Source organism: Lactuca virosa, chromosome 7, assembly GCF_052849685.1.
Source record: "Lactuca virosa cultivar CGN04683 chromosome 7, Lactuca_virosa_CGN04683_v6, whole genome shotgun sequence".
Classification (NCBI taxonomy): domain Eukaryota; kingdom Viridiplantae; phylum Streptophyta; class Magnoliopsida; order Asterales; family Asteraceae; genus Lactuca; species Lactuca virosa.
In genome coordinates this window covers 118500477-118572565 of record NC_136432.1, presented here as the reverse complement: position 1 = coordinate 118572565, position 72089 = coordinate 118500477, and the positions used below count along the sequence as shown (strand labels likewise).

Below are 72089 nucleotides of genomic sequence, written 5' to 3'. Positions count from 1 at the left end.
CTTTAAAATGACTACTTGCACATCCCCATACGATTTTTCTACAAATTATGGTGATTTTTACAAAACTGTCTACCATTACAAGAACAAATCCGGACCAGTCTGTGAATATGGACTGTTTCACACAAGTGAGAGGTCACTAAAAATCATAATAAAATTTATGACGAACTAGACACATTTTACAAACTCTCAGAATTTACGGATTCTGATTTGGACCTTTGATGATTTTTCTATAAATCTTCTAAGAACAGGAATAGAAATGTTAACACTAGAACAATGTTATCAGTTTCATTTACACCTTGTAACTCGTTGAGCAAGGTGTGTATCATCATGTGCATATATGTGTTATATTATATGTCATTTTGTCTTGGTAAATAGACATACATCAGAAAACAAATGGACTTTTACCTCCACAAGTATGGTAATTAATTATAATAAACAAAGTTTATATCCATTGCATACAAACATTTTGATAAACTAATGTAAGTATAGTTTATGTTCAGTACTACCATTATTTGATAAACTATAATAGGTATAGTTTATGATGTACTTACACAACAAGTTCATTACCAAAGGTTTCATTTACACAAAAAGGGTTTTCATTCACTACACGTAAATCCGTTAATGACTAAATCGTGAGACATTCGCTTCATGTTACTTAACAAGCAATACACTTTAAGTCCTGTATTGTAATCAGAGTCTCTTGTAGGGAGAGCGTGATAGTTGTATATAGATCTATATTGGGATTGACACCCCACACCTTGCTGTTAGCTACAGTGGGACCTCGAGGTGTACGGGTGACAAATGTCAAAACATTTCCGACGCCTGAAGAACGTCGTTTCAGGCAAACTAGGTCATAGTATGGTTATAATAGCTCACATAAAGTATTAACAACTCGTAGGATTTACGGGGATTTCATTAAATCAAACGAGTTTATGGCAATTTAAACTTGCAATGTTTTACTATAAGTATGGAAATTACTTGTACATTTTGGTCTTTGGAATTTAAGGCTGCAATTCACACTTTAAGGAAAATATTGGATTTTTCTGGAACAAACATACTTTTAAGAAGGAAAGGTTTTCATCGCTACATTCAAAAGCTTATGAACTCACCAACTTAATTGTTGACACTTTTCAAAACTACTTGTATTCTCAGGAAATCAATAAACAGGTGAACGAGTGCTTTTGAGGATGGGACGTTAAGGCGTCAACATTTCATTTTTGACAACATAATGTAATTGATTTGGAAACATGTAAACTTATACGATGATGTAACTTTTTCAATTATATTTATGTTGGTTGTGTTTACTTTGATCACTATTGCAATTGTTGTTATGATACTACACATGAAGTCCTCCACCCCCGGACGTTTCCGCCATCGTTGGTTTGGGGGTGTGACATAAGTAAAACACAAGGAATCTTGTGTTAACATTCAAAAGATTTCAAACGAATTCAGACGATTACAAACGATTTCAAACGTTTCAAATTATTTTAAACTGTTTCAAGCTATTCTAAATTATTTCAACTACTTCAATTATTGTTTTTACCTATATATATATATATATATATATATATATATATATATATATGAGATTCAACAGACTTAGGACTAGTGTTTCCGCCTTAACTCCTGTTCCTTGTTTGGTTGTGGGCTTAGGGTAAATTCACTTGTCCGACTGTCTTTTTAATTTCAATTATATATGCCTTATATATGAGTATAAAACTTTAAACCTTTGTAACATGCTGAGCAAAGGAGTATTTTCAGAATTATTTTCATTACAAACAGAACATACTTATAAACTATAATAGGTATAGTTTATGGAACATACATACTACCCTACTAACTCAAGAAGCAATATAAGAACATACATGATAAACTATAATAGGTATAGTTTATGGAACACTCACACTATTCTTACTAAATTCTGAGATATAATGCAAAACAACATATAAACTATAATAGGTATAGTTAATGGAACACTTATACTATTTTTCCAAGTTCAAGTTACAACACAGAAACAATCATATAAACTATAATATGTATAGTTTATGGATCATACATACAGATTACTCATTTCAAAGCAACTTTTCATTATTCTACACGTAGCCGTCGATATAGCTTTGTGAGACACACTTCAAGCACTTACCCTAAGTACCAACAAAAGCCATGAATTTATAACCAGAGTCTCCTGGAGGGAGAGCGTGACACTTGTGTATAGATCTATACGGGACTGACAATCCCGCACCTAAACTGTTAGCTACAGTTAGGCCGGCAGACCTTGGGTGATAAATGCCGTACCATTTCCGACGCCTGAAGAACGTCGTTTCAGGCCATCCTAGGTCATCAATCATGGTTATAATAACTCACAATTTGGTATTGAACAATACAATTAGTGTAAGAATACATAAACAACTTCAAGTAGTTTTATTAAATAATAGAACTACAATACAGTATTTTACCTTACAGCTCGTGAAATCCAGGCACATATTTATAGAGTTTTCATACAAGAACACATACAATATACTATTTTCCAGTACAGAGAAACTTACTTTTTAAAGAACATTCATTTTCATTTGGTTTTATTTAATAATAAGACTATGATATACTATTACCGAGTACAACAACATTTACACATTTTGGTCGTATGGTATTAAGACTACAATTCATTTACAACAGAAAATATAGGATTTTCTCGAAGAACATACTTACATTTTCAAGAAACCAATGACAGATTTCATATACAAACATGCTTATGAACTCACCAACTTAAATGTTGATATACTTTCAAAATCACTTGTATTCTCAGGGGACCAGTAGACAGGTACACTTACAGGTTTTGAGAAGATGGAGTATTATGCAGTCACGTCTTATAGTTTTTGCTATACACTTTTGTTGTCATACAAATGATGTTATGAACAAATGTAAAAACTATACTTTATTAATGTAATGGTTGTTGCTTTGATTACAATTATTCAATTGTTGTGATAGTGTACATGACGTCCTCCGCCCCCGAACGTTTCCGCCGTTCCGGTTTGGCGGTGTGACTAGGGATGAGCATACGACCCGTGGGACCGGACCGGACCGGACCCGGACCGAACCGGATTATCATATTAGTGGGCCGATTTTTGGGTTTGGTTTTTATCAATAATCGGATTTCGGGTTTGGACCGGACCGTACCCGAACTAAAGGATTTAACCCGGACCGGACCGGAAAACCAATAGTTATTTTTTTTATCGACAAACAGTAAGCGAGAATTACCAAAATAAAAAAAATGTTGTCCGATTGAATTGATTCGGCCTCTCATGTGGATCACATTATAGTGTCATTTTTTTTTCGGCCTCTTCTCTTGATCGTATTATGGTGTCGATTTTTTTTCTTGAAAAACCAAAAGTTATTTCCTAGTATATATATTTTTTAATAAAAATAGTGTTGTTTTTTTTAAAAAAAAAACTAATGCAGTATTTTTTAATAAAAATAACGTTGTTAAGTACAATTTTTTTTTATAAAAATAGTGCAGTTTTGTTTTATAAAAATAATGCAGTTTTTTTTTTAAAATAAAAATAGTGATGTTAAGTGCATAATTTTTTATATAAAAACAGGATAGTTTTTTTTTTTTTTATTTTTTTTATTTTTTTTTAATGAAAATAGTATAACTTTTTAATAACGTTTGTATTTGTTTGCATACACCTCACTAGCACGTATTCCAATTAGAGTCCCGCAGCGTACCGTAGTATAACTCCAGACCGCTCAGAGTCGGCAGAAGAGTTACGCCGATAAGTGGCGTTCAGACTTGAAGTTTCGGGAGGGCGACATGGTTCTCCTGAAGGTGTCGCCCCAGGTATATTGGCCCCTTCCGAGTCATAGCCCGGGTGGGCAATGTAGCATCCAGACTGGATCTTCCCCCCGAGCTCAGCCAGATCCACAACACTTTCCATGTTTTCCAGTTACGGAAGTGCTTGGTGGATGATTCAGCAGTGGTACCCCTTGAGGATATTCAGGTTGATGACAGCCTGAACTACATTGAGAGACCAGTAGCCATTCTAGATCGCAAGACGAAGGAGCTATGGAACAAGCGGGTTGAGTTAGTGAAGGTGCAGTGGCAACACCGTAAGGGTTCAAATTGGACATGGGAGCCCGAGGAGGAGATGAGGGAGCAGTACCCAGAGTTGTTTTTGGATGCAGCTGACTTCGAGGACGAAGTTTAAAATAAGTGGGGGAGAACTGTAACGCCCCGTTCCTGGTACGCATTTAATCTATTAAAATATTCTTTTTGTAAGAGCTACTCGACGAGTTGGTAGCCCTAACTCGTCGAGTAGATGTCAGCTTGGTCGCGGGGCTTAAATGGTCTACTCGACGAGTCGAAGCCTGGACTCGACGAGTAGGTCCATCAGGAGGAAACCCTAATCTTCAGGGTTTGCACTCTATTTAAACATCATACTGGCCTCCACCCCAGCCTCTATCACCTCCAAACCCTAATCTCGAAACCCTAATCCACATTGAGTGATTTTGAGCTAGTTCTTGCCATTTTGAGTGTTATTGTGCCTTTTGAAGCTTGTGGAAGAAGAAGAAGATAGAAGACTCAAAGGGGAAGAAGTAGATCTAGGAGCTACACTCCATTTACTGCATTTTCTGGTAATTAAGTCCCTAACTTGGTCCTTCTTCTCTTAGATCTATTTGTTTACATTTTATGAAGGAATTGGTTCAAGAACCTTAGCCCTTGGGATTGGGACGTCCCAAGTGATGTACATCTCAGATCTGGGGTCTAGGAAGGGCTCCACGGCATAAAGGTGCAAACTTTATGACCATGGAGACCCCATGCAAGTTTATATGCAAGAACATGGCTTTTTTAGCCCTAAAAGACCATGCATGGGAGGAAAGCTCGGGACTTTACGTGTCCCACAAATGATAAGAGCCTAGATCTAGTATATTGTGCTTTGGTTTATGGTATTATGGCTTGTGGACCAAGTTTTATGTCTTGAAGAAGTTAAGGTTTGGGTTAAACCCATTAGGAAGGACTAAGGACGGGTAAAGTTGGAAACTTTACCCTTAAGAGTGCATTTCCAGTATGTAGATGAAGTTTGGAACATAGATCTGAATGGTAGGAGCTTAATCCTTTGAGATGACTCAATCAGACAGGGGAACTCGCCAAGTCCAGGGAAGGACTTGACGAGTTGAAGCATTCAGGGGACTCGCCGAGTTGGGAGATAACTCGACGAGTTGGGTTGACTGGGATTTGACCTTAAATTTGACTTTGACCAGGGGTAAAATGGTCATTTTACCCTAAGAGAGGATTAGCAGATTCTGATTAAGTGTTATTATGGAATTGATAGTCGGAGAGTCACCAGAGCAGCAGACAGGGATTCCTCACTCGAGTTTTCAGCAGACAGTCTTGCGAGGTGAGTTCCCTTTAGTAGGAACGGGTCTACGACACCAAGGTCGGCCCGTATATGTGATATGTTAGTAGTTGAGTGTGGGCGGGTCCTGAATCTCATAGCAGCCTAGAGTGGGTGGGGCCCGATTCTCATAGTATTATTTGAGTATAGATATGTGATTGTTTGGTAGATATACTTGTTGTCTGTTTGATTCTTGTATGTATGTTAGTAATGGAGTGTGGGTGGGGCCCAAATCTCCTAGACAGCAGAGTGTGGGTGGGGCCCGAATCTCCTAGACAACAGAGTGTGGGCGGGGCCCGAATCTCCTAGACAGCGGAGTGTGGGCGTGGCCTGTAATGCCCGTGTTTCTAGGCTAGGCATTAATATTGACATTATAGTCTAGGTTAACCTTGTGACTCATTTTGGAGAAATGAAAAGGAATTATGTGAATATTATGTGTTTTATGTGTTTTATGCTTAATTATTAGGGTTTAATTAATTAAGAATAAAAATGAGCGTCAAAATTAAAATTTTAGATAAAGCCGATATCTATTAAGAAACTTGTAGTGGGCGTGACAAGGATTACGGATATATAAAGAATGCTGAAATCCGAGTTATAACGAAGAAGTTATGACCCGTCGAAGTTTCGCGACAAACCGGCACGGGGCCGAATGTCGTAAAAAGTGAGTTTTCGATAAACTACTTTTTGGCCTTAGTGATCTAAACGAAACTTGTAGTTTTCGTTAAACCGATAGTAGGTATAAAAAGAACGCCCAAATCTGACTTCGTATGAGGAAGTTATGATTTTTCGAATTTCAGCTTAGCAGTAGACAGCTAAAAACTCGAATTTTAGATCGAGTGATTTTTAGCCGACACGACCTAAATGAGAATCGAAGGTCTCGTCATTAGTAGCACAACGGTAAAAAGTCTGACGAAAACGGACGTCGGATGAAGAAGTTATGAATTTTTAACAGATTTCCTGTCCTAGTCTGTTAAAAATAATAATATAAAAATTAAAATCAAAATTAGCCGACGAAGTCTAAATGAAAGTTGTAGAGCGTAATTTTACCTACGCGTGCATGTAAAGAACGTCAAAAACGGAGCTCGTATGCGAAAGTTATGGATTTTAGAAGTTTTTGCATAAAAATCGAGAAAATTCGCATAGTCACGTTTTTGCCACGTCACCCTCGCTTAGATCGTGCCACGTGTCCGAAATTGGTGAGTCATGCGAGCCACGTGTCCGAGCTGCTGAGTCATCCGAGCTGCTGAGTCATCCGAAGGGGTCCACTAGGAGTCCGACGCGTGTCCTATTCCTCGTGTCCGAGTCTCGCAGAAGGAGGCCACGTCCGAAGTCTCGGACTAGACCTCGGTCCAATCAGCGGCTGCCACCGAGACTTCGCACATGCGAGCCATGTGCTGCGTACCCTCGCCCTACTGCCGCGTGTCCTCGCCTGATGACTCTCCCTTCCTAACCGACTTCGGACCCCCTATAAATAGAAGGGTCATGCGAGCCTTCTCGGGTACTTTTGGGATTTCACCATCTTTCACCCCTTTCTTCATATTTTCTTCATCTTAACATCCACCAAAGCCCCGGTATCGATTATAACCCCCGTAATACGCCACGAAGAGCCCGAGAAGCCCGGAAAATTTATCTTTTCGGTTTCGAAGCCCGACCCTCGCAGAGCCCGGTTTCTGAATAAAACTCCCGGTTTTATTAGGAACGAACGTTTTAGGAAACAAATTGCTGCCCGATTATCATCAAATCATGTGAGTGTATAGTCACTTTCATTTTACACATAGATATGAAGTATTTACCTTATAATACGTGCTATGTGTAAATATATTAATTGTTTATTTGAGGTGACTGTTGTGTTGATGTTTTATACAAGTTTTAAACTGTATATATATTTTTATCTACAAATATGTTGGGTAGAACATGGGTAGATAGTTGGTGTGTGATAAAATAAAGTGATGAGAGGTCTCGATGTGATTTGAGATTCAGTCATCTAGCGGAGTTTGGATGACGACCACAGACTTTCTAGACAGTCCAGTGGGAAACATTAGCAGGTCCGCAACCTGTAGGTGTTAATGAACTTGAGTGTTTATTCGTTGTACTCCATCCCCCTCATGGTTGCCTTTAGGACATGTATGGCTGAGGAAACCCCTTAGCAGTAGTGTCCATCCCGATGATATTCTTTAGGCTAGGTCCCTTGTGATAAGTGTTTAGGGACGTAAAGTGAGGATAACGGGAACGGGTAATCAGGGTTATTGTTGATTGGTGAACTTAATAAGTTTATTATTACTGTGGGTTGAAAACCCTATATGCTCACCAGGCTCCCAAGCCTGACCCACTCAACTTTTTATGTTACAGGTAGTGGACCCCGAGCATAGTCGGTGGACGATGAGAGATTTTGGATTATAGGCCAGTAGTTGTAAATAACTGTTAAAAGGCTTATAATGTCTTGTTTATGCTTTTGATCTGTATCGGAACATGACATCCCGAGGTTTTGATATGAAATGAAATTATATATTTCTTAAAGAAAGGTTTTGACAAACTTTTATCATATTTTGTTTTGGGGACCAATTCCGCAACATCTTTTAAAAATATTTCTCTGATTTTATTTTAAAAAGCATAAATTAAATCGGTCTTTTCTGGCCGAGAAATTAGGGGATGTCACAGTTGGTATCAGAGCATTAGTTTAAGCGAACTAAGAAATTGTAGGATTTCTAGACTTAAACTTAGAATGCTAAGTAATGATTGTGAGATGAGTGTTTACCATATTTTAGACACAGGCACTAGTTTATTTTAGGAAAGATGCCTAAAATGCTTTTATGTGCTAAATGCTATGTGTTTGCCATGTGTGCCATTATTTGTTCGGATCTATGGTCTGTTGCCGACCGGATCTGGAAACCTTATGTGTGTAGGATTCTAACCGTACGATTACGAGATTAGAACTAACATGTAAACGTTTCGGAGTGATAAGGGAATTGAAATGTCTAACAAGGATAAAGACCTAAATTCGCCTTATTCGGTATATAGATTGTAATGGCAAGAACTCGTAGTGGAGTTGCAAATGCAAACGGAAACAGGGATCAACAGCCTCAACCTCAAGTAGTTGAGCAAGTACCTGTTGTAGGAGCTGCACCTGAGCCAATGACGATGGCTGGGGTACAAGCAATGATGCAAATGATGTTAGATCGCCAGATGGAGGAGACAAGGCGATTACTACAACAGCATAGGGAAGAGACTACGATACCTGTTGAACAGCCCGTATTGAATGAAGGGTAATCAGTAGGAGGGAACTACAGTGGGACTCTTGGTCAAGCCAACCCACCGATAGTTAGACAAGACAACCAGGATGGAGGAGTTGATGGACGCGGGTGCAAATACAAAGATTTCATGGCATCTAAACCACCATGTCTATCTGGGAGTCCGACACCGGTGGAAGTCATGAATTGGATCTCCGAAATGGAGACGATGTTTGAAAGCTGGGAGTGCAGCGACAAACAAAAGACCGCACTTGCAATTCCTCTATTAAAGTCTGGTGTGTTGAACTGGTGGAAGTTACTAGCTAATTCGATGCCCAAGGGAGAAGCTAGTAAGATGCCTTGGGAAGACTTTGTGCTACAACTGAAACTGCAATACTGCTCTGAGCAGGATCTTCTGGAAATTAATAATGAGTTCCAGAATTTAAAGAAGGGAAAGATGAGCGTTACTGAATATGCTGCTAGTTTTACTGAAAAGATGAAGCTTGTTCCTTACCTAGTTCCAACTGAACTCTCTAAGGTCAACAAGTTTGCCCTCGGATTACCAGCGGACTTTGGTCCGATGGTTAAGCAAGCAACCACTTTGAAAGCCGCCATCTGGGCTGCTAAGAATGTGGAGGTTCAGATCAAAGAGAAGGGTCTGCAGAGGGCAGAAGTTGGTGAAAAGAGAAAATTTGAAGGAACTTCAGGTTCCAACAAGAAAAGCAAATTTTCTAAGTTTAAGAAGTTTGGAGGGGGAGGAGGTGAAGTGAAATGGTGTGAGAAGTGCAAGAAAAGGCACTCTGGGAAATGTAGCGAGGAGGTGACTTGCTACAAATGTGGAAAGACTGGGCATTATGCCAATATGTGTCCATCAGTCAAGAGGGTATGTTTTGAGTGCCGTGAAGAAGGGCATTTTTTTTAAAGACTGTCCAAAGAGGAAGGATGCAACAAAGCCCAATCTACCACCAAAGCCGAAGGCGAGAGCCTTTCAGATGACCCTTGAAGCTGCAAAAGAAGAAGTCGATGTCGCTTCAGGTACCTTTCTCGTAAATGAATTGCCTGCCCAAATTTTGTTTGATTCTGGAGCCAATTACTCCTTTATATCGCATGAATTTGGTAGAAAACTAGCTTTGCCTGTAGATAGACTAGTTAATGCCTTATTAGTCGAGATTGCTAGTGGCAAGTTTGTACCTGTTAGCCATCGTATGAAAAAAATCCTCATTGACTTGGATGGGAATAAGTTCCACGAGGAATTATTGCCTATCGAGTTAAATGGATTCGACATAGTTTTAGGAATGGATTGGCTTAGCGCCAATGACGCCGAAATATTGTGTAGGAAGAAGATAGTAAAAGTAAACCCGCCAGGGAGAGAGTCGTTTATGGTGTATGGAGACAAACGCAGAGTAAACTCTGGAATCATTTCCCTAATGAAAGTCAGAAAGTGTTTGGCCAAGGGATGTACATCATATCTAGCGTTCATGATCGATGCTAAGAAGGAGAAGAAGGAGGTGCAGAATATTCCGGTGGCGTGTGATTATCCGGAAGTCTTTCCCGAAGATCTTCCCGGATTGCCCCCTGATCGACAAGTGGAGTTTCGTATCGACTTGTTACCAGGAACGACGCCGATAGCAAAAGCACCGTATCGATTAGCGCCAACCGAAATGAAAGAACTTATGACACAACTTCAGGAGTTATTGGACAAAGGTTTCATTCGACCTAGTTCATCACCCTGGGGAGCCCCTGTGTTGTTTGTAAAGAATAAAGACGGGAGCATGAGAATGTGCATCGATTACAGAGAGTTGAATAAAGCAACGATAAAGAACAAGTATCCGTTGCCGAGGATCGATGACCTGTTCGACCAATTGCAAGGTTCGAGCTATTTCTCGAACATCGATCTTAGGTCGGGATACCATCAACTAAAGGTGAGAGAGCAGGATATCGAGAAGACTGCGTTCAGAACAAGATAAGGACACTATGAATTTTTGGTTATGTCGTTCGGATTAACCAATGCCCCAGCAGCTTTCATGGATTTGATGAACAGGGTTTGTAAACCATACCTTGATAAATCCGTGATAGTATTCATAGACGATATCTTGATCTATTCGAAAACCAAGCAGGAGCATGAAAAGCATCTGCGTGAGGTGCTAGAAGTCCTGAAGAAGGAGAAGCTGTATGTAAAGTTCTCCAAATGTGAATTTTGGATTCAAGAAGTCCAATTTTTAGGTCATGTGGTTAACCACGAAGGCATAATGGTTGACCCAGCAAAGATTGAAGCTGTGATGAAGTGGGAACAACCAAAAAGTCCTACGGAGATTAGAAGCTTTTTAGGATTAGCTGGATATTATCGAAGATTTATCCAAGGTTTTTCTTCGATTGCTACTCCATTAACAGTTTTGACCCACAAAGGAGCTACTTATGCTTGGAATGAGAAGCATAAGGAATCCTTTGAGAAGTTGAAGAAGAGATTGTGTGAAGCACCGATTCTTTCGTTACCTGAAGGAGTTGATGACTTCACAGTCTATAGTGATGCCTCTGGAGTTGGGTTAGGATGTGTTCTGACCCAAAGGGATAAAGTGATCGCGTATGCCTAGAGACAGTTGAAAGAGCATGAAAAGAACTACCCCACTCATGATCTGGAGTTGGCAGCGGTAGTATTTGCCTTAAAGATATGGATGCACTATCTTTACGGTACAAAATGCAAACTTTTCACTGATCATAAGAGTCTTCAATATCTCTTTAATCAGAAGGAATTGAACATGAGACAGCGGCGCTGGCTAGAACTACTCAAGGACTACAACTGTGAGATACTTTACCACCCTGGTAAAGCAAATGTTGTTGCTGATGCTCTCAGTCGGAAGGTAAATCTTGAAAAGAGAAGGCCAAGAGCGTTGAGAATTGAAGTTGTCTCAACAATTGTGGAAAATATAAAGAAAGCTCAAGAGGAAGCTTTAGAGAAAAATGATCGGAAGGAGGAACGTTTGGGCAAAACGTTGGTGTTTGATACAAACGGTCAGGGATTGAATGTATTCAAAGATAGGATTTGGGTACCTAAGACGGGAGGAGTAAGAGGTCTTCTGATGGAAGAAGCTCACAAAACCATGTACTCGATTCATCCCGGCAGTACGAAAATGTATAGGGATTTAAAACCCTATTACTGGTGGCCGACAATGAAGCTCGATGTTGCTAAGTATGTGGCCGAGTGTGTAACATGTGCTAGGGTTAAGGCACAACATCAGAAACCGTATGGGAGTTTAGAGCCTTTACCTGTACCCATGGGTAAATGGGAAGATATCACTATGGATTTTGTAACTAAACTGCCCAGAACAAGGAACGGTCACGACATGATTTGGGTGGTCGTTGATCGCTTCACTAAGAGTGCGCATTTCATAGCCGCTAACGAGAAATGGTCTATGGATAAACTTGCAAATTCTTATGTAAAGGAAATTGTGAGGCTACACGGTATTCCGTTAACGATTGTATCCGATCGTGACAACCGTTTTACCTCAAGGTTTTGGAGGAGTCTACAAGAGGAATTGGGTACCAAGTTGTGTTTGAGTACAGCTTACCATCCGCAAACTGATGGTCAGAGCGAATGAACGATTCAAACATTGGAGGATATGCTGAGAGCATGTACCCTAGAATTCCAAGGTAATTGGGATGAACACTTACCTCTAGTAGAATTTTCCTATAATAATAGTTTCCACTCGACCATCAAGATGGCACCTTATCACGCTTTGTATGGGGAAAAGTGTCGAACACCATCATGTTGGCTGGAAGCTGGGGAAAAGCAGTTTATGGGACCTGAGATAGTCCATCAAACTGCTGAAAAGTTGAAAGTGATAAGGGAAAGGATGTTAGCTGCTCAAGATCGACAAAAGAGTTATGCTGACAAGAAAAGACAACTGATATCCTTCGAAGCTGGAGATTCGGTTTTACTTAAAGTCTCGCCGTGGAAGGGACTTATAAGATTTGGTAAAAGAGGAAAGTTGAGTCCAAGGTTTATTGGACCATTTAAAGTTCTTCAGAGGATCGGGAATCAAGCTTACAAGCTAAAATTATCGGAAGAACTGGAGGGTATTCATAACACCTTTCATGTGTGTTATTTGAGAAAGTTCACGGGAGATGTGCCGACATAATTCCCATTTCTGAGTTAAGGTTGGATGAAAACAAGAGGTTGATCGAAGAACCTGAGGCAATCGTTGACCATAAGACTAAGAAGTTGCGGCGCAAGATGGTCGATTTAGTGCTTGTGCGGCGCAAGATTGTTTGTTTGAGGTGACTGTTGTGTTGATGTTTTATACAAGTTTTAAACTGTATATATATTTTTATCTACAAATATGTTGGGTAGAACATGGGTAGATAGTTGGTGTGTGATAAAATAAAGTGATGAGAGGTCTCGATGTGATTTGAGATTCAGTCATCTAGCGGAGTTTGGATGACGACCACAGACTTTCTAGACAGTCCAGTGGGAAACATTAGCAGGTCCGCAACCTGTAGGTGTTAATGAACTTGAGTGTTTATTCGTTGTACTCCATCCCCCTCATGGTTGCCTTGGGGTTATGGAGTCATAAAGTTTGGATTTTGATGAGTTTAAACCTTCCATGCATGATTTGGTAGTCATTTGATGAAGTTTGGGACTTAGGGTTTTGATTTGGGTCCCATTGAGTTTTGCTAAGTCTTAAAGTTGGAAACTTTATGACTTAAGAAGTCCCTTGAAATCAGATATGGAAGTTGGAAACTTAGACTTAATGTATTGGGATATTCAGAGCATAAAAATGTAATATTGGGTGTTGTATTCAACCCATGCATGTGTTAGATGGTCTTAATGGGTTAAAAGGTTAGAACTTTGACTTTAAGCACTTAATAGACATGCAAGGTCATAAATTTGGAAACTTTATGACCCTCAGTGTCATATTGGACCTAGATCTGTGTTTGGACGAAAGGACTTAAGGTATTAAGCCCTTAATAGAAAGTTTGGGGATTCAGCGTGAACGCCCCGTGTAAGTGGGAGGAACGCAACACGTTTCAGTACGAGTTCGCGATTCTGGTCAAGGGCTTGAACGCCCCACATTCTTAGTGGGTCAGCTCGGTTGACTCGTTTGACCAAGTTTGACCAAAAAGGGTATTTTGGGTAATTTTGTGATATTGATTGGGTTTTGGTCTACGTCTGGTATTCAGGAAGACTTGTAGAGCTGGTGTTGGAGCAGTGTTTTGTTCAGATATTCGTCAGTATGTGAGGTGAGTCTTCTCCCGGTGCTCGTGAGTCGACGGCACCAATGCCGACTCACTAAATTATGTATGTAGAATGCTAGCTGTCTTTGTGTCTTTTGCATGTTTGTATGTGCCTGCGTGGTTGAATAACTGTATTTGTGATGACCAGCTCGGTCTAGCTGTTATTATTGTGTTATGTTGTTTATATGTGATTGAGACTGCTGATAGTCTCCAGGGTTGCTGATAACCCAACGGGTGTGCTGTTAGCCACTGAGACTACTGATAGTCCCCAGGTTTGCTGATAACCCATAGCTGTCTATTTGTGCTGTGTTGTATGTGGTATTTTAGGGAACTCACTAAGCTATGTGTTTATGAATTGTGGTTTGCATATTTCAGGTTTTCTTATATTAAAGGAGGGGCACGACTCGATTGCATCGCATCAATGGGGGACTTGTGTACTTGATAACTTTTAATGTTACTCTGATAAATGTTTTAAGATATTGCAGTTGTGAATTAGATAAATACTTAGAGTTTTAATCGAAAAATTTGGGTTGTAAGTTGGGGCGTTACAATCTCTATCCCTAAAAGTTTTCCTATCCAATTGTTAGGTTTGAGGGCAACCCAAAATGACTGTGCTACTATCAATTCAATTATATAACAATTATAGTTATGAGCTTAGACACCTAATCCAACAAATTTTTCATTTTTATCTATTTAAATATATCAGAGTATAATTACAATAAGCAGAAAACATGATGCAAATATGCATGTGTACAGTCGAGCCTTGACCTTCTCGCGGTCCGAAGAAGTGCATGAAAACATTTATAGTCAACTAGGTAAACACAAAGCTTAGTGAGTTCCAAAATACCATATACTATAATACATATACATTCATAACAATATGGATATTTTGGGAATCACTTTCCTTCTTGAGCTTTGGCTGATTGTACGCATCACATTCTTTCCTTTTAAATAAGTTTTTGTTTTATTTAAAATATTTGTTAAGATATTTATATCCTTAGTTTAAGTTTGGAATCACACGAGTGTTCATTCAATTCTCTCAAACCAGGGCTCTAATACCAACTTGTAACGTCCCGATTTTCAACATAAAATTTTCATTTTTATTTATTCAAATATATCAGAGTATAATTACAATATGCGGAAACATGATGCGAATGTGCGTGTGTATAATCGAGCCTTGCCTTCTCACGATCTGAAGAAGTGCCTGAAAACATTTATAATTAACTGGGTAAGCACGAAGCTTAGTGAGTTCCCCAAAATGTCATATACTACAATACATATACATGCATATATCGAGTATCTACGCTCACAATTGCTTAAGTTACTATTGCCATTAATTAGGCTCACAATCGCTTAGGTTGCTATTACCATCACCTCGCCTTTTGAGTATCTAGGCTCACAATCGCATAAGTTTTCTATTGCGATTATGCTCACAATCGCTTAAGTTGCTATTGCCATCAACTCACCCTTAGCCTTCAACACAAAGTTGGTCCGCCCGCATCTTGGCCTTTCCCAGGAAGCGAGAATGACTCAACCCCTCATAATAGATCATATAACAGATAACATTACAAGCAATGGCCTAAAAAGTCCATCGGTCTTATAGTAAATCACAACCTAATAGCATACTACATCCTAACACATTTATATAACTATAGTACAATGACATTAGGTACGTAGAGACTATACTATCGGCTCTACTCTACTAGCTCTTATATCCTAATCATCCATGGATATATATTGTAATACATAGTATAATGAGATAACTCACCTAGAAAATCACTTAGACGGTTAACATCTATCATTCTGATAATTCAACTGGTGAGTAGCGTGTCTATTAAGTATTAACTTATAATATTATAACTTATTAATATTTATGGCAATCTGGTAGAATTAGATCCTTCACAAATTCCAATTATATTTTCATGGATATCAAATAAGGATCAGCCAGGCAACACAATTGGGAGGCAGGACCATTTCAACATATAACTTTTTTGAAATCTACAACGAAGCCAACGTGCCCATTCTAGTCATCTCCCCCGTAAGTAGACCAATCAGAACATTTAACTGGAATTAATGACTAATCTAGTACTTATAGGTTCCTAATAACGATTAAGGATATAAATAAAGTCAACCTAAAAGCCTAGTAAACGTAGCTCAACTTACAGAAATTTTCTAACGAAAAGCCGGAAAGTCACGGGCAGAATCTCGATCCGAAAGCTTCTTTTCTTCAGGCTCCTAGATACCTCAAAGCCTCGTTAAAATGCTCAGAAGGTTGGAAAAAGTTGGACTCAAAGAACCAGATAGATTTCAGAGAGAATGTAGGAAAAAAGGTGAGAAATGAGGGTGTTCTCGGCTTCTATTTATAAAAGGATTGGGGAGGCGCGCCGCGCCTATCCAAGGGGCACGTCGCGCCCTATTGTGACGTCTCTCCTCTGCCCTGTTGCCATGTGTCGCAATTTTGGTGGTCCGCGTCCCACCTTCTAGAAGCCATGCGCACGCGAATTTCCGTTACTTCTAAAAATCATATATTTCTCATATGAGCTCCGTTTTCGACGTTCTTTATATCCATGTGTAGCTATCGATGAGTACTACAACTTTCATTCCGTCGAGTAATTATCACTTTATTTTTAAAGTTATATTTTTAAAGGGATTGGATTGTTAAAACCCGTTTAAAAATCATAACTCTTTCATACAAATTATGTTCTTGACTGTCTTTATATAGACGAAATCATATTCACAATAACTTCAACTTCCATTTAGATTGTTTCGGCTAACAGTCAACATATTTGAATTTCGATTTTTGTGTCACACACTGCCGCGGTAAAACTTTGAAAAATCATAACTTCCTAATATGAAGTCAGATTTGGACGTTCTATATATGCACATTTTTGTTTTTACGAGTACTACAGATTTCATTTAGATTACTTAAGCTAATAAACAACCTATCTCCGATTTACTTTTTGCAACACACCTTGTCGTATAGGGTTGGACACAAAACTTCAAACAATCATAACTTCTTCATAATGAAGTCAGATTCAAGCGTTCTATATATTTATGGAAATCGTATTGACGTCTACTATACATTTTATGATGATTACTTTGGCCAAAAAGTAGTATATTTCTACTTCTAATTTTATAAACAACGGTTTATAGTAAATCCTACTGATGGGTGAAAACGGGATGTTACACAAACTTACATATTTTATTGGAAACATAAATAAAAAAATCAAGAATATACGAGGGGAAATCTTAGGTAGAGCATATGAAATCGCAGATGAAGCAAAACCAACTGTGATTTCTTAAAAAAAAAGTCTTTTATAGCTACTTATTCTTTTCGGGCCATGGGCCGAAAATTAGACCAAAATCATAGTCCAATGGTTGATTCATAGCTAGAGGATAGCAAATCGCAGGTGTGTCTAGCCATCTGTAATTTCATTGGCTAGATCCGTAAAAAAACGAATTTTCAGACTATTTTTAAAAAAAGTCATTAAGTTATTTGACTAAATATGTAAATTTCTTTTAAATAAATATTGTAATGATTATCCATTCTTTATTAGAGTAAAACATAAAATAGTAAACAGAAGATCCATATTACGTGATTTTTTCTGTTTAACCTTAATTTTACTGTTATAAGAAAAAATCATATTATATTATAGTAAACAAAAATAGGAAAAACATTGAGATTGATTTCCACACAAGCAATGCATAACCTAAAAAAAATATGTACTAACAATATAGCAAATATGTTCAATTTTATGTAGAATTATCTATGCAGAAAATCAATAATAATCTAATGATTAAATAAATATGATGGCTCTGATATCATTTGTTAGATTAAAATATTATAAACTATCAAACCATATCATTTAATCACCAAGATAAAAAAGTCTCATACGTGAATCCATTGTTTGATTTAGCCGTGGTCTCTCTCGATGCGAAATATCGAAGACAAAGTATAACTATTGTGTGTTGGTCTTTCTCAACAAGGCCCTTTGGTATTTCTTTCTCACACTCTTATATAATGGGAATTAAGAATGTAATAGAAATGATTGTGTCTTTATGTGTTGGGATCATCAACTATTTATACATAAATGTTAAAGCCCCCGTTAAGTTCTAGTCAATGACATTCAATTATGACAATGAATAGCCTTTTGTAACCTGTCAAGCATATGATACCCAATTAATGGAATAATAATTTATAGTATATTATATTGATAATTATAATAAAAAGAAATTACTAATAATAAATGGTACATCAATCCACCTACCAAAACATGATACACTAAAAAAACACGGCTCATGTTGGGATATGTTGTAGTCTTGCAATAATAACCTAACCCAAGTCAGGTTTGCAAGTGGTAGTGACTACGACGTCATACATACGATCATGCTAAAATAAAGATGGAAAACTTAACATTATGGCATATTGTTACAATTTCAGATTTGATTTTCATATTCCAGACTTATTATTGGAGTTTTCAGATAAAGTCTTTGTATTCCGGACCACTATGAATATCCTAGATACACGTATCTAAATAGTAAATATAACTACATATATACCTATTTTCACCTTAATTTTTATATATATTCGAACACGTTCTACACGTTTAAGAATCAATCTTCGTATTTTAGACATCTTAATATCTTTACATTTATCAATTTTAAACTGTAAATTGAAACAAACGTTAAGAAGTTAAAGTAAAGAAAACTTACCCACAACATTATAACATCTTTATCATAAGAAGCCATTTTCTTCAAAATCCAAGAGTTTGAAATGTCACTCCTGAGATCTGATGGGTACTACATTTTGGAAACAATGTATATATAAGGGGGACCACTTATATTGGATCAGGTACCCACCCAAAATCGCTCCAAAAATGTCAATTCCATAAAAGTTGGTTATTTTATTTTTAATATTTTCAGTTGTCTTCTTAAATAAAACATATAAAAATGATTAGTTTTAGAAATACCCTTATAAATAGGGATGAATATAGGCGGGTATCCTCCTCATTTCGCCAAAACCGGAAATGGAACCGGTATAGGTGGTTCTTAAATTTTTGGAACTAGTCCTGAAACTGTCAGTTTCGGTTCCGGGAGCGGGTAACTCGGTTACGTCATTTTTAGTTTCGTTAATACAAAATAATTCTTAGCAATTGAAACAAAAAATAAATACTATAACTAATTTATTACGATACAGATTACAAACGGCGAAAAAATAATCGTTTTAAAAGATAATCCAAGTTGCTAAATATAAATCATAAACCAAAGTTCATGTTCTTATCATCATCAACATGTGTTATTTAATATCAAATCTTTTCAAAAGATGTTACCATCACACATGTTCAAATTACTTTGCAGTCATACATTTACATTCACATTCACATCAGACTGTTTGTTTTGAAAAAAAAACGTTGCAAATATGACTTATTAACATGTTACTTCCAAGATCCAATTAGATAGTCCCAATAAATGTCTTAATTATCAACGTTGTTACGGCCAATTCGTTTAAATATTAAGTATTTTTAAATTTTAATATTTTAGAATTAGTTCCGACGGTTACCCGGCAGATAATGGTTCCTAAAAAATCGAAACCGAAACCAGAACCGGTCATTGGCGGTTCCCACTTTTAGGACCTGGAACCGAAACCAATGACCTCGGTTTGAACCAACGATTTCGAGACAGTTCCGATTCCAAAAAAAAATACACGCTATCCGTGCTCACCCGTACTTAAAAAAAAATACCCCGTCTTCAAGCTTTTGAGACAAACAAAACTTTTAGACCATGTCTCACAAATTAACTAAAAAAAATTGTTAATTGAAAAACTACTTAATTATTATAAACCTATTAGCTCATAAAAATAATATTTAATAAAAACTAGAGAATAAATTCGTTGTAAAATATAAAATAATATATAAAAATAAACTTTTAAAATTAATAAAAATATATATTCAAAAGAGTTTTAAAAAACAAGACAAAATTGCAAAAATGATCCTTGTGGTTGGCAAAATTCTGTAGTTTTGGTCCAAAACGAAATGTTGGTGCACCACCGGTCCAATTTTAGATACATTGTGTGTTTTTGATCCTTATGGTTATATTTTCTTGTGTTTTTGGTCCACATCCCACCTAAAATGACTAATATGCCCCTTAAATAATTATATTTTAATTTCTTTTATTTATTTTCTTATTCTTATAATAAAAATGAAAAACAAAAACAAAATAAACCCACCACACACACACACGCACACTCTCTCTCTCTCTCTTCCAAAATTAATAAAACACAGTCACACACACATACACTCAAAAAATACACACACACACTCAAATTATCCCACGCTTCCTTCTTCTCCTTCGCTCAATGCAAATGTTAATTAAAAGAAATATAGACGAGGAAAACTGTAGGTCAAGATCAAAAATTGGTCTCATCTTCTTCCATTTTTTCTCGAGTTGCAGGTTTCCAAAGGAAATAATAGCAAGTCTGTGATGGTGATCTATCGCCCCTTTTCTACTTCTCTTTTGAATTGAGCCATTCTTCCACAGACCTCACCCCCTTATTTCCCCTAGCCACCACCATTAGTCCATCCTACCATCTTCACCCCTATTTGCTCATGACCACCATGTCATGCTTGTTCATCAATGTCGCCGGTGCTTGTTTATCATACGAGACATACAATTTCAGAAATCGATATCAAGTGTCTCTAGCTATAGGTTTAGACTCAACACACACACACACACACTATCGACACTTTCCAACCCTAACAAAACCCACCTGAAAATTAGAAAAGAAATCATTAGCAGTAGGCATCGAGCATTTTGTATTCAGAAAAGAAATAACCGACCCACACATTGTTCACAAGTTCATGGTAATCGAGAGTCAAAGGCACAAACCATAGATGTCTTGTCTCATCTGCAAGTTTCAACAAAATCACCATTGTTGCAGGTTGGTGTTCTCCATTTGCTAATGTTTCAAACTCACCTGAGCTAATTACAAATCGGGACATGGAGAAGCCATAATAGCTTGAATAGACGAGGGTAAATGTGTTCTGGGTGCTTATGGATTCAAAATTTATAAATTCTAGAAACTAGGGTTTGGACTGTGATTCTAGGGATGTTTCCGTTGGTGGAATGCACTGGCGACGACTAAAGCTCTGCCTTTAGTGGCTGGTGCGAAGGATAAAATGTATGCAAGATGTTACGAACTGGGGGGGGGGGATCCATAGCTAAAAGGAGATGAAGTGGCGATGGTGTTAGGAGGGATAACATCAGAGAGATGGGGAGAACTGGAGAAGAAGAGGTGTAGGGTTGGTGGGCCCTTTATTATTTTCAATTAACTAAAACCATTAATATAAATATAAAAAATGAAAAATATAATTACAAGGGCATAATCGTCTTTTTAAGTATATAGGGACCAAAATCACTAAAAAGATCCAAAATTGGACCACTGGTGCACCACTAAACATTTTTGGACCAAAATCACATATTTTTACCAACCACAGGGACCATTTTTGCAATTTTGTCTTAAAACAAATAGAGTAAATTTACACGAATGGTCCTTATGGTTTAGGGTAACTTGCGTGTTTGGTCCCTAACTTATTTTTTTAACTTGGAAGGTCTCTACTGTTTGTTTTTGTTACGCGCTTGATCTCTGTCTTACCTAAAACGACTATTTTGCCCTTCATTTTTTAATTTATTCAAATAAACACACCCCCAACCTCACCCTCCTCACCTTACCTTATCTACCCCACAATTTTTCCCTATTTAAATAATAGTATTTTTAGGTAAGATAGGGACCAAATGCGTAACAAAAACAAACCGTAGGGACCAAGTGCATAACAAAAACAAACATTAGGGACCTTGGAAGTTAAAAAAATAAGTTAGGGACCAAACGCGCAAATTACCCCAAACCATAGGGACCATTCGTGTAATTTACTCAAACAAATAATTAAAAAAAAACCATTTTATAAACAATTTTTTTTTTTTTTTTTTTTTTTATGTTCTTACAAAAATTTATTCTATAAATATATATATGGAAAGGAAGTCTTCCTCTTTCCCCCCTTTTCCCAGTACTATAAAATCGGGAAACAAAAAAACTTTTCCATTCATTTATGAGCTCGAATTTTACTCCAATGGCGGCCCCCAAACGACGGCTATTCTTCTGTATGACCCTAATTCTCTTCCTATTTGCATCTTCAGAAACCCTTCATGATTACGAAGTAGACCAGTCGGACGATTCATCTCTCAAAATCAAGCATGAACAGCTCCTATCAAAGATTCTCAATTTAGGTCTCGCTTCTATCTTCTCAATTTCGCGTTTCACCATTTTCGTTATGTACAATGAACTCCGAAAATTGATTTACTTAGATTTTGGTAAAAGGCTGGTGATTATGGATTGTTTCTAGGTTTTCCTTTTTCCTATAGCTGTAAGGTGTGTTTCTTAACTGATGGTATGAACTATAACGTTTATCTCTGTATCATTTCTTGTATGCTCTAACATTTACAGTCTTATTCAACCATTTTCAAATGACTATCAATTCCTTTGCATCTTCTTTTTTATATCAGTACCATGGAAACGAGAGTTTATTTACAATTTCTGCACAAATATATTCATTTTTCCAAGGATTTCATTCTCAGAATCCAGCATTGATGAGAGGAGCCGTGAAATTAACTCCAAAGATGAAAGAATCAAACAACTGGAAACAACTGTTTTTGAGAAATCAAACAGTTTGGCCTCCTTGCGTAGTGAAATTCAATCTCTCCAGGTCATTTTTAACAATTTTTGTTATTGTTTGCATCTGAAGTTATCAAGTTGATGTGTCAATACATGATTCTTCCATTTCTTTTTGCAGAAAAAGGAATCTTTTGATGCAAAGGAACAAGTGAATGAGGCTCATGCAAGAGCTGGTGAACTTGAAAAGAAGGTGATGTTCATAATATCATCAAAATATATAATCTCATTGTTCAATTCCTAAATTGACTTTCTTTTTCGATAGGTTGAAGATCTTAGAATTGAAATAGCAAAACAAAACACAAAAAAAGATGCACTTGAAGCTCGAATAAATGTTGCTGAAACAAAAATTGCAGAATTAAATGAGAAACTTGTGAAGGTACCCATGAATTATTATTATAACTCAGTTATTTCTACTTGTAGTATTTCTTATTTTATATGTATAAATTTTTCTTTGTATAAATTTATCTTTGTTTCCAGCTTCAGAGGACAAATGAAGAACAAAAGATCAGAATCCATAATACAGAACGTGCTCTAAAGAAAGCTGAGGTTTTCTAAAACTCGACTTTTTTTTTTTATCTTTTATTTTTAAACTTTGGCTACTTTTACAAAATTTCAATGACTCCAATATGTTTATAGGAAGAAAGAATCAGAGTCCAATTTAAAGCTGCACGCTTCTCAAAAGAACTTGCAGAGGTATATGAAATTGAAATACAAGAAAAATAACAATATACTTTCATTATATATTTTTGTTTTTTAAAAAAATATTTATGCATCAGGTCCATGATTCATGGCTTCCACCATGGCTAGCAATTCATTTAATTCATTGTCAGGTATATTCCCATTTCCTTTTGGTTTAAAATAAATGAAAAAAAACATTTCTATTTCTTATTTTTCTTGGTATATTTTTGAATTATAGTTTCTGTAAACATGAATCTTTTTCTTAATATGCAGTCTTTCATGGTGACTCATTGGAATGTGTATGGAAAACCAGCTCTTGATGTTGCATTTCAAAAGGTTTTCTAGAAATTTTACTTTAATCAGTTTCTTTCATATTATATAATTACTTTCTGATATTGACAAAAAGTTTGTAACACTCTTTTCACATGATAAACAGACTTAAAATAGAGCAAAAACTAATATTAATATTTTTAAAGTTATGTTATTAATATTATGAAATTTTTTTAGGCAATGGAAACACAAACTCAAGTTCAAAGGTGGACATGGCCCTACATTGATATGGTTCACACAGTAAGAACTTTTTTTTTTTTTCATTTAAATACATAACAAGTTTTATTGCTATTTCTTGCATTTATCTTTTATTAATATTAGTTTATGACTATACTTAATGTTATTTCTTTTATCTACAGAAATGGATTCCTATTATCAAGGAACAATGGCTTACATTAGTGACAAATATGGAACCACATGCACAAAAATTTACTGTGAAGACTGTTGAAATTTACCATGTATCCATGAAAAAATTACAGCCTCAAATTTCCAATATAAAAACCATTTTGGATCCTTACATCAAGGTCTTGTTATTGTAAAATTTAGCCAATCATTTCATTTTGTTATTTATATTTTTTATTTATGTATAAAAATAAAAAATTGGGATAACATTTACCATGTGTTGTATATCTACGCAGGAAGTTAAGAAGTTTACAAAACCTTATGTCAATTGGCTTTCAAAGACACTGAAACCTTATGTTAATAAAACACATATCTTTTTAAAACCTTACTCCAAGAAATTACTCCGTGGTTATAAAAGGTTCTCCAAATACACCCTAAAATACCATCGCCAGGTAAAATTTTGCTTTTTTTTTTAAATGACAATTTTACCCTTTTGTTTGTTGTTTTGTCATTTAGCCTTATGTTTTGTAGCGTAACCATGGATTAAGTGGAGACTTAGTTGAATATATAATTTGGTGTTAGTTTGATTGTATGTTGGAAGGAAAAAGTCAAAAAGAATATAATATTTATTTTTTTATTTATAATTATTGATGACGTGGATTTTATTTTGGAAGGTACGAGGTAACATACATGAAGTGATGAAGCAAAATGAAATTACACGTGCCTTTGCAACTAATGAACTTGTGTGGTTTATGGTATGTGCCTTAATGTGATTATTTTTTTAAAAATAGTTTATATAATATTATAGTTAAAGAGATTATTGTGTTATTTTATTGTAGGCATCTGCTTTAATAGTTTTTCCTGTGATGGTTCTACTTACTATGGTGTCATCTTTATTCAGGTTTGTTTTATTGCTTTTACTAATGTTTATTCAAATGTCATTCTTGATTTTTTATTTATTTATTTTCTTTGGCAGTAAAAAGTCAAAAAGGCGATCGCGTAATTCCCATACAAGCCATACACGCCGTAGGGCAAAACGCGTGCATCAAGACAAAACAAGCACCTCAAAATAATTCTACAAATACATCACTGTGTCACTGTCACTGTTACTGACAGTGTATGACAATCTAGAGCAACCGAAAAGCTTCCAACGCCACACAATGAGAAATCACTAGTATGTTAATACTCGATAGACTTGAATGTTTACAAATACAAAAGATTTGGAAAATGATGGTGGTAATCGATATAAATGTCCTTTTTGCCCTCATATATGTGTTCGTTTACAAGTATGACTGGATAGACTAATTATGATAATCTTGTTGACCAGTGATAACATCTCGAACTTTGGTTTTAATGGTATATGACATAAAAGGGTATAAGGCTAAAATAGCAACTATTTTTATCTTCGTAAGATGATGATATATAGGTTTGTAGAAGAAAGTTGCTAATGTTTTATAAATCGGGTGTTGTTTGTGGAATTACTTTTAGTTTTGTGTTGTATTAAATCTTGTGTTAGTTGCTGTTCTACTCTTTAGTCCAACTTGTTAAAATAAAGATTCCATATTCAAAATGGATATGAAATGAGGGACTTATTTGCACAAATTTTAATTTGTTTGTTGAAATTTATGTAGAAAAATAGTCATTTAATATAAGTCTTGCCTACCATTCGTCTTAAGAATTTGAATTATTCGATTTGATTGTATGCAACGTTTATAAATCAACTTGGGTCTAATTATGGTTTGAGTGAGGCTCCTTAGTTTAATTGTTTTCTCTATGGAAAGCAAATTGATCAATATTGTCTTTAAACCAATGATTATCAAATGATGAACACGGACCATAGTGCAAGGCATGAAAACAAGACTAGGGAAAGCAAAAAGAAATAAGATGAGGGGCATTTATGTTATTGCACTTCATTTAAATGGTAAGGGTAGATTAGTCAATTTATCATGTACCAAAGGGCTTCTAGCCCAGCGGTATCAGGTGGTATCCTCCCTTCTTGAGGTCGAGGGTTCAAGTCCCGTGGTGGACATAGGTGAAATTAGTTGTTAATTTATGAGTAGATTATAATATTTGTATTTGCCGGTTCAAAAAAAAAAAAATGTCAGTTTATCATGTGGAGATTTTAGTCGGTTAGAGAGTTGTATAAATAAGATGGATTAGTTAGAAGTCACGACACCTAAAAAATGAAATCAAGAACCGGAGGGCCTTGATCATCCCAAGGGGTTCGCGATATGAAACAATCAAAACAATGGGTTGATGAGATAGATACAATTTCGTAATCCATATCGCCTTTTGATTTGGAGATGGCAGAACGAAGAAACGGTCACCAACAAATTATTAAATTGGAAAAGGGAGTGATACTCAGCTTAAAACAAAAGTCTTGTATAAAGTTGGCGGTTGATGGCGACGAATTTTTTTTTTCCTTCATGGGTATGGGAACAACAAGAATATGAAGAATCGAATACATGGGGCTCATAATTAATGATGAATAGAACACTAAGGTTGGTGTGATAAAATGAAAAGTCTTTAGATTCTTCAAGAATAAGTTCATGGAAAATGGCCCTCGAGACCGAAGATTCAGTTCCAAATTCCGTCCTCTTTTCCTTGAGATTAGTTTGAACTTAGAAACCCTTATTTCTTTTGAAGAGATCAAATTTGCTGTTTGACCGAAGATTCAGTTCCCGAACGAGATGCTTCTAAATCATAAAAACTTACTAGGGGTTGTTAAAAACCGATATTGTGGCTTTTGTGAAGCACTTCAAGAGATATAGGAAAATCATAAGGGGATTTAACTCATCATTTATCATTGTTGCCCGAAAAATCAAGGATCCAATCAAACTCAGTGACTACGGTCCAATGAGTCTTATTCTTATTGGATGTGTATACAAGATCATTGCCAAGATTCTCACTACATGTCTAAAAGTGGTTATTGGGCACAATATTGACAAGGTACAATCGACTTTTATGAAGGCTCGAAACATCCTTGACAGACCTCTTATTGTTAACGAAGTATGTTGTTGGGTGAAAAAACCAAAGCGAAAAGTTCTTTTATTTAAAGTTGATTTCGATAAGGTGTCTGATTCAATTAATTGGAAGTACCTCAATTTTATTCTCATGCAAATAGGTTATGGCTTGAAATGACGTATGTGGATCAATGGGTGTCTTTCATCCTCCAGAGCATCAATTCTTGTTAACGGGGCACCGACATATGAACTTTCTATTTCCAAAGGCTTTAGGCAATACGACCCTCTATCTTCCTTTCTCTTTATAATAGCCATAGAAGGTCTTACTGTATCCATGAAGACGACTTGTGAGAAAGGTATATTCAAATGTTTAAAATTCCCCATAATGAAAAACTATGTATCCCATATTTTCTATGCTGACGACGCCTTATTTGTGGGGGAATGGTCCAAAAGCAACATCAAAAACTTAGCCCGAATCCTTCGTTGCTTTTAAGTCTCATCCGGTCTAAAAGTTAATTTTCATAAGTCCAAAGTTTTAGGTATCGGGGCTTCAATGAACAAAACCAATCGGTGGGCCTCTCTCCTTAGATGTAAATCGACTACCCTTCAATTTACCTATCTTGGTGTTGTTCATGTGGGGGCAAACATGAACCTCAAGAAGAATTGGAAGCCGATCATTGAGAGGTTCCAATCTAAGCTTTCATCTTGGAGATCGAAGACCTTATCATTCAATGAGAGACTACCATAGTCAAGCAAGTATTAGGTAATGTTCCTACTTATTTCTTTTCACTTTTTATTTCTCTATTGGGTGTAATTAACACCCTTGAGCGGTTTCAGAGACAATTCTTATGGTGTGGGGTCGATAATAAAACAAAATTTAACTTGGATATCATAAGATAAAGTAATGACACCTAAAGATTGTGGGGGGGCTTGGTGTTGGATCAATTTGTGCCCTAAACATGGATCAATTCGTGCCCTAAATAATGCACTTATAGTGAAGTGGTGGTGACGTATTAAGACTGACTCATCTTCACTATGGAGTTGTATTATTAAAGGGATACACAACCTCTATTTAAAGCATGATGAATGTATGTCAAGGTCAATAGTTGGGGGTTGGAACAATATAACAGGTATCAAGGAGGATTTAGCCAAAATTGGCATCCCAATTGGAGAAGTTATAAAAAAGCAAACTAATGTGGGAAATGATACATTATTCTGGGTAGATAAATAGATCGACAATGACACCCTCATAAATGCCTTCCCCAACTTATATCGATTGGAAAAATAAATGCTCTGTATCTAAAAGAATTTAGATTGACGTGTTGGGTTTTAGTTCAAAATAGTTTCAAAAACTACAAAATATGGCAACAGAAGACTTAAAAATTTGAACATAACATAACATTCTATACCCACCAAGGATCTCCTTCAAGTTATAGAAAGATAAAATACCAACCATAAAAAGGATGAAGAAATAACAACCTTTGTTGTTCTTTGGATCATCTTGGGAGGCTTGGAAGTTGATGAAAAAGATGAAACCTTTGAGACACCAACAATGACTCAACTTGATGTAGATGCTAGTCCATAACTCTTAAATCTTAAGCTTGAAGATAAAATACCCAAGTATTTTATCCAAGAGAGAAAAAGACATGCAAGTAATCTTCAATAACTCAAAGCAAAGAAGAGATGGAGAGTCTCCTAGAGAGCTCTCGGCAATTGCAAGTAATGAATCCCCAAGAGTGCAAGACTTTAGCCATTTGAAGCATACACATGATCTAAAGGTCTTTAACCATTAAGACCTTTAGACAACCTTGTCCCCATGCATGCACCATGCTTCATTACTTTTGATTAAACTGTAACGTCCTGTTTCAAATCGTTGCCATTGCGGGGTGGTGAGAAAGGAATGGGTATTAGCTGACTTAGAACCCTTGAAGAATCGAGTTTGGGCTCATTTGGAGGTGGATGATGTAGTTTGGATGATCCCAGTATTCGGTTTGTGTTTTAGAGTCCAAGGGCATTGGTAAAGGCGTTGGTTCGGGCCTTTTATGAATTTTGGATCTTATTTCGGTTGGTTTTCAGGCTAAATAAAGTTGATAGAAGTCTAGGGCTTCTCGTTACCTTTTCGTGGATATAAAGAACGTCGAAAACGGATAAGGGATGCAAAAGTTATGACCATTTGAAGTTTAAGGGGGTTTGGGCCAAAACGGGTACGCATAGTGTACCCGGTAGGAACGCATGGCGTTCAAGAAGGAAATTGGACGCGGACCATGTTGGGAACACATGACAGTTTCAAAAGCTCTTTTTTAGGGTTTGGTCCCTTTATAAGCATCATTATGGACCCAAACCTCTTCCATTCTTCAGCCTCCATCCTCCCTAACCCTAAGAATGAAACACTAGCCTCCATTTGAGTGATTCTTGAGCTTAAAAGGGATTTATGTGTGTTTTGGTGCTTGAAGAAGAAGAAGGAACTTCTTGAAGAGTCATTGCTTGACTTGGAGCATTTGGATCCAAGCTTTGTGCACCTAGATCTATCTTCTGGAGGTATAAAGTTTCAACCTTGACAACTCTTTCATGTAGATCTAGCTAGTTGGTTTTTGGTTATGGTTTTGGTCCCTTTGTGGTGGTTCTTGTGAGTAGAAGTTACTCCAGAACCTTTGAGCTTCATATTTGGTCCTTTTTGAGGTTATGGAACCATAAAGTTTGGATCTTGATAGGTAAAAACCTTCCATTCATGATTTGGTAGTCATTTGATGAAGTTTGGGACTTAGGGTTTTGATTTGGGTCCCATTGAGTTATGCTAAGTCATAAAGTTGGAAACTTTATGACTTAAGAAGTCCCTTTGAATAAGATCTGGAAGTTTGGACTAAGATCTTAAGGTGAAAGCTTGCATCTTGGCCTCTTTATAGGGTTATAATGCTTGAAATCATGATTGGGTCCTTTTGGACCATGCAAAGGTGCCAAGTTGTCAACTTTATGGATTAAGTTACTGATATGAAGCTATTTTGAGGATTTGGACGTTGGACTTAAAGTATTAAGACATAAATGTAATTTTGGTCCCTGGTCGGGAACGTCGTGCGTTCCGATGTCGAGTCACGATCAAAGGTCAGGAAACGAACGCCCAACGTTCCACAGGGGAACGCCCAGCGTTCGGTCCAACATTGGGCTTCTTGGGCTTGTTCATTTTAGGCTTCGGACTTGGATTGGAGTTTTTGCGTGTTGGGCTTTTTGGTCAGAGGGTTCCTAGAGCTTTGGACTTTTATTTGGACATGTCTAGTTGGGCCAAGATTTTGTATTGGGCCTTGGTGGGCCCAATGGTTTTGGACTTTAGTGGGCCTAATGGGCTTGAACCTTTGAACCATCAGAGAATTATTATTGGACTACGAATCGTTGGGCTTTTGGGTAAGGCCCAAATGGGGTTGGGCCCAATTTGGAAAATTGGGCCATTATTGGGCTTTTATGGATTTTACAGTTTTGAGCCTTGTTGGTTTTGGGCTTGGGCCTTAGTTATGAATCTTGTTGGGTTAGGGGTAAAATGGTCATTTTACCCCAAGTATGGATTATGGATCATGGTTTGGGACTCAATTGCTAATTGGGTGATATTTTGGTATTGATAGCTCGAGGAGTTGTCAGGACAGCAACTAAGGATTTCTTGCAAAGGACTTCAACAGTGTGAGGTGAGTTACCTTCATGTATGAGTGGGTCGAAGACACCAATGCCGACTCACTAGTAATTGTTTGTAGTAGAGATGATTGCCTTTGTGATAATTGTCTGGTATGCCACTATCTGTTATGTTTTATGTGCTTATTTTCTACGATATTATGTGGTAGTGGTAGGGGTGGCATAGACCCATTATTCGGTTGAAATAGATCGAAGGGGAGGCCAGCACCCAGATATGCTCGGCAGTATCCGGTTGAAACAGACCGAAGGGGAGGCCAACACCCAAATATGCTTGACAGTGTATTTGTTCCATGATATATGGTATGATGGGGGAACTCACTAAGCTTCGTGCTTACGGTTTTCGGTTTTGGGTTTCAGGTACTTCTTCTTCGAAAGGAAAGGATCCGGCATGATCACAACGCATCACACTATAATTTCCGCATTATGAGATCTTTGGGAGTTATACTCTGATATTGCTTTTCTATGACATGTTTTGGTTATTTGAAATACTGGTTTTTGATTATGAAATGAGTTGACACTATTGATGTTTCAGACTATTGGTTTTTATAATTACTTATTTAAAAATGAAATTTTTGGCTCTAAATTTTGGGATGTTACATAAACAGTTTGGAAAGTCGTACCTCTTTTCTTTCTCTTCAAAATCGGTCATGCCTTTTAAAAAGGGAAAAGTTGAGTTTATATTTTATAAACTCAAAGTTTATAAGATATAAACTTTGTCTTTTGCTAAAAGACGAAAGGCTTACCTAGTCCAAAATGTTGTACATAACTTATTAATTCATACCATATGAATTATGTAATGTTACTTGCTAATGAAAATTATTATTTCCATGAAATAAATAATTTCCAATTTAATTATAATAGTTTTATTGAATATTTATTAAAATCAGTTTCTAATAAATAATCAATTGTATCAAGTTGTTGTTAGTGTGACCCATTAGTATCATATATTAATTAACAATATCACTTTAATATGACTCTTGAGCATACTAGACCTTTCAATCTCCCACTTGAGCAAGATTCATATTAGATTGATATAGACAGTGATGAACGTCTAGCAACATTTCACTGCCCCCAACAACATATGACTTTGTGCCATTCTATCAACGCCCAATTCACAAAAAGCTCAAAGCTACAATTGGTGTATAAGGTAAGTTTATCAGTTATCCATTTGCTACAAACATCATGTTGAATATGAGATACGGATAGCGATCAATCTCATTAGTTGTTCAACTTTTGGTAAGGCGCCTTAGATGTCTAACTCTCAACATACAAGAGGAACAAATCCCATCTTGACTATATATGCCTCTTGCATAGTTCACACTATACCTGAAAATGGCTTTTATAACTGCCCGGTTAAGGAACAACATTTGACCATATCAAAGCATAGTACTCCATACACTTAAGTCCCACTATGTATCTCAGGTGTTAAGGATAGAAAGATAGTACCTTTTAATCAAGTATCATTCATGATAGCGATCCATGAGATGATCTTGATGCGGGTCAATTCAATACTAGTTCTCTAACAAGTACCTATGAAACTTGGTTACAACCACTTGCCTACTTTCATCTAGTGAGAGCCAACAAATCCAATTCATATTAGTCTTACTTCATAATTGCTCCCACAATTATAACCGAATATGAACGTTTAGAATAATAACATTATTCATGTATTAAACATGTTAATATAGAACACAACAAGTATTAATGTGATGCCTATATCCCAATATATCATTACATTATCTAATAGTTGTTATAATGTTCCAATATCAAAATACCAAATCCAAATCAAAATCCCATTTCTAGAAAAATAAAGTCTTACAACTGAAGTGTGACCATTCATACTTAGCTCAAAAGGATGACTTTATCAATGGGAGGGACTGAAAGTGTAAACACACATCTTTGGATTTCCCACTCATGAATCTACTCAATCGGTGAAGGTTAAGGTCTCCAATCCCACTTATGGATTTAATTTGAAAAGAATTGAGAAGGAGGGACTGAAAGTGTAAGAAAGGGGCTTAATTTTGAAGATGGAGGCTGGACTAAAACCCGACACCCCCTCCCTTGGCCTCTCGTCTCTTATACAACCCCAAAACCCTAACCCTAATGTTGTTGCAGCCACCACCTTATCACTCCACATCTTCAACCGCCGCCATCATCTGTGTCGCCGTCGTGAACCACCGAGCACCACCGCCGCCGCTCTCATTGTCGACGAAGATGAAGATTGACGCTTGGACGCCATGAAAGTGGGGAAGTAGGAAGAAAAAAATCTTGTGGTTGTCGCTGTTGTTGTTGTCGGTTAGGGATCGCACAATCCTTTCTCTTCTCCGTTTCTTTTGTGTTGATACGCCGCCACCGCCGCTCATAGAGGCTGTCCCGTTTTGCTGTTGTTCTCTCACTACCGCATGCCACCACGAGGGTGGCTAAGTTTGTGTGCGTGTTTCAGTTTTGGTGCTCGTGTTTCACGTGTGTGTGTGTGCGTGTTGCTGCTGTGGCAACTTGGAAAGGCGTGACCGTGTTTGTTGGCCGGAAAACAAAGAGAAAGCCACCATGACAGCCGACCTTGGTGGCTACTGCCGTTTTTCCGCCACTAGCCACCACCATGGGTTGTTGTGTGTGTATGTGCGTGTGTATGTTGGATTGACATTTCGTTTGAACCGGAATGCTTAGGATAGTGTTTTGGCCTAAAATTATAACTTCCGTCATTAAAAAGTGGTGGCTGCCACCTCCCGCCGCCATGGACCGCCGCCGACCACCACTGCCCGAGGTGGCAGTAGGTGGTGCCCGACTTGCTAAACATTAAATGATCCAAACATCTAACCTTAGACCGAGTGGCATATGTTTGGGTTGGAAACCCTAATTAAGGTTTAGAAAACCCTAATGTCAAGAAAACCCTAGTTTTGGAGTTTTGTCGGGACCCGTGTTAAAACTATTAATTAAACTTTAAATTATACTCGATAATGCCCTATGATTAACTTAATGCAGTCTTGGACTTAATGAATTAAGTCCTTAAGGGGTTAAGTGTGGAACACTAACCCTAGTTATCATTTTATGTGGAAACCCTAGAATCGGGAAGCCCTATTTTGGACAATGAGCGGGGCACGTATTTGGGCTATTGCTTGGATCATTATTTTACCTGAGAATGACTAGGTCAAACGTCAATCAGTCCTACCCTTAGGTGGTTAAGTCCTTAATGGGTTGAGCGTCCTTACTTAACCCTAATCACCATTTCATGTGAGGTAGTCACTGTTGCACGTGACTATGACCTGTGATCGGGTATTGACCCTAGTATCTTCCTGTAGGTGATTGGAAGTGAGTTGAAGCTGGTAGAGTTCTTCGTTACTACGGTGGTTACCTACACGCAAATCGAGGTGAGTTTCGCCTCATTGTACCATGGGTCGAAGGCACCAATGCCGACCTACTAACTTTGGTTGTCTGTTAGTAGAGGATGCCTTAAGGACTGTATATAGTCATGTAGGGTAGACTGATGACTCTTGATCTAAGCTCTCTTATTCGTTCCTTGTTTGGTTGTGGTTCTAGAGTAGGATCACTTGTCCGGGTGACCATCTCACCTCTGAGTATATATGGCCATGCATTCCTTGGATTGTTGATATTTAGTATGCTGATATGCTGTAGTGATCTGTTAGATTTGTATCTTGGTATCGAGTATGTTGCTTTGCTGTAATAATATGTAGAACTGTATGTTATCTATGCTTGTTGGTTATCATCTATAGAGTGCCCTTAGGGATTATCTGTGGTCATGTAGGATAGCCTGAGAACTCTTGGTCTAGGCTTTCTGACCTGTTCCTTCTTTGGTTGTGGCTCTAGAGTAGGATCATCTATCCGAGTGGCGATCTCACATCTGGTTACTTATGGTTACACATTTCATGGAGTTTAGCTAGTAGGGAGACTGTATGCTGTGAGAGGACTAGTAGGCAGTAGTGAGCTGTATGATTGATGTTGTCTGTATTATGTGCCTACTTGATCCTTGATTGTTTACATGTCGACATGTTGTGTTTGGTTGGGTTGAGGTGGTCCTGCTTTGTGCTGTAGGCCAAGATATCTGGTGCGGGCCAGCTGTAAGCCGTAGGCACGGAGGCTTGTGATGAGTGGTTGGGTTGAGGGGTAAGGCCAATAAACCCGCTATAGTTGGGCATTCCATTCCGATGACTGATTGGGCCCGTTGCTCATTTATTTGTTTGATTGTGTGTGGTATTTTGGGGGAAACTCACTAAGCTTTATACTTATCTAGTTGTTTATTGTTTCAGGTATCATCGGTGTTTATGGGAAGGCCAAGGCTGGACTGTACACACTCATCAGCAACATTGAGGATTCCACGTTTTCTATAATACTCTAATTTTAATTAAATGTAATTTGGAATACATGTTTTTCTCTTAATAATGGATTTATAAATTGGAAAGTTTTACCTAAATAAAAATGAAAAATTTTGGGTGGTGAAAATGGGACGTTACAGAAAACAGGAACGATATAGGTTAAATGTGAAACTCCAATGTTGCAGATGAATGTGTATAGTCACGCCTTTGCCTTCCCACGATCATCGGAAGTACCTAAAAACATTAAATCCCTAATTGTAAGCCGAAGCTTAGTGAGTTCCCCCGAAATACCACACACCACAATATATATATATATATATATATATATATATATATATATATATATATATATATACAATGCATGCACACATGAGCCTTTAGTCAGACTGTACCGCCTCGCGACGCCTATAATACACCTGGACCACTATCCTGAATGCACAATACCGGCCTTCAGTCCATGACTTGCCCGCCTCCTATGCTTACAACATACAACTGGTCTGCACTTGACCTACAACACACCGTTGGCCCGCCTGAGTATCTTGGCCTACCGTACACAGCAGGACCACCTCAACCCACCACCATATATGTCGACATATATATAGCAAGCAAACAATCAAACAAGAACATCAACACAAACAACTGTCTACATTAGTTTACATGTCTAACATCCTACTACCACATACATGGTCTCATACAATACACTCTTGAGCCAAATAATGTGTAGCTATATGCGGGTGGGGACTGGTAATAGGGAACCACAAGCCACCTAATCACAAGCCACGATTATGTGTTCGGGTGGGTTCCTGGTATGGACTATTGCCTACGAAAACTTAAAATGCCCTTATTTGAAGGAGAAGATGCATACAATTTGGTGTACTAAGTAGAAAGATTTTTTTGAGATGCAAGGGTTAGCAACATAAGGAGAAACACTAAGGAAAGCAGTAGTATGCCTAGAGGGGACGTATTGGCATGGTACTGATGGAACGAGTATAGAGGGGACATTTTTGTAGTTTAGAGGTGCTTAAGCTAAGGTTACCTGAGCAGTTCCATCAATCCCATGAAGGAAATATATATGAACAATTCCTCTCCATTAAACACGATGGGTCAGCTCGGGAGTATGTTTGTATGTTTGAATAGTTGGTGGCACAGTTGGATGGAATTCAAGAACAGGTGTTGGAAGGAACCTTCATTAAGGGGTTCAAAACAGAATTGCACAACATGGTGAGAATGATGCAATCTGCGGGGCTCGGACAAGCGATTAAATTAGCATTAATTAGTGGTTGATAAGTCGAACCAGCCTAACAACAGAGCAAGACAATACATTGCCGAATCTCACAGGGATACGCCCCACAACCGGGGTAGCAAGAAACCAAGGTACTTCCAATACGTTTGCATAGATAGAATATGCGGTAGCGCCAACCAAAATACCTTTTAAAAGAATGACAGATTCGGAGTTCGCCGATAAAAGGAGACAATGGTCTTTGTTTTTGTTGTGAATGCAAATTTGCACCGGTCATCGCTACCCCGATAAAACCCTACAATTCCTACCGGTTGATGAGGAAGATGTAGACCCGGAAACCGATGAGCATGTTCACTTTCCACCTTGAAGACAAAGTGGATTTTCAGCGAGGAGGTATTGATATGAACCGTATGGGAAAGGAGCAAAAAGAAAAGTTCATGGAGTGTTTAGTATTTTTATTTTTTATATTTATCTAGCTTATTATAATTTGGAGTCTAATTAGGAGTCTTCTTTTATCAGTAGATAATTTCCCTTTATGGGTTTAGGAAGGTCAATAAATAGGGGATTAGGGCCGCCTTTAAAGGTAGACAAAGTTTTGAGTGTTTTCTTTATTTTGGAGATGCACCTATCTTTTGTTCTTTATTAAGTTAATGAGTATTTGTGTTTGCCAATTCGCTTCTATCAATGTAGCCAAGAAATTTACAGATTTTTATTGTTAAAAAGGATCAGGAGCAGAAGTAAACTAGTGGTACATCTAGTAATTGTTTATAGAGCAGGGATAAATATGATTGAAATTGATAATTGTATTCAATGATATACATGCCTTATATAAGCTAATTACAGAACTGATAAGAGCTATTCTACAGGAGCTATTCTAGGATCTGCTTGACTATACATTTGAATATACAAGAGTAAATAAACTAATTGTAAACGTGTTGTGTAGACTCATTGGGCTGCTGGTGTATTGGACTCATTGGGCTGTTTGTGAGTGTTATCGGACTGTATATCCGTGATACGCCCCCGCAAGATAGAGGATCCATCGGAGACTCCGATCTTGGATCTATTTCGCAGAAATGGTGCTCAAGTGAGGGGTTTGGTTAACATGTTGGCTAGCTGATCTTGAGAGTTAACATGAAGTACTTTGAGATGAACAGATGAAATTTGTTCTCTAACAAAGTGATAGTATAGAGCCACATGCTTAATTCTCGAATGATAAATAGGATTTGCACATAGATAAGTAGCACCAGTGTTGTCACAAAACAGTGTAGGAGTAGTAGTTGGTGAAATTCCAAGTTCATGTAGTAAGTTCTTGAGCCAAAGAAGTTCAGCAGATGCGTTGGCTAATGCTTTGTACTCAGCCTCCGTAGACGAGCGAGAGACAGTCTTTTGGCGTGTGGATTTCCATGAGACGATGTTGGTACCAAGGTAGAGTAAATATGCTGTTGTTGATCTACCTGCGCTGTGAACACCTCCCCAATCAGAATCTGAGAAGACCGATAGTGTTAGAGATGAATTACGATTGAGGACAAGACCATGGTGAATAGTGCCTTTAAGGTAACAGAGAATACGTTTGAGAGCTTGCCAATGAGTGTGGCGAGGGTTATGCATGAATTGAGAGAGTTTGTTTATGGAAAACGAGATATCTGGGCGAGTAAAGGATAAGTATTGGAGAGAGCCTATGAGTTTACGATATGGTGTAGCATCAATAGTAGGAGATTGATCTGTAATGGAAAGAGGTTCAGTGGCGCTAAGAGGAGTGGTAACATCTTTGGCACCTTCCATGCCAAATTGAGTAAGAATGTCTTGAATATGACGATGTTGTGAAAGAAACAGACCCGTAGGAGTGGGAATGACTTCAATTCCTAGAAAGTGATGAAGCATACCAAGATCTTTGATCAAGAATCTGGTGCCTAAGGATCGAATGAAATGATCCAGGAACTTGAGATTATTTCCTGTGAGTACAATATCATCGACATAAACCATGAAGTAACATATGACACTTTGATTTTTATAGATGAACAAGGAGGCATCGGCTAGTGATTTCTTGAAACCAAAGTGGGTTATAAATGTGGTAAGCTCAATATACCAAGCTCGTGGAGCTTGTTTCAAAACGTAAATAGATTTTTTTAGTTTACAAATATGATTGGGATATTGAGGATGGACGTAGCCAGGTAGCTGGGTCATGAAGACTTCTTCATGGAGTGTGCCTTGAAGAAAGGCGTTGTTGACGTCTAGCTGACGTAAGGGCCAATTGTTGGAAAGAGAGATGGAAAGAATGGTGCGAATGGTGATAGGTTTGGTGACAGGGCTGAAGGTATCAAAGTAGTCTCTGCCATATTCTTGGAGAAAACCTTTAGCAACAAGGCGGGCCTTGTATTTGGATATGGAACCATCAGGATTTCTTTTAATGCGGAAAACCCATTTGCAGTCAATTGGTGTATGAGAAGATAAAGGAACAAGATCCCATGTTTGGTTTTGAAGGAGGTGTCACACCCCCGAACCAGACGGCGGAAACGTCCGGGGGGCTTGTGCGTGACTTCATCTTGAAATATCATTACAGTTAATATAAATGAAACATAACATCATCATTACCATGCATAATATAATACAACTGCCATTGTTTACATAAGGTACAATCTTTTAAATAACATGACCAAAACATTCAATGTATGATGTTTGACAATACACAAAACAAAATCCCCTATTCTTGTTGATTCTTCTGCTTAACAAGTCCCTGAGAATACAAGTTATTTTGAAAACGTCAACATATATAATGTTGGTGAGTTCATAAATATATTTGAGAAAATGATTTGTATAACTTTGTAATCACAAGAAAATCCTGTATTTTCTTAAAATAGTTTGGTATGTTTATGTCTGATATTGTATTAATGCATGTGTGTTATTGTTTAATAGAATGTCAAAAGTGATTGAAGAGAATGTATATAGAATGTCCCCGGACAACCCGATGTTGCCCGTAAAAGAAGAATAGTTAATGCTGCCGTACCAACACCGAGGTGGGGTACCAGTGTGAGTAAGTTACCGAGTGATCCCATCATAACAGAAAATAGATAATGCTGCCATACCAACACCGAGGTGGGGTACCGGTGTGAGTAAGTTTCCTAGTAATCTAACATAAAAGAGAATAGTCTTCCGCAAACTATATAACGTTAATTCCTCTAAGTGAGCCGTTATAACCATACTAAATAATGACAATTTCACCTGTCTTGACGTTTGTGAACGCCGACTGAAAATAGAATAAGGTTATAGTCACCCTAGACTAATAGAATAAGGTTATAGTCACCCTAGACTGATGTAGTCTAACTGTAGCGAACAGCTCAGGTGTGGAGTGTCACCCCCGTATAGATCTATACATAAAACCCCGCTCTCCCTCCAAGAGACTCTGATTATAACTACAGGCTACGATCGAACACTTAATAGGTGTCAACCGATAAAACTCACTAGATCCTTAATCGAATTTACGTGAAGATAAACGTATAAAACTCATTCCAGGCCCAACGAACCATGTAAGTGAGCCACTAGGGCATCGCTAAACATGTGAGTCATTTCAAAACCTAATATGAATGAGATTATATAACATGGGCCCAAAATATATGTAAAAGGACAAATAGGGCCCATTTCACATGTAAGGTATTTATAGGCCCAAATAGCACGAAAATAGTATACAAAACCTATCAAACGTATAAATGGGCCACTAAGGCCCAATAACCTAGAAAATGATCAAAATTAATCCGTTTGTTAGTTTATTGTTGGTTTTGGTTCAAGTATTCACTAAAATAGCATAAAAAGCCCACTTTTTGTAAAAATGACGTTCTTGGCCCAATAAGCCAAAAATTTACAATTAAGGCCCAATTTTTGTAAGAATAACACTTTAGTCCCCATTTTGTTCAAAACTTGTGTTTATGACTAGTTTGTGGTAAAAATAACGTTTTAAACCCATTTTTGTCAAAAATATCATTTTTGGCTTATTTTTTGTGAAAACTCACATTTTTCTGGTTTTTGGATTTTCTGACCTAGTTGTTGGAAAATTTTTAGAAATATCATCGTAAGTCGAAATTTGGATCCGTAAATTCTGGAAGTTTGGAAATTTTGTCTACTTTGTTAAAAAAGTTTCTCATAATTTTTAATGGTCTCTAACAAGTGTGAAATTGCTCACCTTCACAGGCTGGTCCGAAATTATTTCAAATCTGATAGGCAGTTTTGTAAAATTCACCAAAAATTGTAGAAAAATCGTATGAAAACGTGAGAGTAGTCATTTTAAAGGTATAAACTTGAGCTTTTTGCATGTAAAACAGTTTTTAAAAATATTATCATTAAGATGGCCAAAACAGTTCGAGATTGGACCAAAACTTTTCTGTCAAGGGCTGAATTTTGAGTTTAGTTTATAGATCTTTGAACACAACCCTCATTTTTGCTATTTTAAGTGTATAAATCCCAGATCTGCTAGTTTACATGTATTATATGTGATAAAACATACTTTTCTCAAGGTTTTCATGTAGATCCAAATGATAAACTTAATATTCTTAACATATTTTTAGATTTATGAAGTAAGTGGCACATAATCACCAAATAAGTCATGAAGAACACACATATTCATGCATATACACATAGATCTACATAAAGCAACTTGTATTCTCCCCCAAAACCAAGTAAAAATCGAAAATAGGGGGTATGAACTCACCTTGGGGTTTGGATTTGGTTTTTGATGAAGATGTGGAGAGATTTTGGTCCTAGCAAGCTTCTTGGAGAACTTTAGAACTTAGATGGCTCTAAGATGCATGATTCACGAAATGGTATGAGTTAAGAGGAGATTTTGAAGAAATCAAGAAGCTAAACCATGGATCTAAGCAAAAACTTAGCAAGGATGATGTTGGTGAAAAATCCTCTTGAAAATACACACAAATCTCGAAAATTTTGGTGGGAGAAGGAGGTGTTCTTGAGAGATTTTGAAAGAGATAGAGATGGTGATGAAGGAGGGTTCAACCAAGGATGATAAGAAGAGAGAAGAGAGATAGTTTGAGGTGATGTTTTCATGGATACCCACCATGCAAACATGAGGTGTCAATGCCAAATAAATCCTCCATTCTCTTTTTTTTACACAAATATGTATAAATATCTTTATTGGGCCGAGATTTTGGGCTAGAGAAGTAAGAATAAAATGATTTGGGCCCAATCTTGGCCTTGCTCAAATTTTTAGAAGTCCAACAATATTTTTCGGCCCATTGGTCCTTTATGAAGGTCCACGGCCCATTAGGGCAAATGAAACCGTTTATGGCCTAACAAGACCTATTAGAGATAAAAATGGATTATTTTAGGCCCACATGGCCCATAATGCTAAAGTTTTATGAATGTGGTCCATTTAGAACCCAATTAGGGTTCCTAGGCCCAAAGTAGTCAAGTGGAAGTTTTATTGGTCCATTAGGCCCAATAAAGGATTCCTAGTCCATAATAAACTTGAACCGAAATTTCTAGTGTTTTCAACACATAATTAACTATAAGAGGTGTATTGAGTGAGCATAGAGTATGATATTCATTTAGAGTACAAGTTTTTACAATGGACGATGATTATATGAGAATAGAATTTCCTAGAAAAATGCCAGTTATGACAGGAGGGCATTGAATTACAGATTCCATGGCACTTCTCCACTTTGGATCTTTAAGAGCTTGATTATGAGTGGTGGGTTCAAGAGTAGAAGGTATGGGGTGGAGAGTAGTATTGTTAATGAGGTTCTCATTGAAATATTTGGGGTTGCATTTTCTGTTTCGTTGTGGATGAGAGGAGATAGGTTCTGCTCTTGGTGATGAGGGTTGAGGTGAGTGTGTAGGTGATGGCGAAGGGGGGTGGGGGGGGGGGAAGGTGGTGGTTGCAGCGATGTGACAGGAGAGGTTAGTGGTGGAGTTGCTTGTGAAGCTTCGTCTGAAAGAGAACGGGTGCTGGTTGGTAGAGAGTAATTGATAGAGGATTGTGTACCGGGTGTTGGATCAGTGTTGGATAAAACAGGATAGAATGAGTCTACTGTAGGAGGTGTAGAGGATTCGGTATGATAGGGGTAAATATGCTTGATGAATTCAACATGGCGAGAGTGGTATAGCTTTTGAGTAGTGGGATCATAGCATTTATATGCTGATTTTGATGGGGAGTAACCAAGAAAAATGAATTTGGCAGATCTTGGATGGAGTTTAGATGAGGAATAGGGTCGTAACCATGGGTAACAGAGGCAGCCAAAAGGTTTTAGTTTGTGGTAAGAGGGTGATGTGTTGTGCAGTTTTTCGTATGAAGATTGATAGTGTAGGATGGGTGTGGGAAGTCGGTTGATAGGTAGACAGCGGTTTGGAAGGCATGGCTCCAAAAAGTGAGAGGTAGATTAGCATGATGAAGGAAGGATAGTCATGTTTCCACTATATGGCGGTGGCGCCTTTCGGCTATACCATTTTGCTCAGGAGTATGTAGTGGTGTGGTGAAATGGGATATGCCATGTTGGTTAAGATAGGAGGCTAATTTAATGAATTCACCTCCGTTGTCTGTGAACAGGGAAACAGAGGGGTATTATAGTATTTTTCAGCTAGATTTCGGAATTGTGGAAACAGAATGGAAATATCAGACTTTCGTTTCATTGGGTACGACCAAGTGTATATTGAATAAAAGTCAACAAATGTCACATAATAAGCATAATTATCATTGGAAAGTTGAACAGGTCCCCACACATCTGAGTAGACAAGTTGTAATGGTTTAGATGTTGTAAAAGAGTTGGGTCCAAAAGGCAATTTGTGACTTTTATTGATAGAACATGAAGCATAGTGAAATGAAACAGGTGAGATTTTATTACAAGATGACCCTAAACGACCTAGAAGAAACTTAAAAATTTTGAGAGACGGATGGCCAAGCTTGTGGTGCCAGGAACTTGTGGATTGTTGAGAAGTGACTGTTGAATTTATTCTGGGAAGCTGTTGGAGAGAACAAATGGATGCATAGTATATATCATTGATGTTCACTCCCAGCATGAGAATTTTGCCGGTGCGTAGATCCTTGACCAGAAAGAAATATGGGAAAAATTCAACAGAAACTTGGTTAGACTTGCATAGTTTAGCCACAGAGATGAGATTGTTTCGTAATTTAGGAACAAATAAGATATTGTGTAAGTTTAGAGGACGAGATGTAGTGGGACGAGTGGAGTGACCGGTGTAAGAAATAGAAAGATTTGTATCATTTCCTAACACAATTTCATCAGGTCTTCCATATTCTGAGAGGGTGTGAAAAGACATAGGAGTAGAGGCAACATGGTGAGACGCTCCACTGTCGAACATCCATGGTGGATTGGAGGAGATCGGACCTGCTGAGGTAGTGTTCACCATTGGATTTGTTGAAGTAGTCATAGAGATAGTGATGTTGTTGTCTTTGAGAAATCGTGCAAGTTTCCTGCAGTCTTTAGTTTCGTGTCCAGGAATGTTGCAATATTGACAATAGCTAGAATTACGATTTCCTTTTTGAGAATTGTTACCTCCATTGTACTGCCCAGAAGACCGGAAGGATCTGGTACCTGAACTGTCGTTGTGGTTGAACCTTTGAGAGTTGCGGTTGTCATAGTTTGATTTTTGATAGTACCGATTTGTGTATTTTTGGGTGCTGTTAACAGTGGCAATGACAGATGCTGGTTGAGTCTCTTTTAAGGTGCGTTCATAGTCAAGTAACTTGTCAAAGAGGTCTGGGAATGTAATTGGAGTTTCTCGAATCTTGAGTGCAGAAGAGATGTGAGAATACTCTTCTCCTACTTGCCCCAGTATATGAACTACGAGGTCTTCTTCATCAACAGGACTTTGGGATAAAGCAAGATCGTCTGCAATGTTCTTCATGTCATGGAGAAATTCAGTGATTGATCGTGTACCTTTGGGGTTGTTAGCAAGCCTTGACTTCAGTGAAATTATGCGTGATCTAGAGACACTAGCATAGATTTCAGAGAGGCGTTTGAAGGCTTGGCTTGATGTGTCGACAGAAGAGACAATCGGCTGAATAGTGTCAGAGCAACTTCCAATTAGAGCACCAAGGATGATTTGATCCTGAAGAAACCAGGGTCGATATGTTGGATTTGGTTTTGTTGCATCAGTAGGTAAGAATTTGGATGGGGCTTCAGTTGATCCTGTAACGCAGCTGTCAAGTCCTAAGCCAGTTAGGGTTGCGACGATTTGTTTTCTCCATACTGGGAAATTGTTTGTTGTAAGTTTGATTGGAAAGTGGGTATGTGTGTTGACATCGATGATAGTCATGATGCTTTGGATTAGGTTAGGATCGAAGAAAAGAAACTCAGAGGGGCTGTCGAAGCTGTCGACACATCAAGAGCAGCTGTCGAAGCTCTGATACCATATAGAGCAGGGATAAATATGATTGAAATTGATAATTGTATTCAATGATATACATGCCTTATATAAGCTAATTACAGAACTGATAAGAGCTATTCTACAGGAGCTATTCTAGGATCTGCTTGACTATACATTTGAATATACATATACAAGAGTAAATAAACTAATTGTAAACGTGTTGTATAGACTCATTGGGCTGCTGGTGTATTGGACTCATTGGGCTGTTTGTGAGTTTTATTGGACTGTATATCCGTGATATTGTTTCCATCATTAACAAAAAGTGTTGTTGATATGCACAAATATTTTATTTCCATGACTGGTAAACAGCCAAAGAGTTATCACCATCATCTTTGTTATCGTACACAAGATTTATACCACATTCAGTTACCATTACACCATTCCCCTTAGGAAGTGCAATGTCAATAGTAACCTCGTCGCCCTCTTCTATCTCATTATTAGCAATCACCCAATGTCTTATGCATACTATGCTTTCTTCATCATCGTCTACTCTGACCACTTGTAAACTAGGACAATATCTCCGGTGGAGGTTCTTTGTTTTATTACGAAATATATCGACCCATTCACCATATTGCAAGTATGTATATACATAGCTTACATTTAATCCCCTAAGATTGTAAGGAGATGAAGGCACAATAAATGTTATTGATGATCCCTTGCTTCTTTGACTTTGACTGAACCATTCTGGAATCTCTCTTTGCTGGAACAATATGCTAAATATTCCAAGCTCATATAGCATCTGCAAAATCAAGAAGTCTAATTAATATAAACCAAGTTAATTTCATGTCTCTACTCTCTAGATCATCATTAGCTTAAGATCCATGTATGTATGTATGTATGTATGTATGTATGTATATATGTATGTATGTATGTGTGTGTGTGTGTGTGTCAAAGAGAGAGAGGGAGAGAGAGAGAGAGAGAGAGAGAGAGAGGAAGGAAGAGGGAGGGAGACAAAAGAACCTGGACTTGAAGTTTCTGCGGTCTATCCCATCTGATTCCATCTATAATATGCACCTTTTGGTTTTTCACATGTACTAAATCCTTCCAGCCTAAATTACGGATTATGTTTTCATTCACTTGTGCTAGGGGTTGTACCTTCCGCATGCTTTCAATTTCAACCATGGATACAGATGATAAAGAGCTGATATTTGGTTTTGTCACCGGTTCATATTCTAATTTTTCTAGTGAACTGCAGTCATGGATATTCATATATGCGATCATACTGATACATGATACATACTTTAGGTAATGACAGCCTTCCAAACAGAGGACTTCAAGTCTACTAAGGTTTCTCACATTCAAAGAAGTTAGCGGATTCCAACTCAAATTTAACACCTTCAACGTTGACAGGCTGCTAAAATCCATGGGGAATAACTCGTTGGATAAATTGTTGTTTTTAAGGGATATACTTACTAAGGAGTCGGAAAGTGAAAAGCCTTTTAAACTTTTTTGTATCACATCCACAATGGCATACGGAGATGATTGCGAGTATATGCCAAATTCTCTAGCATTCAAAACTTCTAATGACTTCATATCTTGCATATGGCATGGATATTCACAAAGATTTGTACAACCACCTATTGATAGAATTCTAATGTTTTTCAGCCTTCTCGTGCTTCTTGGAAGCCTTTTGAGCTTAATGCAATAACTCAGATCAAGGAGAACAAGTTTATTGCATAGCTCGATTGATTCACACACCTCGACCAGACTTACACATCTTGTTAGTATCAATCTCTCAAGTGCTGGTAGCCATGAGAAGTCACCGATCCTCACAATCTTGGAAAAACTGAGATTTAAAATCTTCAATGATGGAAGCAACTATTGATTTTAGCATTAAATTAAAAGATATTAGCCATTTGAAGAAAATTAAAAGATATTAGCCATTTGAGAAAACTAAAAGATTAATGCTTTGGATGTTTTATACCTTTGGCTTCTTCCAAAGTTGTTGCAGATTGCTATAAGACATATCAAGAGCAACCATCTTCTCCATTTGTAGGTCAAAAGGTATGTAACTCAAAGGGAATCCATGCATAGACAACCATCTTAAGCCTTTTGGAAAATGTTTATAGGACCCATGGAGTTGTACATAGTTGAGTTGGAGGAGTCTTAGTTTATCCATTTTACTAAGTGCAATTGTTCTTAAGTCGACTTTGTGATGATGAGAGAAACACAATAAGAATACCCAAACAAATAAGCACCAAATCTTTGAGAAAAAGTTGCAAAGCCGCTGAATCTGTGGAAGTCTCTTGGCAAATGTATTTGTACCACCTAAAGTATCATCCTCAACCACTTTCTTGGCAAGGACAAGGCCTTGAATTTTATTTGTACCCTAACAAGAAAATAAATATGTACACATTAGCAAATTAACTTATTAATTCATGTATACGTATAATGCAAAATAATTTACATATAAACAAATAAGGACACATGTATCTCCTCTATTACCTTATCTTGGTTCAACACATCATATGATTCATCATGATGCCATAATCGGCTACGCTTCCATGGCTTTTTAGGAGATTCATGACGAACTAAGTCCCTCCCCATATCTTGAAGTAGTTGGTGCATCATTAACTCATTTTTTCGTCCAACGGTGACAAGACATCTATCAATGAGCTTTGAGAACCCAGACGTTGTCTTGATACCACACTCCTTTAGTATCGTTTCAGTGAACTCTCTATCTTTTCCAACGAAAAAACAAGCAATATGCTTGAATAATTCCTTCTCGTTTTCGGATCTTAAAGAATCATAACTTATTTGAAGGAACTTTTGTATATCAGGATTTGGTTCTTTCTCCAGAAACTCTATGGCATCCTCCCATGCAACTACATCTTCATTGCGTAAAGAACTGCCTATAACTTTAAGTGCCAAGGGATGTCCACCACAATGTTTCACAACCTTTCTTGATAGTTCTTGGTATCCTTCCTTGGGGTCATTGCACTTAAAGGCATGACAACATAAAAGTTGTAGTGATTCGGTTTCATCCAATCCTTCAAGCAAGTGCTTCATATGCTTGAATGATATATTCTTACCAAATAAACCACTCTTTTCAGTCAACGATGCATTTATGGTTGTTATTATGATCTTGCTTCCAGGATGAAATCCTTTTGTTCCAACCAGCACATCTAGCTGCTCGAAATTATCAATGCCATCAAGAACAAGAAGAGTTCGTTTATGGAGTAGTGCATTCTCAATCTTAATGGTGCACCAATTAACATCATGTAGTTTTTGTAAATTTCCCTTCTGAATGTCTACAAGTAGATGTTTTTGTAAATCAAACAATGTATTCACTTGTTGTGTACATCTCCTTCCAATATCTTCAATAAAGCTGCTTCTTTCAAAATCATTATAATGCAGTTCATAGACATATCTGGCCAGTGATGTCTTTCCAATCCCAGCCATTCCCCATATTGTGAGAATGGCAGCTGTATCAGAGGATTTATCTTTTAGCCATGATGTGATGGTGTTAACTGATGAGTGCATCCCAATTATGTGTGGGGTTTTACCACGTATGCATTGATCTAATTTACTGCTCATGTTCATGACAATTTCTTGAATGAACACCGTTTCTCGACTAAATAGTAATTGCAATGACAACATTAGAACAACTTCAAGAAAACTTTATATTTTATTTGACCAACTAATCATTGAGTACACTCCCAAAGATTATGCCAGCTCCGCATCGAATAAAATTAACAAATGTACAGAAGTATGTATCAGACTTTGTGATATTAATCTTTGTAAAATCAGCAATGGAAGAGGTTACAATGGGCTAAAAAATTGCCAAAGGAGAAGAAAAGGTTGGACAAAAATTTGTAAATTTTTGTTTATAAAAAGTTCAATAAAAGTTGTAAAAAAGTCTTTTAAAAGTTAATTTGTACAGAAAAACTAATTTTCAGCAGAATTTGTAAAAAAATAAATGTTTGGACTAAAAACATAACAAAATTTAACACTTGGATAAAAAATATAAAATTGTAAAATGGCCTTTTCAAGCAAGGTAAAAACAAAAAGACAAAATTGCAAAAATGGTCCCTATGGTATGCATTTTTTGGGGGTTTTAGTCTAAACTCTGATTTTTTTGGATTAGTGGTCATTTTAAGCTAGTTTCGTTGCGGATTTGGTCCCTCGGTAAATAAAAATGACTTTAATACCCTTGGGGTATTTATTTTCTATTTTTCTTTCATTTTTCTTAAATCTAATAATTATTGATTTATTTAAACAATAAAAAAATAAGAGGACCCACCTCTCTCTCTCTCTCTCTCTCTCTCTCTCTCTCTCTCTCTCTCTCCAAACCAACCTTCTCCTTCCTTCTTCTTCACTTAGACCGGAGGGAGTGGGAGGGAAGCTTCCCTCATTTTTTGTGGGCCATACCACCATTTCCCTCACTTTCCTTTCCCTCACCTAAAACCCAAGGAATGGGTGGGAAGAGCTTCCCTCACTATTTTTTTAAAATATAATTTATTGATTTTAATGATAATTGGAATATAAAAGTATAGTGTCTATTTTGTAATTTTCGAAAACTATTTTTGTGAAGAGAATTTAGAGCTGGGTGTATTCTGCCATAAGACCAAAACATAGGGGCCAAATATGCCATTTCCAAAAACTTCTCATCTTCTTCCTTCTTCCTCGTTAAAACCTGCAAACTAAAAAAAAACAAAAAAAACAAAAAAAAACAAAAAACAAAAAACAAATTCCAGCCACTAACAAGAAGAGAGAGAGAGAGAGCGGGAACCCCTCCCCCCACCTCCTCCCCGCGCCTCCTATCTCACACCGCCGGTGCGGTGTTCCTCCGAGCGGGAATGGCTCCCGCACATCCTTCCCGCTCCACTCCGTCCGGCCTTACAACTAAGAACCACCGATGCCGGCCACCGGAGCAGCTCCCTCCGCCACTCCCTGCTGCCTTGGTAAAAACCCACCACCACCATGTTTATTTTGTCGAGTATAGCAGCCCCAAACATCCTCCAAACATTCCCGCTCCTTACTCCTTCTTCCCCTCGTCTCTCACACGTCGACCTCGCCTGAAGAAATAAACAGAAGTAGCGGGAGTCGCTGGAGCGAGCAGCACCGACTGTCACCGTCGTTCTCAGCCCACTCCTCCCTCCCCTTGTCGTGACCCACTACTTCGATTGCCTTGCTTCTTTCCACCGAGGTAAATCACAGTAGCCGCCACCTCCTTCATTTGTGTCGGCTCTTAGGTCTTTCACAAGCTCCACCATTTGACAGTTGTTGGAATCACTACCAAGATTTTCCAATAAACAACATTATATACAAAAACAACTTCAAACCAACAAATTAAAGTCCATCCAATGTACCTGGAACGGAATCGAGAATGAGAGGGCCAAATCGGAGACCAAATACACAGATGTAGGTACACACAAAAACATTCAGAAAAACACAACCAATATTTCTCAGAAGCCAAACACCCACCAAGAAATTAAAACCCAAAAAATTGATAGAGAGGTGAGAATGAGTCTGATAAACAATCATCAATCTTGATTTTCTTTTTGTTGAAAAGAAAAAGATGGGGTTAGGGGAATTGGGTGTGTTTCTTTTTCTGGAGAGAGAGACAGAGAGAGAGAAAGAGAAAGAGAGAGAGAGAGAGGTGGGTCCTATTAAACATAATAAATAATTATTAAACATTAAAAAAATGATTTTAAAAATAGAAAATAAATACCAAGGGTATTAAAGTCATTTCAGTTTACTGAGGGGCAAAATCCGCAATAAAAGTAGCTCAAAAGGACCACTAATCCAAAAAAGTCAGGGTTTGAACTAAAACCCCAAAAAAATACATAGGGACCATTTTTGCAATTTTGTCAAACAAAAAAAAATAATTGTTTCTATTTTATGCAATAAAATCCGTTTGTTGGTGATTTGACGATTTTAAAAACAATGTTAACCTCATAAAAAATAAAAGTGATGTACATGTTATATAAGCGCCACATGAGCAAGTTCTGTTGACCAAAACGTACTGAATGACCCCCTTCAATTATGGAATGATATTAACTTTTGATATATCTTTAAAAAGTTTAAGGACCTAGACTACCCAACATAAAAAGCTTAGTGATGATAAAACAAAATAGTTGGTTGGTTAACAGCGACATCAACTTTTTTTAAGTAGCCTTTAACACAAGAAATGTCAAAAAGATGATATTAATTAAACAAAAGTGATGGAAAACTTGTGGAAATATTAGCAAGATTGATTAATTACCAGCCGTTTGCATCCATTCCTTTCAAATCAACAACTTCCATAAGGGCTTGCTTCCATAACTCCATCTTATGTGCCTGTTGATTTCTCTTCTGCACATCTGTTTCTGCTTCCATCCTGTGTTTATGCTTAGCCATAGCATCTCCAAAGCTACTTTGTTGCTTCCTAACATCTGTGGGCTCCACATGGTAGAAGATCGGGATAACAATATGTTTATAGTTCCTACGTAGCTCAAGGATCAATACCAGTTCATCAAGGCACCATGTTGAAGAAGCATAATTCTTGGACAGCACAATAATGGAGGCCCTGGAAGCTTTGATTGCGCTCTCCAACTCTGGCTTAAGATCTTCTCCTGTTTGGATCTCTTGTTCATCTAAAAAGGTATTGATATTGGCATCCAACAATGCCTTGTGAAGGTGATCAATGAAACTATTGCGAGTGTCAACACCTCTGAAACTTAGAAAAACATCATACTTGGTTGGGGAAGGCGATGAAGATCCTTGAATTTGATTGAGAATAACCATGATCAATAATAAATGCTTAGAAAGACATGATGTATTAGAAAGACATCATGGATTTAATCCCAGGCGAGGAGGACTTGTAATGAAGTTAAATCTAATGATCATGTAGACTTCTACCTACTTCTTTGATATTAAAATATGTTCCATATACTTGAAATAATCTTGTGTACACAAACGCAAGGCAAGTTACTTTTATATAATAAGATATATATGATCAAAACTAAATGTTTTTGGTAGAAAGAAATTACTTGTTAATTTCTATAGTTTTCTTTCAAGATAACAATTATATTTGGAAAAGAAATGCATACAAAATCATGTCAAGGTGAATGATTATACGAAAGTTTTAGTCTTTATTTTGTGACAAATCCACAAACTCGACGGCTATAGTTAGTTAATCTCACATACCAATAACCTTTCTAATTTTTTTACATGTCAACAACTACAATAATTAATGAATTTATAACCAAACTAGATATAGTTTATATTATGCTATCAAATTCATGTATTCATTTAGTGCAAGTCACTCATGCCGCATTGATAAGTTTTGACTTTTAAACAACGTGATGTAAGCCAAATAAATAAGTTAGAAAAAAAGAGGCATATGAAAAAGACTGTACCCGTTGGACCATACTAGATAAGACAAGTGTGACATGGAGCCGACACTCTTAAGAAATAATTAGGAGTTAATGACATAGTAGGATAATAAGGTTTCAAATTTGTCCATATTAGGTCTTTAAGGTCTTTTTTTTGTATATATTACACCAACATGGTTGTTACAACTGTTTAAATGTCGTCCCTTTAAACGTTAAATGGGCGAAATTTAAACGGTTGTAACAACCATGTTGGTGTAATATGTACAAAAAAATACCTTAAGGACCTAATGTGGACAAATTTGAAACCTTATTACCATCCTACGTCATTAACCCTTCTAAAAGTGATTAGAGATACAAGATCCGTCGGGGATACCCTTTACTTGTCGGGGATACCCCTTTACTTGTCGGGGATACCTTTTTACTTTGACCCTGGCTTCGCCACTAGCTGATAAGCTATCTGAAATTTATATAATGGTATAAAATGACATTTAAAAAATATGTTTTCTATAATTAATTAAGGAGTATATTTGGAAAATTTTAAAACAACTCTTAAAAAACTAGTCTACGTAGCTTTTCAAAACGCTAGCTTATAAACTACTTTTTGGCTTGCCAAACATAAGAACTTAAAAAAGATCCAAAAATAAGCTAGCTTACTGTAACGACCCGCCTTAATTATATATTTTATCTAATTATTTTTGTCTCTAGAATACTCCTTTTTAGAAAGATTCTATAAGATATCTAGAAACTTCATGGAAGGCTCATGAAGAGACATCTTCTAGAAACATTCTAGAAGATGTCCCTTAGTTCCTAGTAGTTCTTGCCTCTTGTATAAATAGGGCTCTCCCATTTCATTTATCCTCACCTTGTAATTAAGTTGAGTTTTCTAGAGCAATAAAGAGCTTTCGTGTGTTGAGTTACTTCCTTCTTTCCTTGTTCTTGTGTTGAAGTTTCGAGTTAGGTTGACTTAGTTTGAGAACTAAGTGTCGCACTGTGAACTTGAAGATTCAAGTCCGTGACAAGTGGTATCAGAGAAAAGCAATTGAAGGAAGGTATGACCAATGAAATGGAGAAGAATGTTGCTGGAGATGCTAGTATCGTGGTGAATGGAGATAATCGAGGACGAGAGGAGATTCGTCATGGTGCAAGAAAGGGACGTGGTAACTCCAAGGATATGTGGGGATCCTTAGATAAGAGAATTTCCGAAGCGGAGACTTCCTTAGATATGTTGTGTGATCAAGTTGAAGATGCACATCAACAAGTGGGGGTGATGACATCGGATAATGAAGAATGCAAGACAATGTGAAAGGAGCGATCAACAAACTTGGTGGGGGCTTACGTATGGAGATGTGTGGCTTACAAGAGATGCTCCTAGGAGAGGTAGCCAAATTACGTGAACAAGTGCAAGTTGAGCTCTCTATCTTGACTCAACGTGTAGAGGATGTGCATGCGGATTGGGCCCTTTGCAAGCGGGCGGTAGTTGGTGGAGTAGGAGGCACCAACATCTACGCTCAAAAAGTTGAAGTTCCAAAGCTCTCAATGTTCGTGGGAAAGAGAGAAGCAAGGGTGGTTGATGACTTTCTGTGGGAAATGGAGCAATATTTCTAAGGAGTAAACATAATGGATGATGATATGAAGATCAAGACTGCTACGAGGTATTTGAAGGACACTGCGGCACTATGGTGGCGGCGTAGGCATGCTGATATCAAAAGAGGTACGTGTGTCATGAACACTTGGGATGATTTTATTCGTGAACTCAAGAAACAATTCTACTCGGAGAATGCAATGATGGAACCCATGATCTGCCTTCGGAAACTTCATCAAACGGGGACTATTCAAGACTACGTGAAGGAGTTCACCACCCTCACTCTTGAGATACCCGATCTCTCGGATGATGATGCTTTTGTCTACTTCTTTGATGGGCTAAAAGGGTGAACCAAGACAGAGTTGAAGAGACGTGGAGTAAAGGACCTCGCAACGGCAATCGTGGAAGCCGAAGAATTGGTCGACTTCGGCCAAAGGGAACCTTCGAAATCACGAGACCCTCGGAGGGCGAACTTTGAGAAGAACGGGGGAGAGAGATCGATGCAATCTAGGAATGAAGCCCCAAGATCCGATGCCCAAAGGCCCAACAACACTCGGAGGACCTCATTCAATAACGGAAAAGATACCGGCCCTACCAACAAGGTAGATGGTTGTTTTTTATGTCGTGGACCGCATGCCCTCTGAAATTTCCCAAAGCATGCCAAATTCCAAGCAATGTTCCAAAGCGAGGAAGGAGATGAGGAAGCTTGTGTAGGGTCATTGAGGATTCTCAATGCAATCAAAGCTAAGACAGAGGTGCCAAAGTCGAAGAAGAAGAGACTTCAGTTTGTGGAAGCAATCATCCAAGGAACTTCTATAAGGATCCTTGTTGATAGTGGGGCAAATCATAACTTTATCTCAGTAGATGAAGCCAAGTGATTATGGATCAACTATGTAAAAGGGGGTGACTCCATCAAAGCTGTGAATTCTGCCGCCAAACCAATAGCAGGTGTAGCACATGAGGTGGAAGCAAATATTGGAGAATGGGAGGGAGTCGTCAACCTGTACGTTGTACTGATGGATGAATTCCAACTTGTACTTGGTCTGGAGTTCTTTGATACAGTGTGTGCTTTCCCAATGCCTTTTGCTAATTCCTTATGCATTCTAGATGGCGGCCGCACTTACATGGTTTCAACGGAACGAGGTACAAATAATACCACCAAGACTCTATCCGCCATGCAATTTAAGAAGGGATTCAACAAACAAGAGCCATGTTACTTAGCGGTGATAAGGAAAGAGTCGAAGAGACTGTCATCAAGGAAGGAAGTCCCTATAGAGATTGAACGAGTCCTTAAAGAGTTCCAAGATGTGATGCCCAAGGAGTTGCCAAAGAATCTTCCACCAAGGAGAGAAATAGATCAGGAGATCGAGTTGGAACCAGGTTCCAAGCCTCCATCCAGGGCCCCTTATCGAATGGCGTCACCCGAACTTGAAGAGTTACGGAAGCAGCTCAAAGAACTCCTTGATGCTGGTTATATCCGTCCCTTGAAAGCCCCTTTTGGCACCCCGATACTATTTCAAAGAAAGAAAGATGGATCCCTACGAATGTGCATCAATTATTGGGCATTAAATAAGCTAACAGTGAAGAACAAATACCCAATTCCCCTTATAGTCGATTTATTCGATCAACTAGGGAAAGCACGCTACTTCTCTAAACTTGACTTGCGATCGGGGTATCATCAAGTTCGTATTGCCGAGGGGGAAGAGCCAAAAAAACTTGCGTCACGAGGTATGGATCTTTTGAGTTCCTAGTCATGTCATTCGGCTTGACTAACGCCCCGCCACGTTTTCTACTCTAATGAATAAGTCATTCCAACCATTCCTCGACAAGTTTGTGGTGGTATATTTAGACGATATCGTGGTATATAGCCACTCTTTGGAGGAACATTTTTCCCACTTGATGCAGGTATTTCAAGTATTACGAGAAAACCAACTTTATGTGAAAATAGAGAAATGCTCATTCGCACAACAGGAAGTGGAGTTTTTGGGTCACAAAATCAGAGATGGAGGATTAATGATGGACGAAGGGAAGATCAAATCCATTTGAGATTGGGAGGAACCAACCAAGGTAACCGAACTTCGATCGATCCTTAGTCTGGTTAATTGTGATCGGCATTTTATCAAAGGATACTCTAGTCAGGCGGCCCCCTTGACCGATCTTTTAAAGAAAGACAAAACTTGGAGATAGGATTCACGTTGTCAAGAAGCATTCCGAAAATTGAAAGATGCGGTGATACAAGAACTGTTGGATTAGTGTCTAAGTCCATAACTATTTTGGTATGTACTTGACCCGATTGTGAGCATGGTCCTTTTGGGTTGCCTTCACACGGGTGACTAGACAGGATGACAGTTGAGGAGAGAGGTTGATTAGAGCATAAATATGATTTATTTATTATATTATATGATTAATATAATAATTTGGAATCATATTATTAATTAGTATTTAATCAGAAATTAATTTAGAATTAATTTTGGGATTAAAGGAACTGATTAAAAGTATAGGGGATGTTTTGTAATTATTCAATAGTTGAGGCTTTGGGCCATTGGATCACCTTTATTAAGGCTTGGCCGAAAATCCTAGAAGGATCTAGGAGTTTTCGTCCAAGGGCTTAAGGAAAGGAGTCCATGGATTTGCTTGGGCCCTAAGCTAAGGGATTAGGGTTTCCACCTTGAAACCCTAGCTAGCCTCCAGTATAAATAGCACCCTAAGGCACTAGAATTCGTCCAAGCCTTGGGAAACCCTAAAAGGGACGAATTAAAGAGCAAGATACCCTTCTCTCCTCTCTCCCATATTCATCCTTTCACCTAGTGTGTTTGTGAGCCATTAGAGGTACTACACTTGTGGTACTTGCTTTCAAGAGCTAAGGAAATTCAAGGAACTAGTTGTTATTGCTATATAACAACAAAAGGTACGTATTCTATTCTCCTATATAGATTTTGAAAATTATAGGAGCATTCCAGGTTTCTTTTTGTGTTCATAAATTTGTATGTCTAATAGTGAAAACATAGATCCAATTAGGGTTGCATGCACACATAGGATTGTTTGTATAAAACCAATCAGTGGTATCAGAGCCTTAGGTTTTTGTTTTCAATTAGATTTGATACAAATGTATGAATATGACAATTAGGATTTATGGCTAATAAACCCTGGAGGCTTGATTTTCGAAATTAGGGTTTCTAAACCCTAGATTTCGAAATTTTGGTAGGGTTTCCTAAACCCTTTCCTTTGGCCCCAAGATTTCGATTTTAGGGTTGTCTAACCCTAGAATTTCGAAATTTGTCTTGTCCCCTAGATAGGATTCCCAAATTTTAGGGATTTGGATAATGTCATATCTTGTAATTATCATTGATTCCTTAAATAGATAATTAAAGATCTTATGAATTATCCCATTCCATAAATTTTCAAATCTTAGGGGATATGGGATTAGATTAAATTAATTGTTTAATTTAATAGATAATCCTACAAGATTTAATAATTTTAAATTAATTGTTTAATTTTGGATAATTATTAAATCAATATTTTAATATTTAAGAATTTAAAATTAAAAAGTTTTAATTTTTCGAAAAAGTTAAATATGATTAAAACCCTATTATTTTGAAAAGTTCAAATTACACCCTTATAGTTTTATTAATTAATTAAAATGTATAATTAAAAGAGAGTTAATAATTCCATAAAGTTTTGGTTTAAATTTAATTAAATTAAAAGTATAATTTATTAAATTAGACCACCTAGTATTTTAAAAGTATAAAATACACCCTATACTATATATAACATTAAAAGTCTAATATTATATATATGTATGAGTAAACAGTCAGTCTTACCGTTAGTAGGCCTCATTCACGAAGCTGGTCTATAAGGGGTGTTTAAGGAAATTGCCTATAAAATGGCGATTGAATGGGTATCCACTCTTACCCACCGCACTCTTGACTAGTGGAGGGTCGTTAGCCGAACGGGTAGGATAGGACGAAACCTTCCATTATAAGTATAATGAAGTACAAAGTAACTACATGTTTTTAAAAATTCCCAAATCACAGTTACTTTAGGAAAAATGTGAAATTGTATGCAAATCCATGGAATTACACTTCGTACCCTTGGCGAACGTTAGTGGAGCGTGTGTGGTTAACCGACACACTAATTTGGCATTGACATTGGTGGCGAAGGGTGGCTCGATGTTTATCATAGATCAATGGAGCGTGTGTGGCTAACCGGCACATTGATTAGGTGATAGTAGCATTGGGTGCACCACGTGATTCGTATGGTTATTCACACCTTGTTTGTGATCCTCGGCATCCCAGTCACAAATATGAAGGGCATAATCGATATTAAACATGCCATTGAAAGGTTCAATGAATCTCAAAAAGATCTAGGAGTTTCAATTCATTTAAAACTTAAACTTCATTTTTCGTTTTTGATGGTGGAAATTGGTAAATCGTCATTTACCTACCTTCAAATATTCTGCAACTAGATTACAGCATCCCTCTTCTAGTTTGTAGAGTATTGTGTTGGATCCTAGCCTTAATATCTCATTTGGGTGTTTTATTAAGGACCCAATCAACTTAACTTGAATTTTCTCCCGTTTTGTAGATGTCTAGTTCTGACAATCATGGTCTTCCCAAATCCCATGGAACAAGCTTTACAAATAAAGATGATGTTCCATGATATGATCGAGGAACAAGAGATCATGCTTCACTTCCTCCATCTCCTCCAATTATTCTCCCTAACCTACAAGTTCGAAGGCTTGAAAAGTTCAAGCTCACTCAAGCCCTTTTGGCAAGTAAACACGAAGATGGGAAACCTATGTGTGCACACGTCTTAGAGATAAAGTCGCACATTGACAGGTTAAGGATGTTGGGTGTCGATATTTCAGGTGAGTTGGCTGTTGATTGGGTTCTTCAGTCACTTCCCGAATCATATAGTGAGTTCGTAAGAGAGCACTATATGATGGAACACGACGTGACCCTAATTGATCTCACATATTTGCTTATAGCTGCTGAATCAACAATGATTTGGCGTGCTGGTCAAGCAAATTTGTCTGGTGAATCAAACTCCCAAGCTTCAATGGACACTGGCAACATTGGAAGTCCAGAAAGGACTAAGTATGAGATTGTCCCATCTAATGTGCCAAAGGAGTCCATTTGCTTTTATTGCCAAGAGAAGGGGCATTGGAGACGAAGCTGCCCTATTTACCTGAGAGATCTAAGAAATGAGAGAGTCAAGAAGTATGGCTCCACTTCAGGTAAAATCCATTAACTAAATCTATAAGTTCCTATTTTTGATTCTTAATACATGATGTTATAAGATTACATTTTGATGTTTTGTAGGATCGAAGAAAAGAAAGGAAGCTTAAGGAAGAAGCATGCTAAATCTGATCATGAAGAAATGGATTTAGATCGCATGGATTCGAGGATCGGATTTTTGAGCTGCTACTTTAGAGTTAGGAAAGATTGCTAAGAAATATGTAATAGCATAGTTTTCAGTTGAATTGCATTGTAAGGACAAATTTTTCCGCAATAAAATAAATTTTGATTTTATCTTATTTATTTATCCTTGGAATGACGTGTATGAAAAATTGATGTTTGAATGTTTCTATTATTAGCAATGATGGATTTGATTCTTAATTATGTTATTTGTGGAAATGTCGAGAATTTACCAAATAGGGAGAGTTTCTCATCGCCCAAGTTCCAATTGGACAGAAACTTGGAATCATACAACTTGGTTGCGTAATGAATGAGAAACTTCATATTTGGAAATTAGACTAATTCTTTGGCAAAGTGTCAAGTGAAGGACTAGAATATCGAGTACACTAGGTTGTGCGTTGATCGAGTCCACCACAAGAGTGATAAAGATATTCGTCATGATTTACTAAAGTTTAGTAAATATGGTTATGCTTATAAGATTAAGTATAATTCTGAGTTGATTGAAAGAGTTTCAATCAATAGCAGAACGAATAAGAAGAATCAAGTAGGCAGAAAGATAAAAGTTTCTCATTTCTAAGAAGAAGGGAGAGTACCTTTTATTGTAACGACGTAAATTTTCAAAACAATTTTTTATTTCAAAACATACTTTCAACCACATGAAAATCACAAAATCATAATAAATCTCTGTATCATCACAAAAACATGTCCCAAGATCTCATATAAATAAATCCTCTGTGTGTGTACGAATCATGCCGGCGCCTTCCCGCGATCCTCGCTAGTACCTGAAACACATCACACAACAACTGTAAGCATAAATGCTTAGTGAGTTCCCCAAAATACCACATGCAACACATACGCCACTCGAGGCTACAATACGACCCTCCGGTCCGATGTGTCACAGCGGGACCCTCCAGTCCCGTAGCTCGTTGGACCCTCCGGTCCGGTCATAGCTCGTTGGACCCTTCGGTCCGGTCTGTATCGTTGGACCCTTCGGCCCGGTCTATATCGTTGGACCCTCCGGTCCGGTCTATACAACAAATAGCATACATATAACACAATGCACATAATCTCATACATACACATAGCATACAAGACCCTCTGGTCTACACATAAATACCACTCTAGATAATGTATAGTGAGAAGACTCACCTCGGGTATCTCAGATGATCTCGCACACGAATCTACTGATCTAGCCCCCGCCTAATCACGTACAAAATATCCTCAATAAGTAATGGCTCTCAAAGGCTAGATTAAACCCCCTTCTATGATCCCTCAGAAGGGTAAAAGACCATTTTACCCCTCCTTGACTCAAAAGTCCAACTGTTGACCGAAACCCTAAAAGTTAACGAAAGTCAACGGTCACAGTTGACCCTACTCGCCGAGTGCACTAAGGTGACTCGGCGAGTACACGCCTGCCCTCTTCGCCTCTGGTCCTCTCTTGACTCACTGAGTCAACCCTATACTCCACGGGTCATCACATATCGCGAGTCGCGGGGCAACCCGACTCAACTCGTCGAGTCCTCTCATGGACTCGGCGAGTACATTCCATGCTCACACTCAAACGACCTTCTGAGGTCAGATCTGTTCCTCTAATCCATAGATATGGCCTTTCCAACCACTATAATCACGTAAAGTCTCAATCTTGATGCACATGCAACATCCATATGACCATAAATGATGATTTAGGCCCAAATACCTTAACCCAAGGTCATGACCTCCATTGTTCTTCATAAAGCTTGATGAGTAAGGCTCTCTGGACCTCTATGGATCCAGATCCAAAGCCTCATCACTAGAAGGGACTATTTGGACATCAAATCAACTTAGACAAGGGCACAAGAAACCCTAAATCCATATATTCTTCATAAAACAGAAGATGAGCCGAAGTAATACCTCAAATGCAATGATCTTAGCTTCAAATCCTCAGAATAGCAACCTCCTTTGCTTTCTGTTGGCTAGGACCTCCTTCTTCTTGCTAAACAACACCACAAAGGTCAAGAATGGCTTCCTTTCTCTCTCAAAACGCTCCAGCACTCTAGGGTTTCTCTCTATGGACTGGTAGCCGCAAATGACGGCCATAAGGGCCCTTAAATAGGGCACAAACCCGAGAAATTAGGGTTTCATTAAACAGTGTGGACTCACCGAGTCCACGTATGGACTCGCCGAGTCCCTCATTAATCAGGCACTCGTATCGCGATCCAACTCGGCGAGTCGGGGTTCCTACTCGCCGAGTCTCTCTCTAAAATTCAATATAATGAATAATATCATATACCTGGGAATCCGGATGTTACAATTCTCCCCCATTAGAATCAGACTTCGCCCTCGAAGTCTCACTCCGCAAACAACTATGGATGTTGCTCACACATCTCTCGCTCCGGCTCCCAAGTCAGCTCGGACCCTCTCCGATGTTGCCACTGGACCTGCACCAGGGGCACTTCCTTGTTCCTCAGAACCTTGATCTTTCGATCCACGATCGCAGCCGGTCTCTCAACATAGTTCAGGCTCGCATCCACCTGAATATCCTCCAGGGGTACTTCCGCCGACTCGTCGGCTATACACTTCCTCAACCGGGACACGTGGAAGGTATCATGAATCTGGCTCAACTCCGCAGGTAGCTCTAACCGATAAGCTACCTTGCCCATTCTCGCGGTCACCCTGAACGGACCGATGTACCGGGGCCCCAGTTTGCCCCTCTTCCTGAATCGGATCACTCCTTTCCAAGGAGATACTTTCAGGAGTACGAAGTCCCCCACCTGGAACTCCAGCTCAGATCGTCGTCGATCCGCATAACTCTTCTGACGACTCTGAGCCGTCAGTAGTCTCTGTTCAACCTGTTGTATCTGCTCTGTCGTCTGCAACACTGTCTCAGTGCTACCCATCACACGCTGTCCTACCTCTTCCCAGCAAACGAGAGTCTGACACCTCCTCCCATACAACAGCTCAAAGGGTGGCATACCAATGCTCGAATGATGGCTGTTGTTATAGGAAAACTCAGCCAAGGGTAAATACGTGTCCCAACTGGAGATCGACTCAACCCCGACCTCTTTCATCTAATGCTCATCGTTGGACCCTTCTGTCCAGTCTATATCGTTGGACCCTTCGGTCCGGTCTGTTCAACACACCACCAGGACTCAACTCAACTCAAGAGTTTGGTCCTACCCGTTGTTGGAATCGCTCGTTCCAATGACCCATTCAACTCATAGCTTGTTACCCGCAACCCATGCGTACTTCACTTATCCAATCCCTTCGGATTGGATGTCCACACTTACTCAGAATATAATGATTCCCAATCATTGAGGAGACCCTGGTCTCACCCCTGGTCCGACCACCAGGCTCCCAAAACTCATGCGTAGGGCTTTTCAAGCCTAAAACCCTCCTGTGTCATACTCTGATCAAGAAGGCTTCCTCATAACAACCTCTCGCTAACTAGTGCGTATTACAGTTCCCCATAACATCACCACAACCTCCCACTGACTAGTGAGTACTATGGCTCCCCGTAGCATCACAATGCCCTGCTCTGGCTAGTGAGTACTACGGCTCCCCGTAGCATCACGACACCCTCTCTCTGACTGGTGAGTACTACGGCTCCCCGTAGCATCACGACACCCTCTCTCTGACTAGTGAGTACTACGGCTCCCCATAGCATCACAACACCTTCTCTCTGACTGGTGAGTACTACGGCTCCCCGTAGCATCACAACACCCTCTCTCTGACTAGTGAGTACTACGGCTCCCCATAGCATCACAACGCCCTCCTCTGACTGGTGAGTACTACGGCTCCCCGTAGCACCACAACAACCTCTGAGTACTACGGCTTCCCGTAGTATCACAACACTCTCTCTCTGACTGGTGAGTACTACGGCTCCCCGTAGCATCACATCACCCTCTCTCTGACTGGTGAGTACTACGGCTCCCCGTAGCATCACAACACCCTCCCTCTGACTAGTGAGTACTACGGCTCCCCGTAGCATCACAACACCCCCTCTCTGACTAGTGAGTACTACGGCTCCCCATAGCATCACAACACCCTTCCCCAGCAGCTCCTGAAGCTGCGAGGATAACTACTACGTCTCTGGCGGCGCAAGGCGATAAGGCGCCTTGGCGATAGGCGCTGCCTCCGGAACCAACTCGATGCGAAACTCTACTTGCCTCTCGGGAGGCACACCCGGCAACTCCTCGAGAAAAACATCCGGGAACTCACGCACTATCAGAACGTCATCCATTGAACTTGGCCTCCCAACGGCCTCTCGTGTGCCCATCACATAGGCTACAAACCCGCTGCAGCCCTGCTGTAAACTCTGTCTCACTCTGGCGGCTGAACAAAACGCCGACCCACATCAGGTACCCTTGCCATACACCGTAAGTACTCCCCCACTAGGGTCTTGTATCGTCACCAACTGTCGCTCGCAGTCTATGACAGCTCCAAATCGGCTTAACCCAACCATGCCCACTATGATACACACGTCCCCCATCGCTATCGGGACCAGATCTATCGGGGACTCAACACCGAAGATCTCGAGTACACATCCTCGAATCTCATTCGTAACATACTCCACTCGTTCGTCAGCTATGGAAACTCGTAGAAGTCGACTCAACGCCTCTCGTCGGCTACTGATGTGTCGACCAAACACTATTGACACAAATGATCGACTCGCTCCCGAGTCCAATATCACCAAAGCAGGTACAGAACCCACAAAAAGTACCAACCACAACATCGGGCGATGCGCGGAACTCCTCCGCTGTCAACTGTAAAGCTCTCCCGCGAGCCTTCGGTGCCTCGACCTTCACTGGCCGAACCTCGGTAACTCTAGCAGCAGGTGCGGATTCCTCAAATAAAATACTCGGTTCTTCCCCGCTTGGGGTTCGAACCATCACCAATTGGTGCACCAACACTCTATCCCCCAGGCTGTCTCCACCAGTAACATCGCACCTAATTCCGCAAGGTGCTACGCAACGCTCGATGATCTCTCTGACAAGGATCAAACAACTCCAGATACCAGGGTCTCGTATGCAACCTTCAGAACTTACCATCGTGACTGCCTCTAGTCATTCAGGATCTCATACTATACCCTCACCGGACCTCCCAACTGTCCCGTGTTAACACTAACTCTGGATCTGGAAATAATGAATCATCATACTCCTCATCCTTGACTCCTTGCCCAACGTTCCAATCATGCCCCTTATAATAAGAGCAAAAACAACATTTCCACCCCTTATACCTCTCAAAAACAATAGGAGTCACTGCCCTGATATACCCTTCTTGATCGCCCAACACTGCAGCTAACACCTGCCCTATTATACTCGAATAGGGTGTATCCTGATCCTTGACCATTTCAGTCTCCACTGTCAACCTGCTCAAGTTATATCACTCCCTCGCGACAGACCTGCTGCCGGATACTCTGATTGAAAAGTCACCATCAGTGCGATCCCACAGGGCTCACCCCAACTCAGAAACCGATATCTCAACACCCCTTACGTCTCCCACAAGAAACGGAAATAGCACCACTCGGGTCACGGAAAGTGACATATCTACTATCGGCCGGCTCTCCAGCTCAGACCGTACCCCTCCATAACGCACTGTCCCTACTCATCTCTAAGTCTTGCAACTCGACTGGCATATCACCAACAATCCCTTGGAGCTAACTCGGTTTCCCTATCAAGGGATGCTCCACTAAAACTCGTTCTCCCTGGCCTTCTGGGCCCATACTCTTTCACATCCGACCTTGTACTAGATAATCGCTGCGGAATAACCGGCAAAACCAGAAGCACTCACCGCCACATTTCATGGTACTTGAACCATGTCCTCTCTTCTCAACCCGCCTCAAATCATGGTACTCGAACCACAGAATCACCCCTCGATCTGCCACCAATCATGGTACTCGAACCATGACATCACCTCTCGATCTGCCACCAATCATGGTACTCGAACCATGACATCACCTCTCGATTTGCTACCATTCATGGTACTCGAACCATGACATCAACTCTCGATCTGCCATCAATCATGGTACTCGAACCATGACATCACCTCTCAATCCGCTACTTATCATGGTACTCGAACCATGACATCACTCCTCAATCCGCTACTTATCATGGTACTCGAACCATGACATCACTCCTCAATCCGCTACTTATCATGGTACTCGAACCATGACATCACTCCTCAATCCGCTACTTATCATGGTACTCGAACCATGACATCACTCCTCAATCCGCTACTCCAAATCCTCCGGATAGCCTTCCGGATCGCCGCGGTCATTTCGTCATAATCATACTGCGAATCTCATCATCGCTAATACCGCTGCCCTCCGGCGTGTATGGTGGACCAACCATGATGTCTCTGAAACACAACATGAAGATACCAGAGACTCGATCGAGTATACTCGCACTCGATAACTCAACCCTACTTGTTCCTGAGTACCCAATGGATTCTTACTTAGGGTGCGCGCTGCTCCGGTGTCTTCAGTAGTACGGGCCCTATACTATCGTCCACACCGCATCAGCATTCACTCTAAGTCCTCCTCCTTGCATCCCAGATCACAAGTACACTATATCTCACTAAACTCAGGCTACTCTCTAGTAGACCACTCATAAGTTCCTCGCTGCTACCTACTTACTCTCGAAGCATCTCATAGTAGCAGTAACTCCTAGGCTAAGGCATCACAGATCAGGCCACTCTAGTCCTAATAGGAATACCTAGCCTACTCTGGCATGCATATCATATCATAACATATCTCATAACACATAATGTAAGGGTATTTTGGGAAATCACCATTCGGGCGCTGGTTGATCGTACACACTGCTTCCTTCTGCCTTTCTCAAAACCTTTTACTCTTTTAGAAAAATTGTTTATTTTATGAAAACTTTCTCAATTCCTCAGTTTGAGTTCAGATTCATCCGAAGATGCACCCGAATCCCTCAAACCAAGGCTCTGATACCAACTTGTAACGACGTAAATTTTCAAAACAATTTTTCATTTCAAAACATACTTTCAACCACATGAAAATCACAAAATCATAATAAATCTCTGTATCATCACAAAAACATGTCCCAAGATCTCATATAAATAAATCCTCTGTGTGTGTACGAATCATGCCGGCGCCTTCCCGCGATCCTCGCTAGTACCTGAAACACATCACACAACAACTGTAAGCATAAATGCTTAGTGAGTTCCCCAAAATACCACATGCAACACATACGCCACTCGAGGCTACAATACGACCCTCCGGTCCGATGTGTCTCAGCGGGACCCTCCAGTCCCGTAGCTCGTTGGACCCTCCGGTCCGGTCATAGCTCGTTGGACCCTTCGGTCCGGTCTGTATCGTTGGACCCTTCGGCCCGGTCTATATCGTTGGACCCTCCGGTCCGGTCTAGATCGTTGGACCCTTCGGTCCGGTCTATATCGTTGGACCCTCCGGTCTGGTCTATACAACAAATAGCATACATATAACACAATGCACATAATCTCATATATACACATAGCATACAAGACCCTCTGGTCTACACATAAATACCACTCTAGGTAATGTATAGTGAGAAGACTCACCTCGGGTATCTCGGATGATCTCGCACACGAATCTACTGATCTAGCCCTCGCCTAATCACGTACAAAATATCCTCAATAAGTAATGGCTCTCAAAGGCTAGATTAAACCCCCTTCTATGATCCCTCAGAAGGGTAAAAGACCATTTTACCCCTCCTTGACTCAAAAGTCCAACTGTTGACCGAAACCCTAAAAGTCAACGAAAGTCAACGGTCACAGTTGACCCTACTCGCCGAGTGCACTAAGGTGACTCGGTGAGTACACGCCTGCCCTCTTCGCCCCTGGTCCTCTCTTGACTCACTGAGTCAACCCTATACTCCACAGGTCGTCACAGATCGCGAGTCGCGAGGCAACCCGACTCAACTCGTCGAGTCCTCTCATGGACTCGGCGAGTACATTCCATGTTCACACTCAAACGACCTTCTGAGGTCAGATCTGTTCCTCTAATCCATAGATCTAGCCTTTCCAACCACTATAATCACGTAAAGTCTCAATCTTGATGCACATGCAACATCCATATGACCATAAATGATGATTTAGCCCCAAATACATTAACCCAAGGTCATGACCTCCATTGTTCTTCATAAAGCTTGATGAGTAAGGCTCTCTGGACCTCTATGGATCCAGATCCAAAGCCTCATCACTAGAAGGGACTATTTGGACATCAAATCAACTTAGACAAGGGCACAAGAAACCCTAAATCCATATATTCTTCATAAAACAGAAGATGAGCCGAAGTAATACCTCAAATGCAATGATCTTAGCTTCAAATCCTCAGAATAGCAACCTCCTTTGCTTTCTCTTGGCTAGGACCTCCTTCTTCTTGCTAAACAACACCACAAAGGTCTTGAATGGCTTCCTTTCTCTCTCAAAACGCTCCAGCACTCTAGGGTTTCTCTCTATGGACTGGTAGCCGCAAATGACGGCCATAAGGGCCCTTAAATAGGGCACAAACCCAAGAAATTAGGGTTTCATTAAACAGCATGGACTCGCCGAGTCCACGTATGGACTCGCCGAGTCCCTCATTAATCAGGCACTCGTATCGCGATCCAACTCGGCGAGTCGGGGTTCCTACTCGCCGAGTCTCTCTCTAAAATTCAATATAATGAATAATATCATATACCTGGGAATCCGGATGTTACATTTATTGTGTTTTATGATTAGCCTTAATGATTAAAAACTGTTTCTCAATTGATCCTCTAAGTGAGTCTTAGCGCATTTGTATGTCTAAGAAGAGGAATCAAGAATTGTGGAAATGGTTAAATCAAGAAGTCAATCATACTTCGTTCCAATATCAAGTCTTATACTCCAAGATTGTGAATTGAGTGACAAATCTTAAGTAGGTTTATAACACTCATCAAATGTGGAATTTGGAAAAGTTTTCTTATTCTTGCACATTTGAAATTGGTAAGTTGTGATGTCTTGGATAAGACAAAGACCAACCAGGACCAATTGTGTGAAGTGTTAAACTTGATTAAAAGCTACACTAACTCTTGAATATTTGTTTGTCAAGAAATGTTTCTTGATAAGAGAACCTTATATGTCAAGGAGTCAGTGGGAGTCTTAATGGTCTTGAAAAGTTTCAAGAATAAATCAAGAGTAAACCTAGTTGATCATCACTAGCGCACGACTTGAGGTTTATAACCTATCGTGTTGACATTTTTTTTTCTTTGTCATTCCAATTAAGCTAATTATGCATGTGAGTTCTATGAGTTCTCATTTGTATGAAGGCAAGCGCCTTGATCAATGGAAAGTACATTGATAAGTAAGGGTGAGTTGCTAAACTACTTGGAAGACATGGTGGGCACTCGTGTTACCATGAGGCAAGAAATCAAGATTGAACAAGTTCAGTCCATATGGTTTTGGATTTGTCGCAAACCTTTGTTTTGGCAAATTCACATGGATAGGTACACATACATCATAAAATATAAGTGTCATAAGGTTTCCTCCTTCATGAAAATGATTGTAAGGAAATGCTTTCACTAAGAGAGATTTTAAGAAGATAGCAATTGTGAAAATTGTATTCTCAAATTCGATTATGATTATGGCATCCCTCTTCATAGTTCGAATTGTGAGATTTGGCAATTGGTCTGAACATCTGGGACTTAGTAACATAAGTTCTAAATTTGTTTAGACACACATGTGAGCATTCTAAGGCAAAGGTGTATGAGTTTAAGAAGCTTAGATAAAGGCTTATCAAAGCATCAAGTATTAGAAATATGAACTTAAGGAATTCAATAAGCATTGTTTTCTGGAAGTTCAGTTGTTTTCTGAATACATATCGAAGCTAGTGGGAGCATAAGTGTTATGCTGATAAGGAAATAATCATCATGTTAGTGGGAGCATGATTATTATGGTAAGTATTGCAAGTTAGCGGTATTAATTATAGAAAACAAGAGTTATACTTTGCAAAGTCGCAAGGGTTGAAAAGTTGTTTTGCTATAATTAAGGGAGAGAATATTATACTTCGTTTCAAAATCTAAAGCTTAGATTGAGAAATTTTAATATTTTAGTCAAAGGATACATAGTGTGTTCTCAAATTTCGATTATGATTACGGCATCCCTCTTCATAGTTCGAATTGTGAGAACGTGACACATAAAATATTATGGCAGAAGATTGATAAAGTATCATATCTTTATGTAAGACATTATGCATCGTGTCCCATACGCTTCGGGTATAGGATCGATTGCAAATGCTATAATATTTGACCATTCTAAAATTTTCCAAATGCCTAGGGCATTAAGAGGGAAAAAGGACTAGAACTGGATTTGACTAAAATAATTAAACAACTATCAAAGGACGATCTAAGGTTCGCCAAGGATTTGTTGCTTGTGAGTAGTTGGAAGTATAGTATTGGATGGACCATATCAACATTATTATGAATAGATAAGATTCTATTTAGAATGAGTTGTCATATGGCAAATATGGAAATGTGTCCATAATTGGGAGTTGGAAATTAAGAATTTATGTCTAGATTAGAAAATTTTATGCAAAAATGATGTTCAAAGGAATGTACTTTGAGTGAGAGACATCACATCTAAAGAATTGTTTTGTAACAATTTCTGATAGAATACTTTGTAATTTAATTGGTCGAGTCTTGGTGACTTTATGCTGTGACATTACGAAAGGATCATTGCATAAAATGTTAGAATCTGACATATTCTAAAAGTGGCAAGAATTTGGTATTCTTACACTAATGATGAGGATTGGGGATTGTGAAATGAGTTTCATTGGAAAAGTTTTTCGATTGATCTATTTCACAAAGTATGGACCATAGGAAACCAAAATGTGCATGCTTGGGGCATGGGACAATTGTGGTTATAATTCAAGTATAAAGTTGATTATCTAAAACATTAAACAATGAATAATGAGTAATCAATATGGTGATTAAATAAAGGTGTTTTATTTATACTCACAAGTTTGGGGTCATATAGGATTAAGTATTATCATTGTGTTTCTCTTTGCATGTTTTGACTTCCAGAATAACCGGGTTATTCGAACCTCCACATTCGGTCATACGTTGGAAGTAGGTATGAAGGAAGACTGTCATGAATCTGTCTGTAGATTGTCTAAAGTGTTTAGGCATAGCACAAGTTTGCTGCAGAGTTCATGAGTGCTTTGATAAGATTAGAGTATTGGATTAAACCCACGCTCACTTGAATCACTTCATGGATTTATCACAGGTGATTAGTGAGACGATAACATTGTATATTCTTGAAACCGAGACGTGTGAGTTGTTATTTGCTGGTCGGTTACACATTGATAATAAGTAAACGCACCAGTAACTTGGTGTTATAAAACTTATTGTTGTGTGTGATTCGATCAGTAGGTGCAAGCGAGCATTTGAGTCGAAGTTTATCCATTCCTTTTACCCAAAGTGGGATAAAAGCGATATATGTGGGCCCCTCGATGATTTAGTGATGACACCCTAAGGGCTTGGCCAAGCCGGGACTAAGTTGATGTGTTCAATTGTAGTCTGTTGTCAGTCGTCATAAATCGGAAGTCGGGAAACAGTATAGAGAGAATGATTAAAATTCATGTCTTGTGTCTATACGATATTTTGAGAATGGAGGAATATATAATCCCTTATCTAAAGGACACGCGTATCTGATAAGATCAGAGTTGACAGCGGCTTTTGAAAGCTACGATTGCTGATCAGGTTATGAAGTTATGCAAAATAGTTATTAGACTTATCCAAGTGGGAGACTGTTGGATTAGTGTCTAAGTCCATAACTATTTTGGTATGTACTTGACCCGATTGTGAGCATGGTCCTTTTGGGTTGCCTTCACACAGGTGACTAGACAGGATGACAGTTGAGGAGAGAGGTTGATTAGAGAATAAATATGATTTATTTATTATATTATATGATTAATATAATAATTTGGAATCATATTATTAATTAGTATTTAATCAGAAATTAATTTAGAATTAATTTTGGGATTAAAGGAACTGATTAAAAGTATAGGGGATGTTTTGTAATTATTCAATAGTTGAGGCTTTGGGCCATTGGATCACCTTTATTAAGGCTTGGCCGAAAATCCTAGAAGGATCTAGGAGTTTTCGTCCAAGGGCTTAAGGAAAGGAGTCCATGGATTTGCTTGGGCCCTAAGCTAAGGGATTAGGGTTTCCACCTTGAAACCCTAGCTAGCCTCCAGTATAAATAGCACCCTAAGGCACTAGAATTCGTCCAAGCCTTGGGAAACCCTAAAAGGGACGAATTAAAGAGCAAGATACCCTTCTCTCCTCTCTCCCATATTCATCCTTTCACCTAGTGTGTTTGTGAGCCATTAGAGGTACTACACTTGTGGTACTTGCTTTCAAGAGCTAAGGAAATTCAAGGAACTAGTTGTTATTGCTATATAACAACAAAAGGTACGTATTCTATTCTCCTATATAGATTTTGAAAATTATAGGAGCATTCCAGGTTTCTTTTTGTGTTCATAAATTTGTATGTCTAATAGTGAAAACATAGATCCAATTAGGGTTGCATGCACACATAGGATTGTTTCTATAAAACCTATCAAGAACCTGTGATGAGATTACCAAATGTCACAAAGCCATTCAAGTTACATACTAACGTTTCAGACTTCGCCATAATAGGGTTCATAATGCAAGATGGGCACCAATCGCATACGAGAGTCGAAAATTGAACGAGGCTAAGAAACGTTACATGGTGCAAGAAAAGGAGATGACCGCTATCATCCATTGTTTACGAGTATGGATACACTATTTACTCGGTGCCAAATTCGTGATCAAGATAAATAATACTGCGACAAGCTATTTCTAAACACAAAAGAAGTTGAGCCCAAAACAATCCCGATGGCAACACTTTTTAGCAGAGTTCGATTATGTGCTCAAGTATAAACCAGGGAAAGCTAACGTCGTTGTCGATGCACTAAGTCGCAAAGGCACCCTTGCTTCAATAACCCAAGCACGATTCTTCTTGCAATATCAGATCAAAGAAGGCCTAGAGCATGATCCTTTGGCCCATAACCTGATTGCTATGGACCGAGAAGGGAAGACGCTGAGATTTTGGCTTAAGGGAGATCTACTCTTTACAAAAGGAGACAAGTTATTTGTGCCAAAACGGGGCAACCTTAAACGAAGAATAATGAAGGAGTGCCTTGATTCAAAGTGGGCGGGACATCCGGGAGTCAAGAGGACATAAGCATTGGTCGAGTGTACCTACTATTGGCCACATATGAG

The 72089-nt window shown here is 38.6% G+C and overlaps 2 protein-coding genes across 3 annotated transcripts; one reads left to right on the top strand and one right to left on the bottom strand.

Moving 5' to 3' along the window:
- The first annotated feature begins 21908 nt into the window (after nt 1-21908).
- LOC145123443 (uncharacterized) lies at nt 21909-25451 on the top strand. The gene is made up of 14 exons (XM_079058649.1): nt 21909-22129; nt 22478-22605; nt 22693-22764; nt 22837-22950; nt 23052-23120; nt 23211-23267; nt 23351-23404; nt 23526-23588; nt 23760-23822; nt 23942-24106; nt 24221-24376; nt 24599-24679; nt 24764-24825; nt 24901-25451. The coding sequence occupies exons 1-14, from the start codon at nt 21952-21954 to the stop codon at nt 24995-24997; spliced, it is 1359 nt and encodes a 452-aa protein (XP_078914775.1). The 5' UTR covers nt 21909-21951; the 3' UTR covers nt 24998-25451.
- Nucleotides 25452-44513: 19062 nt separating this feature from the next.
- Nucleotides 44514-51393, bottom strand: LOC145127152 (disease resistance protein RPV1-like). Of its 2 annotated transcripts, none has more exons than XM_079062401.1 (5): nt 50733-51393; nt 46970-48098; nt 46449-46853; nt 45485-46342; nt 44514-45263 (listed from the first exon to the last, which is right to left on the bottom strand). In XM_079062401.1, exons 1-5 carry the CDS (start codon nt 51251-51253, stop codon nt 44811-44813), a joined length of 3366 nt encoding a protein of 1121 aa, XP_078918527.1. In that variant the 5' UTR covers nt 51254-51393; the 3' UTR covers nt 44514-44810. The 2 variants fall into 2 exon arrangements, with proteins under 2 accessions (XP_078918527.1, XP_078918528.1); XM_079062402.1 differs by having other exon boundaries at nt 46970-47949; nt 50733-50872.
- Nucleotides 51394-72089: the final 20696 nt, after the last annotated feature.

Excerpts from the sequence above, each read along its gene's own strand:
- LOC145123443 (XM_079058649.1), top strand. The coding sequence starts at position 21,952 with ATGAGCTCGAATTTTACTCCAATGGCGGCCCCCAAACGACGGCTATTC. Across the intron at positions 23,268-23,350 it reads TCTCAAAAGAACTTGCAGAG|GTCCATGATTCATGGCTTCC; the intron begins GTATATGAAATT and ends TTTATGCATCAG. Across the intron at positions 24,826-24,900 it reads ATGGTGTCATCTTTATTCAG|TAAAAAGTCAAAAAGGCGAT; the intron begins GTTTGTTTTATT and ends TTTCTTTGGCAG.
- LOC145127152 (XM_079062401.1), bottom strand. The coding sequence starts at position 51,253 with ATGGTTATTCTCAATCAAATTCAAGGATCTTCATCGCCTTCCCCAACC. Across the intron at positions 48,099-50,732 it reads GGAATGGATGCAAACGGCTG|TCGAGAAACGGTGTTCATTC; the intron begins GTAATTAATCAA and ends ATTACTATTTAG. Across the intron at positions 45,264-45,484 it reads CGCAGAAACTTCAAGTCCAG|ATGCTATATGAGCTTGGAAT; the intron begins GTTCTTTTGTCT and ends TTGATTTTGCAG.